General features: G+C 46.3%; 1 protein-coding gene and 1 pseudogene across 1 annotated transcript; both read right to left on the bottom strand.

Moving 5' to 3' along the window:
• Window positions 1–26,656: 26,656 nt before the first annotated feature.
• On the bottom strand, window positions 26,657–27,514 carry LOC143260824 (uncharacterized). Its single transcript, XM_076527448.1, has one exon. The coding sequence runs from the start codon at window positions 27,512–27,514 to the stop codon at window positions 26,657–26,659; it is 858 nt and encodes a 285-aa protein (XP_076383563.1).
• An 8,435-nt stretch (window positions 27,515–35,949) lies between these two features.
• Window positions 35,950–36,972, bottom strand: LOC143260823 (histone-lysine N-methyltransferase SETMAR pseudogene; annotated as a pseudogene).
• Between the last annotated feature and the right edge of the window lie 35,117 nt (window positions 36,973–72,089).

Raw genomic sequence — 72,089 nt, 5'->3', positions numbered from 1 at the left:
ACTGCAAAAAAGCGGTATATTTCGGATAGTGTCGTTCCTTCACTATCTTCCATATTATTGTTATTTTTTTTTAACCAATAGTCATTTGTTTCATTTACAATGTATTGCAAGAACTCTTCTGAAGCAAAAAGCAAGAAGTAATCAATTATTTTCGCTAATCTGCTAATGTTTGCTATAATTCCTGTATTTTCAGCTGTAAATGGATGTATCTTGGGGATGAATGTGTTTGTGGTCCACGAATCGCAATAGTCGTTATTGTGTCTCACATTATTTTCTACTTCTGAGTCTGAGGTATTACATATATATCTTCTATTTTTGTGCAGAGTGAAATTATCTATTTTCACTCTCGGAACCATATTCGGAGTCGGTTAATCCATTCAAAAATAGTATGCTTTTTGAACTCCGTCCTGGCATTCTAACAAGGATGAACATAAAAATTAAAAAGCAAATTTTACACAAACCTACAATTAAAAATTTCCGATAAACGTTTCTAACCTCAACATCGATCTTAACTGTAAAATAAGACAATAATATTTTTAATCTATATCTTGTCCGACTTAATATCGGTTCAAGAGATACTTTATATTATAATCCTTGGTTTCTAAAATAGTTTTTTGCCTTACAAATACTTTACCATCCAATAGAAAAAAATTGAAGATTCTTATTTCGTATGTAAAATATGCAGGCTTTAGTTCAGTACGAGCTATTAGATTCAAAAGATATTCTACCGGTATAGTAGATTCTGTTTTCTAATGGTCAGCGTAGATGGCTTCGCGGACACCGATTATAGTCGGCACCCGTACACACAGCACGTCGCGCGAACACCGACTATAACCGGCATCCGTACACACAGCACGTCGCGCGGCCGCCGACTATAGTCGGTGTCCGTAGCGAAAGGGTTAAGAGCCTTTTCTAATTCTTCAAACCAGCATCTTGCTGCTTGTTTTAATCCATACAAAGCTTTATTTAATTTACAAACTTGATTTTGTTTGTTTTCAATTCCCTCAGGTACTCTCATATAAATTTCCTCTTTTAATATACCGTTTAAAAATGCGGATTCTACATCCATATGATGGATTAATAAATTAAATTGATTAGCATAAGCAATTATGAATCTGAAACTTGAAATCCTTGCAACCGGAGCAAAGGTTCCATTATAATCTACTAAATACTTTTGGCTAAACCCTTTTGCAACCAGCCGAGCTTTATATCTCAATGGGTTTACAAATTCATCATCTTTTATCGCAAATACCCATTTACAATTTATTATATTTCTATTGCTAGGCCTTGGTACTAATGTCCAAGTTTTATTCACCATAAGAGAATTAATTTCTTCTCTAACAGCTTGTTCCCATTGTTCCCTATTATTTCTGTTATTTATTTCCTGATATGATGCAGGAGTTTCATAAACTACCGATTGTGCACACATCATATAATCAATCGGCATGCCCTCTTCATCATATGAAATGTGCGGTTTCCTTTTAATCCTATCACTCCTTCTTGGTTCTGATAACATTCTTTTACTGCTATTTGTACTATCTGTATTTGTACTATTCTGAGAAGAAGACCCATCTACTGTTATTTCAATATTATCATTATGGAATTTTTCATTGATTCTGTTTGGATTTATACTCTCTAGTTTATCTATTTTTTCATCAACAGACTTACTAGGATCACCCACTGATTTTGACTTTACGTCAGAAACATCAGTTTTATTTCCGATATTTTCCGAACTTAAACTATCTGGTTTGCCATTATAAGATTTCTTTAATTCCTTTATTGAGTTTGACATTACGTCAGAAATTTCAATTTTATTTTGAGATTTTTTACAACTAATCTCTTTAACATTTGCTACCGGCCTTGACTTTAGGAAATTAACTTCGTCAAATATTGTATCTCTGACAACGAAATACTTTTCCTTTTCACGTCCCACACTCTATACCCGTTTGTTTCATAGCCTGCTAATATTCCTTTCCATGACTTTTCGTTACATTTGGTTTTACTAGTTTTATCATGCACATATACTGTAGAATCAAATATTCTTAAATATTTTATTTGTGGAAGGAGTGATTGGACCGCACACGTCCGAATGTACTATAAACAAAGGTCTTTTTACATGATCTTTATCTTTTTCCTTTTCAAACGGCAATCGTGCTTGTTTTCCATTAACGCAAGCTTCGCATAAGTTATTATTAGGTATTATTTTATTTACCAATTCGACATCGCTAATCATTCCTTTATTTCTTAACTCTAAGAATTTACTTTTTTCAATATGTCCCAAGCGTTCATGCCATAGTTCAAAATTACCTTTGATAATACAGTACATTTGGACTGAGTTTACTTGTTCATGCTTTATTTTAAAATCTATTGTAACAAGATTGTTCGAGGACTTACCCCTGATGATCACCTTACCGGATTTAAAAATCTGCACACCTTGTTTATCAAATACAATCGTATTACCCATACTTTGCATCTTTGATACAGAGAGCAAGTTATATGGTACTTCCGGCGAATATAGGACGTCCTTCAATTCTCCTGCGACTCCTGTGTCACTGACTACGTCCAGTGTGTCCCTTTTTGTTGTCATGATGTATTCTCCAGATTTTGTCACTGATATCCTGATCGGTGTCTTCAGCTCCTCGTTTTGCTAAGTCCTCCCTATTGATAATATGGTCGGACGCTCCTGACCAACCCGTTCTCTTCTATCTTCACTGCATTCCACATATCCTGCCATGAATGCAAATCCATCTGTATTTGCAGCATTTGTATTTTTCTGCACACACTGCACTGTTTGTAATGTTCTCCTGTTTTCGCTATTTTTATAGTCCATGGTTCTCTTGTGGTAGTAACAATCCTTCTTTATATGTCCTTTTTTTCCACACTGGTAACATTTTGTCACATGTGTTGCTTTTGTCTTCATGTTCGTAGACGTTTTATTTCGTATTTAAAAATTTCCACGTTTTCTTGTTTTTATAGGAAAGTCTTGATTAGTGAATCTCCTTTTATTATTATTTTGTTTAATTGCCTGGAGTATCTTTATACTTGAATCGGCATTCTCATTTAACAATTTCACCTCATGATCCAATAGCCTGGTTTTTACGAATGCAATACTTAAGTTGTCTTCAGCTAAAGTTTCAATAGCTGTTATCATTCCATCATAAGATGATGGAAGTGTTAATAACAAATGAGAAATTACATCTATCTCTTCTAATTTTCCGCCAGCTGCTTTCAATTCAGTGATTAGGCCATCAAATGTCGTGAAGTGTCTCATCAATGGGGTATCACTTTGCAATTTTATACTCAGTAATTTCTTTTGCAGAGTCAGTTGAGCGGTACACACGAGGTGTCATGCACACCAGAAAATTAAAACGGCTGCCACGGTTAAACTTCATATTATTTCGGGTCCGAAAAATTAGTAAATATTCTTCAGACGTTCTAAAATAAAGGTGAACAGCGTTTTTCTTAAAAATATCACTGTTATGTAGTAAAAAAAATCCGGCAAGTTCTCGCCTTGTGACTTGGTCAATACTTCGAACGCGGCTCGAGTCCGTCCCGACCTTCTGTTAAAGCCTCGTGCTGCGGACTCTCTCGCGGACCCTCTCCCTCGCACCGTCACCTCTCATTGGCCAGTGTTTTTCGTTAATAACTCGTAAACAAAGCCCCAGATTTTATTTTCGCAAAGGAAAAAGTTACTTCAAATGACCTCAGCTACCCCTTATTTTTGGCTGTTAAAATAATCGTCGAACACCCTGTATAGCGGTATCTTTGATATACAGTTTACATCACCGTCGGTGCGTGTTGACGGAACCGGCGGAAACGTAATCTGATATTTTCGAATCTCAGTCCTAAGTAAACTATAAATTAATTTTTGTCCGAGGCTAAAGTTTCTTTTTCAACAATCGGAGACAATAAATTCTATTTCGGCGACGAGGGTGAGGAGATAAACTTCCCGGACGGCTCGTACGAACTGGAGGCGATCAACGCTTACTTGAGGCCTGAGATAAGCGCGCGGTATCCTTCTCCAGCCAAAGTTAACAACGATGTAGAATATCCGCTGATCCTACGAGCGATCAACAATACTATGAAAAGCGAAATTAAAAGCGCATATAAGATAGATTTTACGAAACCCGACACCGTGGGTCCAATCCTAGGATTCTCTAGGAATCGCATTCTATCACCGAACACGTGGCATGTATCGCACACTTCCGTGAATATCATTAACACGAATATTATTCGAATAGAATGCAACGTAACCACCCGTTCGTACGATAACGGGAAACTGATTCACACGATACACGAATTCGCGCCTAACATGTCGCCGGAGTATAAAATATCGGAAACACCGGCACGAGTCATTTACCTCCTGATCGTTACACGATCAATGGAAGATTTAACGATTCGCATCGTGGACCAGTCTGCACGTTTGATTGATTTTCGAAACGAAGAAATCACGGTACGGCTGCACGTTCGTCGAATCGTCTCATAACGTTAATTCATAATAATAATAATAGGATATCGAATACGTCGAACATAAAAAACGGCGCGCCGTTTCGACAATAAGGAGAAGAAGAAGACGAGGAAACTAACAGAAAGGTGGAATATCTGCGATCTTTGGGACTCATCGTTACCAAGTAATCGAACTCGCTTCACCGCCATGTCCGACGACATTTTGAACATCTCTGAGGCACCAATCTTCGACAATCGAATAACTACGATCGACCTGCACACCTACAATCCGTACGCCAACACAACGTTTGGAAACAGCGATGAGATAAGAATACCCATTTCTATACGTGGAGGGAAGACTCAGCCTACCGGGAGGATCGACCAACGTCACGGTGGCTCTAGAGAACAATGCTTTAGCGTTTATTTTCGACGAGATACATTACGAACTGATCGGAGTGGAAATCGATCGGTCCAGAAATCCCGGTACAACGACGACCTTGAAGAATTACATCAGTCTGAACATTACGAAGAGCGACGCGCTGTCCAACGCGGGCTCGGTATACAGAAACTCTCACCGCAACGCCTACGAATTTGCTAGATTTCAACTTTTGCGTGCCTATGAACACATTGCTAGGCGAAGATTACAAACGCGTTGTAATAAATGCTCGGCACGGATTGATTTTGATTCGCGCGCGCAACGACGCTAACGCGTTACGAAGCTGGTCCGACAATGCGAAACCTGTCCTGGATTTGTATAAAATTCAAAGGAGAATGCCGCACGTCGCTTTGGATGAAATACACAAGTTGTCGATGCTGCGTATTCTTGAGAGCGAAAGATCGATCAGCACGAGTTTCCATTGGTGGTAACTGTACAAATATCCGATGCTGCAAACAACCACGAAGCACAAAAACCGCGGTACGTGACATTCGCGTTACAAATCGAAAGGAAAAACGATTTAAAGAAAAACTCTACCCAATTCGATTCGTGCTTATTATCCAATATTCGACTTTACCTGAACTCGGAAATGTATCCCTATTTTCGATTGATGCGTATGCTTTTACACAGCAAATTTACAAATTAAAAAATATTTTAAACTTTGTATTACATTTTTTTTATTCATCGTTGACGCCACCACCCTCGTTGTCGTCGTCATCGTTGATGGACAAAACGGACATTACGCGCTAAACATATATTATAATCAAGCGTTTTTTAAAATAAATTTTTAATTTCATTAATTTTCAAATTCACAATTATTGCACACGCCTCTGTCTTCTTCTCCGTCGTATGGTAAAGGATGCCACACTCGTCCACGCTTCTTGGCGGTTCGAGGATAACGTAACGTCGTTCGAAGATCGTACGGACAATTCCTGGAGCAAAAGCGATGCTCCAACACGGGTTTGTTCCCGGCTTCCCACCAAAAGACGGCTTCCCACGAAATCATCCTCCCTCAGATAATAAAATCCAGCGATCGCGAGCTCCTCCGGCTTAATAAACGGGACCGGCTAATTTTCAAAGCTGCGAAGCCTCTCCTCTTCGCACCGATAATCCATACGTTCCTACGTTTTCTCTCTCTTTCTCTCTCTCTCTCTCTCTCTCTCTACAAAAAGGCGCGATAGAAATAAAAATTAATTGTAACTAAAAAAAAAGAAAAAAAATGTGTTACCTTTCGATTTCATTAGCCACATCCAAAATACATGAACTTCGCTCAAACAACAATGATAGTGAATCTTCTCTTTCGAAGTTCGCGTCCATCAATGAAGCCTGCATGTTACGTGGTATTCTTCATACATCGCTTCCGCGATCAATGAATTGAATTTGGCACAGCCGAGATATTCCAAATTGAAACTGCGAACTCCTACTTTATTTAAAATATCCTTTTCAATATGCCCCCCTTTGTACGCGACGACGGGATCCTTGTAGTCTCGAACGAAATTTTTTATAATAATGCCAATGTCCTCTTGTTGATAATTCTTTTTCCCCTGGAAATTTTTAAATGGCATCCCGTGCACGAAATTCGAGACATGCCATGCAGACTTCTGATCGCTTCTGGATAAATCCATGCAGCGAACGCGCAATTCGAATTCAAATAATTCATATTCAGCGGTATGAGCATTTACGATGGCTAATTCTTTACAATTAAATTTGTAAAATTGGCTACGAAGAAACCGTCCATATCGACAATAAAATCTATTGCGGGCATCTTAAACGTAAACTTACTTTTTGCAAAATATATGTCTATAGCAACACGCACCTTTCCACTGTTCGACAACGATTTAATTTGCTCCGCGTTATGCTTCATCTATTTATTAACATGTACGCACGCGCACTTCACTATCCACAACGTCGTAAAAATGCAAGCGCAGCTTCTCTAATCTACCCCTCTCTCTCTCGCTCACTCCCTCCAAAACATTTCCTAAAATGTAAAAATGCAAGCGCGATAAAAAACGCCACATGATTAAATTCGATAAGACAAGAAGACCGCTTAGAAATCGTCTCCAGACTCGTTACAAATGCGATGCATTCGTCGTGCGCGACGGTAACCGTTGCGACGCATCTATCCTCCATCTCTCTCCCACTCCCAAAAACCGCGCTTCGTTCATAGCGGACCAAGCGGAAGAGAGAGAGAAACCGTATCGATGCGTCTATACCCCTCTCTCACTCCACAAACCGCGCAACGTATATTATTCTTCTAACGTTGACGTAGGCTATAGATTCTGCAATCCTGGTCTTGCAACCTCCTCTTCTGTCCAACCTATTGTCCCAACACAAATCATCATATTTGGAAATCTTTTTGATTAATTTCTTAAGCTTGTCATGCAAAAACTTCATTGTTACAGCAATCAGGTTTGTTTCGTTCTTCTCTTTGAGCATTTGGTAGACTTTCAGATCCAAATCTACTTCAAAGAGATTAAAAAGAATTTCAAAGAAATTTCTCAGTACTCTTTCTCCCTCGCCGTTAGAATAATCTTTATCGTCTCCTTTAGTATGTAGTTCTGCTTCAGATAATATTTGTCTCTGGCAAGCTCCTCTAATCATCGAAAGAGAGAGAGAGAGAGAGCAACGGAGGCAGAATAATACAAATAGTTAAAACCTTTCTAAATCTTGATCTAGAAACAGTACTCACGGTAGTTGTTTTGATTTAAACAAAAGTAACCATATTCTTAATTTAATGATAAAATATATGAAAGTATTTACTAATTAAAGTGATATTATTCGACATAAAATAATGTCTTTAATTATAATCTTTAATCATTTTTGCTGCTGGTTAATATAGTAGATTTGATATGTTTGGATTAAATGGATTACCAGATCTATCACCTGATGCTGCTGCTCTAAAATGATTTGTTATTAGAGAAACTATTTTCATTTTTAGTTGGATAAAGAATGTAAAGGATAAACAGAAAAGAGAGAAGCTTAATCAACCTTTGGAAACATTAAGAAAGAAATTGCCTGAAGACTTTAGATAGGAGCTGCAGTGGGTAAAGCAGATTGTTTTTTTTCGTTTTTTTGAGGACCTGATTACAGGTAGTACAGGATTCAATATAAAGTCTTTACAGGAAAGTTGTAAGCAATATGCGCAACAAGTTAATCAGTCAAAGGAAGGCTCATGTTTGGGTAATGCTTTAAAATGAGAATATGAAAACTTTGTGAATATATTCCGCACATTGAATTTACTGCAGAAGACATTGAAAATATGGGTTCCGGTCCAGAAATAAGAAATCTAAAGTTGAAAAATGTTCTATGCGGAAGTCCTGAAATTGAAGGAAAAATGGTGGTAATATTATTTATATGATGAATTACAGGAATCATTTTGTACCACTTCTTAGTAATATTGAAAAAGATATAAAGAGAAGCATGAAAGTTTCTAGAGAGGAAGCTAGTGTTAATGTGATAGATTCAAACTCGAACAATATTTCCAAATCTTACATTTCTATGCAACTACGAGATATTAAAAATAACTCGCACAAACAAAGTGGTCATTCAAGGAGTACAAGTAAGGAAAATCGTGAAATTGGTGCAAGCTCTAGAAAACGTAAACATACTGTTACGGACAAAGATAGTAAGGTACCAAAAAGTGGGCACATTGATATAAGTGATACTAGCAATGAGGATTCGGAATTTCTTAATGATTTACAAGATGGATCTAGACGGGATGGATTGAGTAATGCTTATCAACGTATTCCTCATCAATTGATTGGACTTACGTATCAATTAGACTTGTTAATTCTTTGCTTACTAAGGAAGTCCATATATAAACATAAATATCCTTCATTATCGTTAGCGTTTGAAAAGTCTGATATTGATAAATTTAGTAACATTGTTCTTTGCTACGAGAAGAAGTCTATCCATCTACAAATTGAAAATGTAGACAAATATTATACAGATAATAATATTAGTTATGCTAGATTGTTTACTAAAGAAAATCGAAGTTTCTCCATGAATAATTACCTTAATAGTTTTGTTAAACTTCTAATCTCTAAGACAGATGATTTATCAAATGATATAGAATACCTTGTTATCTATACTAATTCAAGCTTGAATCTTGCAAAAGAAAACAGATTAAAAAGGGGATGATTTAAAAACTTTTATCCGTTTAAATTTGATAGCATGGAAGAACGTGATATCATATTAAGAGACTTTTTCTTTTCAAATGATAATATACAAGGGCGTGGTTTTTATCAATTTGCGCGAGATAAAATAATAAGAGATGAACTTTTAATGCGATTAGAATTTTCGTCCGCTATGCAGACAGTAATAAAAGATAGGAAATATTCCCGGAAAGAAATAAAAGAAGCATTTTTGGATAAATTAGTAGTTGCAGTTAATCAACCTAATAGAGAAGAATTGAACAGCATTATCAAAAGTGAAATGGGAAAAAATAGTAAAGTTCACGACGGTTATGTAGCATTACAAAAAATTGTGTTACGTGATTTAATAGCTTCAGAAAAAGATGGAAAACTTGGAAGTTATATATCTGAAATTACATATGGATCCAATTTATTAATGTCCTTCTTACACAATATGTTCTTGCGTAAAAACATGTTTCTCATCAATTTTGAGGAAAGAAACTATAGCATATCTGTTGACGTCACTATCAATTATAAAGATAGCATTACTTGTATAAAGCCTCACAATGCAAATAATAGTATTGGTTATTATCAGTTATTTCCTTCTAAACGGCAGGAGAAAAAGAATACATTTTCTGTGAATAAGTGCTTCGCTCTTTTCATTGAAAAATTAGAAAAGGATGAAAATATAAAATATTTTGTCATCTATACTAATGCAGACCTAAATCTTACAGAAGAAAAGAAATTCAAATATGAATGATCTAAAAATTTCTATCCTTTACAATTTAATAACATAAATATTAAAAAAAAGGATATAAGATTTTAAACGATTGTTTTTGTATAAATGAGAATGGTCTTTATCAATTTTCGCAAAAAGAAATGACAAGGCTTTTAAATTTGTTAAAGCTGCCACCTTTTTGGCAGAAAGAAAAAGAAGAAGGAAGACTTTCTGGCGAGGGTGAAAAAGAAATAAAAGAGAAATTTTTAGATAGACTAATATTTGCAGTTAATCAGTGTGACAAGTAAGCATTGAACAGTGTTATTAGAAATGGGATAGATGAGGGTAATGTTCCATATAATTGCGAAGAATTACATGAAATAGCGTTACGTTGGTTAGAATCTCATGAATTTGGCCCTATTACTAAGGGAATAATGGAAAATTTGTTGGGAGATATAAAATATAATAGGTCTAGTTATCAGGAAATTGTAGAAAATATTGATGAAGAAATCAAATTTGCCAGAAGTGTAGTTGGCAGAGAAGGAATATCTGCATTTTATCAATTTTTAAGTTTCTTAATTAAGGGAGAAGGGAAAATATGTCTGGAGGTACTAAAGAAGGAAAGAATAAATTTAGCTACTATGTCGAGTATTTTGCATGTGACAGGAGCTAACGCTGCAAAAGCCTTTAAAGACCTATACGACCTATGGTTTGATGAAGAAGGAAGTAAAACACAATATCTAAAAACTCTAGACAAAGAAGAGATAAATCAAAGTAATATTTCCAGTATTTTGAGTGGAGCAGGAGCTAACGCTGCAAAAGCCTTTAAAGACCTATATGACCTTTTGTTCGATGAAGAAGGAAGTAAAACACAATATCTAGAAACTTTAGAGAGAGAGGAGATAAATCTAAGTAATATTTCTAGTATTTTAAGTGGAGCAGGAGCTAACGCTGCAAAAGCCTTTAAAGACTTACATATCCTTTGGTTTGATGAAGAAGGAAGTAAAACACAATGTTTAAAAACTCTGGAGAAAGAAGGAATAAATCTAACTAATATTTCCAGTATTTTGAATGTAGCAGGAGCTAATGCTGCAAAAGCTTTTAAAGGCTTATATGATCTTTGGTTTAATGAAGAAGGAGGTAAAACACAATATTTCAAAACGTTAGAAAAGGAAGGGATACGTCTATCTAATATTTCCAGTATTTTACATGGAGCAAGAGCTAAAGCTCCTGAAACTTTTACAAATTTATATGATCTTTGGTTTGATAAGGAAGGAAACAAAAGACTATATATAAAAACTTTAGAAAACGAGAAGATAAATCTGTCTAATATGTCCAGTATTTTGAATGGTGCAGGAGCTAACGCTGCAGAAGCTTTTAAAGATTTATATGACTCTTGGTTTGATGCAAGAGGAAATCAAACACAGCGTTTGAAACATTTTATTGAAGGGGTCGGTGATGAGGGAAGTAACTTTACGTTGCATAACTTGTCTAGCATATTAAGTAGAGCAGGAGGCAAGGCTAAAGGTGCTTTTCAAGAGTTGCACAGCGTTTGTTTTAATAGCAAAGGACAAAGAACAGAGCTTTTAGAGGACTTCTACAACGCAGGTTTTAGACCAAGTAACTTATCCTCTATACTATGTGGAACAGGAGCTCATGCTTCTTTTACTTTGAAACAACTGCATAATATTTCTTTTAATCAGAAAAGAAGAAAAACACTGCTTTTAAAGGATTTTTACAATGTGGGTTTTAGGCCGTGCGATTTATGTGGTATATTGAGTGCAGCAGCGAATAGTTTAAAAGAATTTCATGATTTTTGTTTTATAAAGGAAACAAAAAAGTATTTGAATCGTTTCATAATTGAGAAGAAAGGTTTTACACCAAAAAATTTATCTAAAATATTGCATGGAGCAGCAACTAAGATTTGTTCTGCTTTAAAAGATTTCCATGATATTTGTTTTGATGAGAATGGAAACAAAACACAACTTTTAATTGATTTCCATAAAGCAGGCTTTATGCCATGCAATTTATCTAACATATTATCCATGACAGGAGATAATGCTACTTCCATTTTGAGAAATTTCCATAAACCTTGTTTTAATAAAAAAAATTGTTTAAATCATTTCTTAGCTGAGAAAGAGCTTTTTATGCCAAAGGATTTATCCAAGATTATATATGGATGTGCCACCACTGTGGCGCGGAGGAGGACTCGGCGCAGCATACACTGGAGGTATGCCCCGCCTTTTCAGTGCTGCGCCGAGTCCTAAGACGGGAAGTTGGTCGCGACCTCGCTCTCTCCAGCTTAGTTGGGGCCATGCTGGAGAGCCCGAGAAAATGGGCGGCAGCCATCGCCTTCTGCGAAGAGGTGATGCTGCAGAAGGAGGCTGCCGAGCGGGGTCGCTGTGAGCGGGGGGTGCGGCGTGTGCGCCCACGCCTAGAGCCCCCCCCCCCCCCCCGAGCAGATGAGAGTAGGCGGGCGGCGGGTGTACCAGATTACTGGTTTAATTGCCCGCCGCCCGCCACCCCCCCCCCAACTGAAGCTGTCCTCCCCATATTGGGAGTGACGAGGCGGTGTGGGGTGCGGTCCCCCGCACCGCCGAAGCAAGATGATTCATGGGGGGAGTATAAATCTCCCCCCCGGGACGCGGCCGGCCACCGCCATTCCATCCTGGTGGCCGGCCAGGCGAGGGGGAGCCGCGGTTGTGTTCTTTAAGAGTTCCCGTGGCCCCCCGCTACTCGCCAGCGCCCTAGGCCGCCGTGGGGGTTTTAGCGGGTCCAACCTCGCACTACCCTTTCCCCCACGTTAAACAAAAAAAAAAAAAAAAGATTATATATGGAGAAGGACTTGGTACTTGCCATACTTTTGAAAAGTTGCATGATCTTTGCTTTGATAAGGCAGGAAATAAAACAGATTATTTAAATAATCTTATAAAAAATAGCTCGCCGAATGCGATCCTTATATACTATATAAAAAAGTAAAAAAAATTAAAAAAGCTCCTTTGCTTTCTTAGTTGAGCAGAATATTGGTGTAGAAGATAAAATAACCAATCTAAGCCATTTATCTGATTAGCATATCTAGTAGAAACGGGCCAAAGACAAGATTGGGATAGTTCACAACAAAATGATCCTAAGAGAAAAACCCGGAAGTGTACTAGTAATCAGAGTAAGAGCAAAGGAGGTAGTAAAAATACCAACAAGCTCTCTCTCTGGGATCTTCTAGATAAAAGAGAAGTTAGTGTGACAGCTAGAGAATATCTTGATAGCCCGAGAAATAGCAAGAACATAGAAGAAGTGGTACAAGTAACCAATGTAATTCCTTTTATGGTTCGAAAACGTGAAATTGAAGAAGCACAGCAAACTTGCAGGCCGTAGCAATCTTTGCCAAAACAATTGGTTAAAGGAGCAATTAATTTTATCATCCACGAGCTCGCTCTTGATTTTTCTGCTTGTGAAAACACCTGAAATTCATCTAAATCATTTAATAGTGGAAACAGTTATTTCTTCCTTGAGCCTTTTTGACCTTATAAAAACATAAAGTTAATTATTGTCGATGAAGAGCATGATTCGTCTTTCAAAAATAAGAACAGGAAATTATATACATACAATGCTCGAGATATGGCGATAATTTTAGCCAAATTTGAAAATATTCCGATCATTTTATCATCGACTTCTCCACTGTTTGAGAAGGATCCTTCATGTTAATAACGGGAATTGCAATCACGTGATGTTAACTAAGCGATTTGATGATGCAAATGGAACAGGCTATTAACGATACCTACAAGGAAGGGCTTTCTCCCACAATAATATGTTAATTTTTTTATATAGAAGAGGATAATTTATTTTTGTTAATTTTTTAAAGATTATTTGAGTAGTCTCACCGAAATATTTGTTTATAATAATAGATTTTAATTGTTAATTCGTCCACCGATAAGTTAAGATAGAGTTTGAATAAAGTTTATATATTGGGAGAAATGACGCTTCTTTTCCACCTTCACCGACGCGAGCCCCAGTGTTACATTTTTCTAAACTGCAGAGGAAAGACGCAACTAGCAAGCAATTCGTAAAATTGTAGATATGAAATTCGGCAGGGAGCGAACAGCTCGCTTTGCCAGTCCAGTTCTCTATAAGCGCATTTCCTCTCTGTCCGACTACCTTGCGCTCCATACGTGTATTTTCGATTGGTCTGGTTCCCTAGCGTCTAATACGCGCATCTAGAATCGGTTCGGTTACACTGTCCGACAAAATCAAACTTTTTTTCTGGGTTCCTATAGCCCCTATGAAATTCTTGTAGAGCTTCACTCCCTGAATAAGTATCCGAAAACCGAATTGCTCCATCACCCTCACAGATTTTTAAATAAACGAACTTTTGTAAGAACCCAAAATTTTCGACAAAAATGAGGTATTGCATGAAAAGTACAAACGTTAGAAAGTTCTAATCGGTGTTAAAAGATAGAGGAGAGTTTCCCGAATATAGTGGCATGCAATTTATTAATTGTTTTTGGTCCTAAATAGCAACAAATGGATGTCAAATTTTAAAAAAGTGTCGACATGAGCAGTTTCTGTGTAATATTTTTGTATTTTTACGAAAAGTTTTTTGTTCAGCACGAAAACTCTACCCAGGATCGGATTGTGTAGACATTTCTGAAGAAGAAATGGCCCGATAGAAGTGACGGAACGATGTACATTTCGAGTAGGTCGAGAAAATGTTCGTCGGCAACATGTACACGACGTTTTGCCGCCATGTGCTTCGCTGCTCGCTTCTCTCTGTCCGACGTCTGTTTCGAAACATCTTTAAGACACTTGAAATAAGTTTTTGTAGGTGTCGGCACATTTCTGACGTGTTGTGTTTACAAGGCCTAGATGAGAATGTGTTGTCGGGCAGCATGGATAGCAAGATTCTGCAGAAAACGCACATATTACAACAAACATTTGATTAATTAATCAAGGTTTTTGTTGTTTATTACCCATATATATATATACTATTGCTAATGTTCATTTGTTCATTTGAAAATTTGATCATTTGTTCATTTGTACTTTTGTTCATTTGGTCATTTGCTCATTAGTTCATTGATTCAGTATTTGTTAACTTGTTCCTTTGTTTGTATCTTCCTTGTTCCTTTTTTCGTTTTATGATTTGTATATTTGTTCATTCTTGCAGTATTTGTTCATTTGTTCATGTGTTGGATTGTCCGTTTGTTCGTTTGTCCGTTTGTTCGTTTGTTCGTTTGCTCGTTAGTTCGATTGCTCTTTAGTTCCTTTGTTCATTTGTTCATTTGGTCACTTGTCTATTTGTTCTTTCGTTCGCTTGTTAACTTGCTCACTTATTCGTTTGATCTTTTGTTCATTCGTTCATTTGTTCATTTGTTCATCTGTTCATTTGTAAATTTCATCATTTGTTCATTGTTTCAGTATTTGTTCATTTGTTCATTTGTTCCTTTGTTTGTTTCTTTCTTTGTTCTCGACAAATGGCCAACAAAGATCGTCTTGCTGGCAAAACATAACGCAATCCGATTATAGTTTCCAAACACCCGTGGTTAACACTGTAACTTCTTGATACACTGTTCTGTGTCGATGTTAACATTTCGATTGTTTCTTCTACCATTAACGAGTCTACTCACGATATTATCGAAAGTTTTAAATTTTAATTCATTAATTCTTCTAGAGCATTCCAATATTCTAGATATTACAAGAATACTATCTATTTTCTCCACTGTTGCGGCCTTTACAACAGCTCGGACCTGTACAAAAATAAGAATGCCAATGAAATGAACAGCAATCAAGTATATAGCATGATAGGAAACAATTTTACCGAGGATGCCATTGTAAAAGTCGGATCTCGTACAAAGAATTTTTCATGATTCGATGAGGGAGGAAATTCCCCACAAATTGCATATCTCAATGCCTCGATGATGGTCGTCTACCCGGTACCATTTCGACCATAAATAAATGTCACGGGTCGAGGAAATGTAATCGTAACTTCTTCATCTTCTTCTTCGCCGAAATTTCAAATAACCCGCAGACAAAGTTTACTTACACTTAACATTCTGTCCGGTATATGCTACTGCAGTTCTAATGAAAATAATTCGACACTTTAAATAGATTATTTGCGAAAAATACAATATATATATATAGTAGCCAGATTTACCGCAGTTCAACGTGTGCGATGTTCCGTTACAATTTTGAATAAGTGACAAAATGAATATGAACAGAGAGAATATAACCTTGGAACAATTGAACTCTGGTGAACACAAAACAACTCTATACGGAACTTTCGGGACAGTATTTTAGTCTTCACCACGAGGAGGCGGGGTTGGTCTTTGGAGACTGGAGATAGGGACATTTGACTGTCTACTTAACCTTTTGAGCTGTGAATACTCCTGGCCGAAACGGTTCGTAGGGACGGAGCGCGGCTATCGCTGACCATTGCTGGGGGCGGAATACTTTTTTGCCACACTGAAGTGACTATTCAAGGCGCAAACAGTAATAAGTTATAGTGATTCTTTTGCAGAAGGTTAAATAGTTAAAGACTGTTATTTTTGAGCATTAAAATTATGTAATATAAACATTAACAATTTAAAACATTAAATTTTACAATCAACTAAAAAACTTAATTTGATATTTACAACACACACAGGAATTAAAATTTAATTGTGTATGAAGAATTTCAGAACGATTATCAATACATAGACCGACATCGCATTTTTTACATTCGTATCGCGTATCGCTCCTTCTGTTACTTTTTACGCAAACAACACACTTTCTTCTGGTCAACTGTTTTGCGCCCGCACGATTCTCACATTTCGACAGAAAATGCCTTTCAGTTAACCTAAACGGTAAATCCTCAGATTTTCTTTTTCCTCCTCCTGCCACGCTTCTACTTTCCGGATATTTTCGTAAAATGTCTTTCATTAGTGCTAAATGGTATTCACTAAATTTTTGTTTTGTACCAGTACAATTTTGATGCAAAATATATGCATTATATACGACTAAATCTAACAAGTGGAAAAACAATTTCTTATACCATTTTAGCGTTTTCCTTACTGAATTAAGTGTACTTGACGTGATATCCACTCTGTCTACAGCACCCATCTTGGAATTATAATCCGTAATACACGATAGTTTCACGATGGTCTCTCCTGTACGATAATCTTTCTTCCCAGTTTCACTCAATATAGCTTCATGTGCAGAAGACAACATCCAAACCTCTTTCTTGTCATGCCATTACATTGCCAATAAAATGTCAGTTGACCGGTAGCAAGTTTTCTCCTCTCTTCAATTTGTCGTCCACGCGGGGCATTTGTCTTCTATGTTTTCGAACTGTCCGAAATGCGTTGGTTTTCTTCTCGTGTAAAAAAGTATACAATAGTGGGCTTATGTACCAATTGTCTGTAATCACTGTATGGCCTTTTCCAAGATATGGCTGAAGCAGCGTCATTACAACATCTCCAGAGATTCCAATGGCTGTGTCACTTCTCTTGATGTTTGTTTTTTGGCCGGTATAAATTATAAAGTCCAGTACATAATTAGTTTTGCAGTCACAAAGGACAAACTACTTAATGCCAAACCAACTTCTTTTGGATGGTATGAACTGTTTAAAATAACATCTGCCTTTGTAAAGTAAAAGACTTTCGCCGATGCACAGATTTTCGTACGGTACGAATGACTGCGAAAACGAAGTTTTTATCTTATGGATGACTGGCCGTATTTTGACTAACGGATCGTCCGTGGCTGTACTATTATCATTGAAGTGCAACATTTGTAACAACATCATGTACCGATCCCGTGACATAATTTTGCGGAAAATACCGCTTTTCAGCAGCTCGTCCGTCGACCAGTACTCCTTCAACGAAAGTTTCTTCGAACGCTGCATTAGTGCTCGGTGATTTCACACACTAATTCTTCCGGCAACATCATCATAAAGGCTTAGAAGCCTTGGGTGTTGATTTTGGATTTAAATTTCCCTTTACTCCTGAATTTTGGTCGTCAAAGATATGTATTGCAGGAGTTAAGTTCCTTTTTGACCAGAATAATGTTCCATATTGGTGAGAAGTCTCGTCATTTTCGCTCCCTTCTGAATTTTCCTCTTCCGATGATGTGCTTAACTTCCTGGGCCGTTTTCTATTTGTTCTTTGTTCATCAATTAATTCTTCTGATTCAATGTCTGATGATAGTGATTCACTATATTCTTTTTCACTGTCGTCCCTTGTGAAATATTCCTCAAGATTTGACATTTTGTAGGGTGTCACGAATAAAAAAAAATCGACGGTTCTTACATTCACAAGACGATACTGCTGCGAAAAAGTGACAGTGCAGGTAATTATTTTGAAACCTAATTAGTTAGAGAGTGCGACATAAAATGGGATTTCCGTTTCGGAAATTCCCTGGGATTTTTATGACCCTAATATTGCCCAACCGCTACCTAAAGAAGGCAAATTACTAACGAGTGCCCCTGTATTAATATTACACGAAAATAACTGCATATTGATTGAAAAAATCGACGAACGCATATATGTGCCCTTAGTCCAGGCCGATAACTTAGAGAAAACACATAAATGCGGCCTTAGGCTACACGGATGACTTTCGCCAAACGCACATATGCGTCCATAGAGCTCTAAGGGTTAAGTGAGCTGTGTGGAGCGTTAGCCGGATCTGCCATTCCAAAGCTGCCATGTGCAGCTTATACTGACGGTGTTAAGGTAGCATAAACCAATACGAGGGGAGCCGTGCTTGGAATAACTTTTCCTTCACCTTTGGTGGGGATCATCAGAAAGGTGGACTGTCTTTTTCAGGAGGCAACTCACTTGGCCACCGCTCCACTGTGCAGGCACCACTTGGGGGTGGGTGGAGCGGTGTTTCCAGCGGGGGCCATGAGGAGGCTGGGTTGCCAGCGTGCGCTCAGTCCCATGCAGGCTCATGCTTTGTGTGCAATACATGAGTGTTTTTCGGCCGGTTCGGCTCATCTTGCTTTAGTGCAAGATGCCTGCGAAGCCGGGTATCAGCCGCGTAGTCCGAGTTTTACTCTCGTGCCTTCATGGCACATGTCGCAAACTTCTGGAGGTGCTTGACCAATTTTGGTTGGGTAAGCCTGTTTAGGTTGCAGGGCCACGGGAGGTGATGTTTGTCGGCTTGTCTGTGTAGATTCTGTCGGTGCGTCTCGTGCAGTGGGCAGTCAAATATGAGGTGTGCTACTGTGTCAGTCCGCCCGCACTCGCATGCATCGGTTTCTGCCAAGCTCAACTCCTTTAATTTGGAGTTGAACTTGTCATGCTCCGACAGCAGCTGCGAGACGTAGAAGTCCGGCTCCAGTCTCACCCCCAGTTTTGTCCTGATATCTGGGAAGAATTCATAGGTGATTCTGCCCTTCGGTGTGGAATCCCATCTTTCTTGCCAGATATTCAGGGTGTGATTCATTATGTTGCGTAGTATTTGTTCTGTTGTGTTCTCACTGTCGTCGTGTTGTGTTCGTGGGCCTGTTGAGAGGATCGTATCCCCAATCTTCACCTCTTCCCCTTTCCTGAGACAGAATACTGCCATTCTTTCCTGAAGAATGAGGACTATCGGCTTAGCAGGGGCCAGAACCATCAGAGCCTCGTTCGATATTGTCCTATATGCTCTTGTGACTCTTAGGAGGGCGTTCCTCTGAGCACTTTGTAGGGTTCTAAGGTGGTGGACATTCGTTTTGTCCGCCCACCCGGTCGCTGCGTACGTAACAACCGACACAAAGACACCCTTATAGAGTTTAACCAGTTAACTATGGAATTTAGTTTCAAAAGATCACCACAGGGTGCGGAATTAAAAACGAGCAACGCGACGTATATACACGTCAAACGCAGAGCAAATGGTACTGTTACACATTTTATGAAAAACGAGGAAGGATTACATTTTTATTTGTCAAATAAACCAGCAATTCGTTTCTAAATACGTTATTCTTACTAAGAGCTTGAAAATTGTCAACAAATAATAATATACATAAGCAAGAAAAATTGAAGATAGCAAGAATAAACAAAAGAAATAAGGAAATAGTTTATAGAATTTCAAGCTATGTATGTGTGATATGTTTCAAAACACGGTACTACGCAAAGTGCGACTTCACAGGTCGTACAACAAAACCTTGTTTCCTTGCGCTTTCCATTTTTTGAGCAAACGACACATCATCGGAGAGGATTTGGTTTTGATGGAGTAACTGGCAGAAAATTTGGGAAATGTTTACCGATGAGCCGTGTTGGTTTTGCGGATTTTGATGGCCGACCAATTTGAGAAACTTGTTTTTCTTGAATTGCATATTCTTCGACAATTTCTTCCACACATTGTAGTAAAAAGTTCAGTCGACTTAGCTTTCGGCCATTTTTTTTGTATAATACGTACGAGTTGAAACATATAATATCGATGAGGTGGAGAAATATTTTCTTATAGTATTTTTTCATTCTTTTCCTCGCAAGTGTATACGATGCTATGATTCTATCGCTTCTATCCACGCCGCCCATTTTTATAGAATAATCAAATACTACTTCTGGTTTTCTTACTATCGCACCACGTTTTTCTTTTTCTACCACATACCAGCGGCATGAAATGTACTAAGAAACAGTACGTATCTTTTATCCCGCCACTTCAATAGCATTATTTTGTTATTATACCGTGTGACACACTGACCCCTATTTAGTGGAGTTCTTTTTATGTCTGGCGGGACCCTAAGTCTGTTTTGTCGCATAGTACCGACAATATCTGTTTGACAGGCACTTGATATATTTGCTAGATCGATGCTCATATACCAGTTATCCACATATACCTTTTATCCCTGGTGTAATAGGTTGTGGCACAGTTCAAGAACGATGCGAGTACCGGTTTTATATTCAGGATAATTTTGGCCATAATCTGCGTTTTTTCCGGTGTATATGGAAAAATTCCAAATATATCCGGATTGACTTTCACATAGAACAAAAAACTTTATGCCAAAACGGCTGCTTTTAGAAGGAATATATTGTCTCCATGACAAACGTCCTTTCCATAATAATAGGCACTCATTAACACAAATATCTTGCGTTGGAATATATAAACTCTTGCATTTGTGTTGGATATTTTTCACAACACTTCCAATTTTAGAAATTTTGTTCGCACTGATCAAATTTCTATTATCTGCAAAATGCAAAAATTTGCAAAAGAATAAAAACCTTTCTGCAGTCAACACTTTCGTAAAAAAAGGTGTTGATACACTTTCTCTTCTCAAAAAATACTGCAATATCAACATTGCGATAAAACATCTCATTTCATTATAATTTGTCGAATACCAATTCTTCATTCTTGATCGTGACTTCAAAGTGTGATTTTCAACATAATGTTGTGCATACAAATTCGTTTCTTCCACAAAGATGGATATGAATTCATAATCTAATAATTTATCCAACTAAAATAAACACTTGTTTCTTGATGATCGAGGCACATCAAACTGTTGTCCGGAGTTTCCAGAAAAACCAAATGGCGCCCTATTATTTTCTTCTGTTTTCCATTCAGAATGTTTGGTTTGGTTCTCTTCTTCTGATTGACTGTCACCGGAAGGTTCGTCATCCAATTTGGATGCATTGGAAGAAGAATCCTCTTCTGACTCATTTTCGCTAGAGCAATCCTCTTCGGTGTCATTACTCTTGTTTTCGTCAGAAGACGAAATAAGACAAGGCACACTTCTTCACTTTCTGATGTGTAAAATTTCGCCACTATCGCTATTTGAATCACCCATCTGGAGGATAAAATTTAGCCGTTTATTGTATTATCATTATTATTATTGTCGCAGACATGACTTCATACCTGCATAAAGTTATGGAAGTCATAGTCTCGACTGCATAAAAATACAATAATTTTACCGCCCATGTTTTTGAACAATAAAGAAGTTGATAATTATTTATAAATATTTAGTATTTTTCATACTTACCTTGTCTTATACTTTATTTGGTAATAACTATGAAAACAAACCCTTACCTTACTTGAGACGCTTCGGAAGCAAGAAAGGGAGAGCTTTTGTTCGAATAATTCGGATTGTTTCGTTTGTACTGTTTTTCGAATGCCCTGTCTTGTGTAAAAAATGTATAAGACTTTACGTCGCAGAGCAACGAGTCATTATTGACCCTGCTAACTGCTGATGCGGTTTCTCCGCAAATCAACGCTAGCCGTCCAAATCGCGGGTTACGTGTGTAATTTGTTTTGATACGCGAGCCCCCCTCCATACGAAATACATAGCGGTCGTATTGGTAATATAAAGGGAACATATCACGAAATAATATTTGTATTACATTTTATTGAGATTTCGAGTTTTTATAGTGAATGGTAATTTTTTATTTTACACGACGAGTATACACGTCAACCGCACCGCAGTAGAGATTTGATCCGACGTGTATACACGTCGAGCGCACTTAACTGGTTAAAAATTGCTTCCGCCGTGGATCTGGCTGGACGGAAGCCGAATTGCTGGTCAGAGGTAAGTATATGATTTTCAAATATGTCTGTCAGTTTCACAGCTATTAGCCTCTCCAGAACCTTGCTAAATACTAGGAGGAGGCAGACAGGTCTACAGGGTGTTCCATAATTATTTTAACATCCGAAAATGAGGGGTAGCTGAGGTCATTTGAAGTAACTTTTTCCTTTGCGAAAATGAAATCTGCGGCTTTGTTTACGAGTTATTAACGGAAAACACTGACCAATGAGAGGTGACGGCGCGAAGTTCGAGAGCCCGCAGTACGAGACTTTGACAGATGGTTGGGACAGACTCCAGCCTCGTTCGAAGTATTGCACAAATCACGAAGCGAGAACTTTCCGGATTGTTTTTACTACGTAACAGTGATATTTTTAAGAAAAGCGCTGTTCACCTTTACTTTAGAATGTCTGAAGAATATTTACTAATTTTTCGAACCCGAAATAGTAAGTAATTTAACCGTGACGGCCGTTTTAATTTTCTAGTGTGCATGACACCTTGTGTGTAACATATGAAATTTTTAAGCAAGGTGCACCGTGAAGATTAACAAAGTATGTAAATGATATTTTAATTTAAATAATTCCGTGTCCGAACACAGTTCAACGAATGATTCGCAAAGCTAATTTAATAAATAATAATCGTGTTAAAGGACGTAAGGGATATGTTTGTTAGAGAAGTATGAAGAATATTATCAATAAGAAACTCACCCAGTTAGTTGTAAATCCACTTCATTCAGGGGAATGTGTGCAGGACAGTGCATTGACCTCGAACAATGTCAAGGTCATGTCAAGGTTATGTCAAGGTTATATCAAGGTCAGGAAGGATGGGAGGCCAGGGGATTCTCCCTCCGCGTACCGGCCCATTTGTCTCCTGGATGAGGCGGGCAAGATCTTCGAGAAGATCATTGTTGCCCGCCTCTCGAGGCACCTGTTCCGCGACGGCCCCGATCTGGCGGACTGCCAGTTTGGCTTCCGAGAGGGGCGATGTATGGCTCTGAAAAGAGCCGATTTTTTATGCGACTGTCCACCCCGCGTCCACAGTCGAGAAGCCCTCTTGGAAGCCGAACTGAGCACTATCTAAACCGGGAGCAAACTCGCTCGCCAGGTGGGCCACAAGCCTCCGAGCGATGATCCGCTCGAAAAGCTTCCCCGCCTCATCCAGGAGGCACAACAGTCGCCACGCGGATGGCGACCCCATTTCGTTTCCTCTTTGGAGATCAATACGAGGAGGCCACTCCGCCACGCCGACGGAAAGACCCCCTCCCTCAGACAACTGTGAAACAGTTGTCTAATGTCGGGGCCAAGCGCCGGCAGGGACAAGGCCAGCATCCGACCGTGGACCCCATCCAGGCCGGGCACCTTTCCGCCCACTCCCTCCGCAGCGTGACGGAGCTCGTCACCCGTTACACCCAGCTCCTCTCTCCATATAGGGGCCTCGCCCTCCCGCCGTCCGGCGGCAGGATCTATATCTCCCCCTTCGGGGCCTCCCTCAGATGGAAAGAGGCCCCCTATCACCTTTTCAAGGAGCTGCGGATACAACGTCGCGGTCGCCGGTGACGCCCGCGCCATAAGCCTGTTCATGACCAGTTTGTGCGGCTGCCCCCAGGGATCCGCATCCAACGACGCAACGAGCTCCCGCCACGCCTAGTCCTTGGCCCTGGCGACCTCCTTTCGGAGCCCCGACAACGCATCGCGGTACTCGCGATAGCACGCGAGTACGGTATCCTGCACGCCGGCGCGCCCGCGTATACCGGCGCCGGTCCGCACGACATGCTGCACGCAACCCGGCGATCCCCGCAGACCACCAATATGCTGGCGTCCTACGGGCAGCGTCGCCGCTACGGGGCATTGCGGTGTCAGAAATCGCCCACAATACCTCACGGAGCAGTTCAGCCACCCGCGCAGGAGCAACTTGCCCATCCCCTGAAAACCCGGTTGTCCCCCCCCCCCACGATGCCGCCAATGCCACGGCCTTGAGCAGGTCGACGTCGACCTGCCTGATCCCCCACCACGGCCGTCGCCGGCCGGCCCGTCGAGTCACGGGACCCCGCGCGCCGCTGGGGGTGGCTCCCACGTCCATAATAATTGGAACGTGGTCCGAAGTAAGCTCCATCTCCTCAGCCACCCTCCATCCCGAGACTCGACGCACGGCAGCAGGCGTCGCCCAGGTCAGGTTCACAATGGAAACCCCCTGCCACCGCACGCACGTACGTCTCCTCTCGGCCGCCACCAGTTCAAAGGGTGGGAAACCCGACAGGACGCACAGTACGTCCAGTGCGGTGATTCGGTACGCCCTGACCACCCGCGTCAGGATTGCTTTTTGTGCAGCGTTGAGCGGCTTCCTGTTGTTTCCCATTCTGACCGCCGGAGCCCAAATCGGTGCCGCGTACATAATCACCGACTCCACCACTCGGTAGTATAGGGATCGGGCCCAGAAGCCGCCGCCATCCAGATTAGGGAGTAATCTGCTCAGCATGCCGGCGTATCTTGTGGCCTTCTCGTAGGCGCCGCGGATGTGGGCCCTGAAGCATTGGTTGCCCTCCATCGCGACCCCCAGGTAGCGTGTTGTCTCGCATGCTTTGAGGGGGCTGCCGCAGATCTTAACATCGATGCCTCCTTTCGCTTTCCTGCTCGTGAGGTGGAGGATCTCACATTTGTCCTCAGCGAGCTCCAGGTGGTTCCGGTAGAACCATGCCTTTATGCTTTTGAGCGCGATGGTAGCCCTATTTCTGGCCGCTCGCATGTCGCCAGCGGTTACGATCAATGCAGAATCGTCTGCATAGCCCAGGAGGGTGCAGTCCTGTGGTAGTCTCGTTTCTAGGAGCTCGTCGTACTGGATGTTCCAGAGCAGTGGCCCCAGTACGGATCCCTGGGGTACTCCTGCATACACGGGTGCTTGCTTCGTGGAGCCTTCCCTCAGCGTCATGATGCAGCGTCTGTGCAGGTCCCTGCGGGGTATGTCCGTCAGGTGGGGAGGGATGTTCCTCCGCTGGAGGGCCCTCAGGATGTTCTCCCACTTGACCGCGTTGAATGTGTTCCTGACGTCCAGTGTTACAAGGAAGCAGTGTTTGCTCTCTTTTTGGTCGCATTCCATACCTCCACCACACGGCTGACTGCATCCACCGTGCTTCTTCCTTTTGCGAAGCCGTACTGCTTGTCCGAAAATGAGACCACGGGTGCAATCCTCCCCTTAATGCAGAGCTCGAATGCCTTTGCAAGGTTGGAGAGGATGCACAGTGGGCGCCAAGCGGGCCGGTTGTCCGGGCCCACTTTTTTCGGGATCAGTACCAGCCTCACCTCCTTCCAGTCGCGAGGGAAATACCCCACGGCCAGGCATCTGGTGAACAGGTGCGCTATGTGGCCCACCGCGCGCCCCGCAAGCGCACGTATGACCGGCAGAGGCATGTTGTCCGGTCCCACTGCTCGTTTCCTGAGCCTCTCCAGCACCGCCCGCACCTCGTCTTCTGTGAACGGGGGGTACGGGTCGTCGTCCGAGGATCCGCGTGGGATGGGCCGTCGGGATGTGGCCTCGGCGGCCCTCCAGTTGAGTGCCGGAGAAGTGACGGTGAACAGCTCCCCCACCACCGCCTGTTGTTCTCTTTGGCTCAAGGTGAATGGGGGGGTCGTCCTTTGATATTTCTCACCACCCATGTGTATGGCTTTCCCCAGGTGTTGGAGTCAATATCCTTGATGAACCTGTAGCGGCCAGTCGGCGCGCATAAGAAAAGATTTGTTTCTCGTGCAAACGACTAGCATATTTATGACTCTCCTTCGAAAAGGCTATCTTTGAGTAAGCTGTTTCCTGTCCGGATGGAAATAAGCCAGTAGAGTTTCTTTTTTACCTGATTCTCGATAGTCAACGAGACCGTCATAAATAAGCGGGAATTCCGAAGGGCACGCAAAACGGACCCGAACGCCGGAAGTCCGAGCGCAACAGCCCTGAGGAAAACCCAGGCCGTTACATCATAAAAAAACGCACCCACTCCGATCACCACGCGGTCCCAAAACAGGACGCGCTCAGGGCGTAAGGGGCAACGCGGTGAGATGAAGATGGACAACGCTGATTGGGAAAACCCATTCGCGGGTCAACCAATCAGGGGGTGTCCAGAGCCCTTGCCGGGGGCAAACAGGATAATATAAAAAGAGCAGCAGTGAGACGCTCGCCCTCATACCTCTCATACCTCTCATACCTCTCATACCTCTCATACCTCTCTTGCTACGACGTCACGCTACCCTAAAGTGATTCTACGCAACTTATCAAATAAAGTTAGTAATTACACCGCACGCACCAGTTATTTACAAGAACACAACTCATAACTAAAAACCTCTTCCAGGCTGCGTTCTTCGAGGCCTGAATGGTCCATTTCAGGTCTCTTTTGAGCGTTAGGTAGATGGCTCTGGAGAGCTCGATCCCGGGAGCTGAACCCTTCTTCCTGGCTCTCTGGAGTCATCTTCTGCTCCTAATTACGGCCCGCCTTGCTGCCTCGACCTCGGGCGTCCACCACCACGCCTGTGTGATGCCTGGTATTGGGGCCGAATAGATTTCTCGACGAGCTCCCTCAGTAACTTAATGTAACTGTCGATGTCCGCCGCTGTTTCTATGCGAAAAGGGGAGGCCAGCGTCGCAGTCGCGTTGTAGAGCGTGAAAAATCTGTCCACGTCGACCACTCCCGACCAAGGCATTTCTCCGCGACTTGTGGTGTTGTTGGTGAGCACGTACCTTATGTATAGGTGGTCTGCGGCGGTTTCCGTGTTCAGGATGGTGCTTGAGGCAAGTCTCCGGAGCACGGACCTACCACAGAGCATGATATCAATCAGCGAGTGCCGCCCGTTTCTATTGTAGGTGTGCCCTTCCTTGCTGACGACCGGGCAGATCCGGACGCGATTGGCCATTTCGAGGGCGGCTGTGCCCCGTGAGCTCGTCTCAGCAGAGCCCCATGCTGGTGATTTCGCGTTGAAGTTCCCGGCTACGATCGTATGGTTGTGGTCCAGTATGCCCATCAGGTCGTCCAGATGTTGTAGGTGGGTCACGAAGGCGTCCAGGCGTATGTTCGGCGAAGAGTAGCAGTTCACTACAGTGATATCACTGATCCGAACCGCCACGTATCCGTCCGCACTGGCCAGGAGTTGTATGGGGGCCAACCTCATGGCGGCCCTTTCGGTTATCCAGATGGCTGCGTCTATTTCCCAGTCGACCGCGTTCTGTTGCAGCAGGTTGTGGGCTAGCCTGCAGTGGTTTAAGTTGATCTGTAGTATGTTTAAATGTGTGTCCTCTTTTCTCTTCCTGCCCTTTTGGTTTGTGCGGTTGTGGGTGTTTGCCATTGCTACGGGTATTAGCTGTTGAGAGTGTGTCGTGTTAGCTGTTGTTGTTTGTGCATGCGTTAGTGATATCCGGTCTGTTCCTTGTTGCAGTTGCTGCTACTCTCGTGCTTCTTGGATCGACCTCCCATGCTGGTGGTTGGGTGCTTCTCGGGGGAGTCTTCCCTGAAGATTTCCGAGGCACTTCTGTCAATCAGCGTCACCCTTGCCACGGGCGTTTTCTCTGTCCCTTGAGTCGGGTCGGCTGGAGTTAGCGCCTGGTCCTGCTCGATTTCCATGGGGGTCGGGAGTGGGCCGCTGGCGTCGGCATTCGCTGTCTTCGCTCGGGTGACATCTATGTTTCCCGTGTTATCTGGATCCGAGGCTTTGTCCCTGCTGGTTGTCTCTGCAGGCTTTTGCGTCCTGAAGGCTCTCCTGGTGCCTTCGGCGAGCTGCTTCTCCTTGGGTCCCTTCTCCTTCCTGCTTCGGTTTTTGCTTTTCTCCCGCGCCTCAGCGAGTGCCTTACTGAATGCCGAGCGGTTACGGTCACCCGCTCTATGGCCCTGAGTGTCGCAGATTAGGCACTTTTCCTCGTCGTCAGGGTCCCAGCACATGTGGCAGCATTTTGACCGGTTCGCGTTTCTGCACGTAGTGCTGCGGTGGCCGTACTCCCGGCATCTAAAGCACTGGACGACGTCAGTGCGCTCCACCACCCGGCAGAGGCCCCAGCCCACTCTAAAGCGCTTTGCATTTAGAAGTTTGGTGGCGCTCTCCGCCGTGGTGATGATGGTGGCGTTCTGACTGCCTGCATAACCCGGCCGTAGGGCCTTAACTTGGAGCTCCTGCGTATCCACCTTGGGACCCAGGATCTTGGAGAGTGCTTCTCGGATGTCCTCGCGGGTGGCGTCCCCGTCCAGTCCCTTCAGGTGGAGGGTCTTGGAGTTCCGTGTTGACACCTTCGCCCTGACACCTGCAATCTTCTGGTTTATTATAGTGGAGAAGCCAGTTGCCTTACCTCTATTGCCCTCTCTGATTGAACTTGACGGCGGCGATGTTTACCTCCTCTCGGCTTATGTCCACGCTTTTTTTGACGGAGCGCAGAATATCCGCGTATGACTGCCCGTTGCCGGATATGGTCACCGTCTCCATTGCAGATCTGCCAAGGCCGTTGGAGCCACTTGCCCTCTTATCAGGCCCCCACTCCTGCTTGGGTAGAGGCAGAACGTTGTATTGTTCTGAGGGGATGCCAGTTCCACAATATTTTTGACCCCGTCCAAGCTAACTCCGTCGAGGCAGACGAGCGCAATGTATGCCCCACCTTTTCAGTGCTGCGCCAAGTCCTAAGAAGGGAAGTTGGTCGCGACCTCGCTCTCTCCAGCTTAGTTGGGGCAATGCTGGAGAGCCCGAGAAAATGGGCGGCAGCCATCGCCTTCTGCGAACAGGTAATGTTGCAGAAGGAGGCTGCCGAGCGGGGTCGCCGTGAGCGGGGGGTGCGGCGTATGCGCCCACGCCTAGAGCCCCCCCCCGAGCAGCTGAGAATAGGCGGGCGGCGGGTGTACCAGATTATGCTGGTTTAATTGCCCGCCGCCCGCCAACCGAAGGTGTCCTCCCTATACCGGGAGTGGGGCGACGAACATCGTCGCCCCCGACGGCCGCCGTGCCCAGGACGGGGGCCCTGGCCACCCTCATTGAAAAGCGGCCGTCGTGACGAGGCGGTGCGGGGAGCGGTCCCCCGCACCGCCGAACCAAGATTATTCATGGGGGAGGATAAATCTCCCCCCGGGACGCGGCCGGTCACCGCCATTCCATCCTGGTGGCCGGCCAGGCGAGGGGGAGCCGCGGTTGTGTTCGTTAAGAGTTTCCGTGGCTCCCCCAGTAATCGCCAGCGCCCTAGGCCGCCGGGGGGGGGGGTTTAGCGGGTCAAACCTCGCACTACCCCCGTGCCGCCCCCCCGGGCGGGGCGTGGGTGTCTGGCCAGCAGATTTCCCCCACGTTAAAAAAAAAAAAAAGACAACTGGTGGTGCCGAGCCCTTTCTATGCTCTACCGGCTCAGCAGGTCGGTTCCCGAGCTGAATACCGCAGCTCACCCGTCGAGGCCCCTAACAATTTAAGGGGGGGACAGAACGAGGAGGGGGGGAAGAGGTAAGGAAAGGAAGGGAAGGAGCCTCTGGCCAGCTTTAGCCATTTACCACTGCCCCCTCGATGGGCCTACCCACTGCCGGCCCGAGGTATCCCGAGCCAGATGGCCGGGACCTCGTGGGCACGCCGACACCCGAGATACCAGTATTTAGAAGGCCGACTGGTAGGACCTGTCGTAGCTACGCTACTACCATGTTCGGAAACACCGCATCTCCAGCACTGGTTGGCTAGCGCTTCGGGGTCTTGTAGTCGCTACTCTACAACGCCTAGTACTTAAGGAATCAGCAGAATAGGACCCGGCAAGCCGTATCCTACCCGCCTTTCTGCCTGTGTTCAGCGCCCTGCGCTAGTAGATAGGGACATTTATTGTGAATCTGGCCACCGCGAAGGTGGCGCAGATATGTTTCCTCGTCAATGTTGGCATACACAATGATGATTACCTACCCCCCGACGGAACACCTACGAGGGGTCCGAACGTGGGTAAATCGCCGCCTTCTCTTATCGTTCATTAGGCTGGGTACGGAAGACCCAGTCTTAACTCTCGTGTCCGTGTAAGGAGTGTGCGAGTTTATTTTAGATTGGGTAGGCAGTGTGTCCTACTCCAACTATTTTTTGTAGGGATTGTGGATGGTGTGTTTCGCTGAGATCGCGTGGCGGGTGCTTGGCACCGCACGCCACCGTCGCTCAGAGAGCATTCGCCGACTGTGTTCACTCCCAGTGCCACACGACAGCAAGTTGCAGCGTGCTAGGTAGGCGAGTGAACCCCTCTGTTCAGGACCAGTCATCGTACATGTCCCTAATATACTTTCTGATGATTGCCGGAATGCCCATAAGCACCAGCCTATCCTCCTTAGCTGAATGGGGGACGGTATCAAAGGCTTTGGCTGTATTGACGATAGTCACCACGTCACCACTTTTCTCTTTCGTCACTCTCATGACCCTGGCCAATATGGAAATGTTAAGCTTACAACCATCCTTTTTTGTGAATCTCTTTTGTCCTAGTGCTGTTCGTAATTTTGGTTCGTAATATTTTTTCTAGTGGGCGAGAAAATATCCTACCCAGTAGCGATCCTATAGCAATAAACCGCCGGTTTTGCACATCTTTAGAATCTTTACCCGGTTTTGGTATGAGAGTGGTCCTACCCCCCCCCCCCAATTGTGTTGTGTAGGATCCGAACTGCACTAATAGGTTGTAAAGCTTGACCAGGGCATGAAGGAGTGAGCAACATACTCGTCCCAGAGGTAAGATGGTCTGCCTAACCCGCAGCAGCATACGTTACGATTGGAAGGGACAGTCTGCGGTACATATATATAGTACGCATGGCCCGATGCCTCAATCCCCAGTTCGACTTGACAATCTTTGCTAGCGTATTCAGCGTTCGCACAGACTTAGCACTCAAGTACTCAACATGGGAATGAGTTTCCAGTCCGTAATCGAAGTACACATTATGATACCTAACGGAATCTTTCTTGGCGATACTCCGATCACCTACTTTTACAAAAGGCAGCGTTTCTCTATTGAACTAGCCTTTCAAGAACACCACCTTGGTTTAGGCTGCAGACATCGACAATTTTTGCTGGTCGCACCAGCGAGAAATGATGTCCGCCACCAATTGGAGAATGCTTTCTAGATCTGCACTGTTATTCGCGTAGACCAGGACGAGCAGATAGTCTGCATAGGCTGCGAGCCCGCAAGAAGGTCCAGTGTTCGATAGGAGATGCAGAAAAGAAAATAGTTAGGCGGTCAATGCCGGGCTGTGACCTGCAGTACGCTTGTACCGCTTTGGTGCAGGATATTAGTTTCCTGAGTTGGTCCGTGATACCCAGTGTTGCACACGGCACAAAATAACTGCCGGAAGTCGTGAGGAGACGACAATGATTTATTTGTTGGACTCCACAGTCCTCGTTTACAATTCTTGGAGCACGGCTCCGTTCGACGTATAAATTGCAGCACGGCTACGAATTTGTTACGAAGTGAAGCACGGCTTCACTGAGACTATGAAATGGAAGCACGGCTTCACTGAGACTATGAAATGGAAGCACGGCTTCGTATGGGCGCAGGGGCGCTGAATAATACTGGTCTATAAACGATAACGTTGTCTACCAAAAATCCCCCGTTATCAAATTTGCGGCAGTATATATAGATACCTGGCCGATGTTCAAGGAGAAGCATCGTCAGACGTCGAAGGCCGGGTCATTGCCTCCTAAGGCAAAACGCCGCGTGTTTACAACGGCCGAGGCGAGCGTTTGACGGTCGGGCCAACGCACGTCGAGCGTGTTATTGTCTTGCCGCGTCGCCGTTTATTCGACAAAAACGGCGAGACGGCGTACATCGAATGTCGAACGTGCGTTGACCCGCGGTCCGCGATTCGGCCGGAACACCCAGCATCGGATCATTCGGTGTACAGGCTGTGTTCGTGCTTTCTTCGTCTCTGAAATTCGACAAGCTGTCCAGCCTTTTCCTCTTCTGTGCATGCGTCGGCTCACGTTCGGTGTGCAGAGAGGCCCCAACTTCCTCATGTTTCCGTGTTATCCGCGCAATATCCTTGGAAGTCTCCTTGCAGGGAGGAAGGGGGTTTTGTATTCTGTCCTCCCCCCCTCTCCATAGCCCACCTTCTTCCTAGGGGTGTACCAAACATCTCCGACGTCGTCAGGTTTGCCCGCAGCATGATCGGTGATCTCCCCAGGGTCCCCTCGTCCAGGTCTCCCAGATGACTTGCGTCCCTCGCCGTCCCTCGCCGGAGCAGTCGCCACCGAGTCAATCCTGGTAAGACTCACCCGGGCGTCTTTGTTGTCTATCTGTTGCCCTTGAGTCTTCCCTGTAACAATATTCATCGGGAGAGCCAGGGGTTCCACCCTACCCGATAAGCAGTCGTCGGATGACCGTTACGCGGGGCCTGCTCGCCCACACCCGTCCACAACGGGCTCTGGGAGTTCCGAAGCCCCCTGAGCAGTAAATGAATTAGTCATTTTAGACATCTCCATATATATGTATATTGGCCGCGCTTAGTTTTCACCGCTCCGACTGGACCTTACCGGCAAGGGAGGCCCTGCCAGGAACCGAAGTTCCCGCCGGCATCGCTCCAGTCTTCATCACGGATACTTAAGCCCCTATACCACGACAAGGTGGCGACCGCATAGGGGACATAACCTTGACATGACCTTGACATAACCTTGACATGACCTTGACATAACCTTTTTTTTATTTAACGTGGAGGAAATCTGCTCGCCAGACACCCCCGCCCCACCCGGGGGAGCGGGACGAGGGTAGTGTGGGGTTTGACCCACTAAAACATCCACGGCGACCTGAGGACGCTGAACCGATCGATGGCGATTCAACGGGGGAGCCACGGGGACTCTTGAAGAACACTACCGCGGCTCCCCCTCGCATGGCCGGCCATCAAGATGATATGGAGTGGCCGGCCGCGTCCCGGGGGGATATAAATCCTCCCCCCTAAAGTCCATTTAATTCGGCGGCGCGAGAGGTCGCACCCCGCACCGCCCCGACACAGCGACCGCGCGAAAGGTGGCCAGAACCCTCGCCCTGATCACAGCGGACGCCGGGGGGATGACGAGTATAGCGGATGATCACATATAACCCTCGCCTCCTTGAGGCGACTCGTTACCCCCCACTCCCAACAGAGGAGGTCCTCCTCTATTGGCGGGCGGCGGGCAATGAAACCAGCATGTTCTGGTACACCCGCCGCCCGCCTACTTTCAGCTGCCCGGGGGTTCTCGGCGTGGGCGCACACACCGTCCGATCGATTCGTTCCCGATCCCGCTCGGCAGCCTCCTTCCGCGACATTACCTCTTCGCAGAAAGAGATTGCTACCGCCCACTTCCTTAGGCTCTCCAGCATGGCTCCAACTAGGCTGGACTAGGCCAGACCTAAAACTAGGTTTTAGGACTCGACGCAGAGCTGAAAAGGCGGGACATTCCTCCAGCGTGTGCTGCGCCGAGTCTTCCGCCGCGCCACAATGGTGGCACACCGTCGTCGCTTCCCGCCCGATGCGACACAGGTAGACACCGAAGCAGCCATGCCCGGTGAACACCTGCGTCGCTCGGTAGGAGAGCCTGCCATGCCGTCTCTCCCGCCACGAGGTGAAGTGCGGCAGGAGAGCCCCGGGGACGCGCTCGCCGGCGTGGGAGCAAAGCTCGGCACGCCATCTGGCGAGCGCTAGTCGCCGGGCCTGGAGCTCGAAGCCCTCGACCGTCTCTCGCTCCGGCGGGGCCCCTCGAGCACGGCTGGCGATGCTGGTGCGCCTACAAACATAGGCGCGCACCGCCGCCTGAAACTCGAAAGGAAGTTCTCCCGCCAGAGCAAGCACCGCCACTGTAGGCGTGGTGCGGTAACCTCTTATGAGGCGGATGGCCATCCGCCTCTGCAGCCGGCGCAACAACCGCGTGTTGCGCCGGCTGGCCATCACGTACGACGCCCAAATTGGGGCACCGTATAAGGCCATAGACCACACCACGCCCAGATATAGGCGGCGCACCAGATCTCCCGGTCACCCTAGGTTGGGCAGCAGATGGCCCAAAGAGGCCGCCGCTTTTTCGACTCGGCGGACGAGACAGTCGAGATGCGCAGTGAAGCTCCAGCGGCTGTCGAGGATCAGTCCGAGATATTTCAACTTGGACTTCACCTCGACGCAGGCTTCTCCAACCCGGATCCACGATCTGGCCGGTGGCCGAGACCGAGGCCGTCCGTGGAACCAGACAGCCTCGGCCTTCTCCGGGGATATTTTCAGCCCCAGATCGCGGATCCTCGCGACGATGTCTGCCACCGCGACCTCTGCTCGTCGGATGGTCCTCTCGAAGGTACTCCCGACGGCGACCACCAACGTGTCGTCCGCGTAGCAGACGAGGGTGGCACCGTCGGGCAGGGAGGCCTTTTCCAGGACCGCGTTGTAACCCAGGTCACACAGGATCTGCCCTAAAACGAACCCCTGCGGGACCCCGCGGTCCACTTCCCTCCGTATCATCCCGTACCGGCCCGGGTATTCAACCCACCTGTCCCGCAGGTAGGCCCCGATCATCCGCCTCAGATAGGGAGGCACCTGGTGATCGACGAGGGCCGCCCTAATGGCGGACCAGGGCAGGGTGTTGAACGCATTGACGATGTCAATGGACACCTCCAAGCACACACCGCCCCTTGCCACGGCATTGTGCGAGAGGGACTTGAGACGGTCGATAGCGTCGAACGTCGATCGCCCCTCTCGGAAGCCAAACTGGCAGTCCGCCAGATCGGGGCCGTCGCGGGACAGGTGCCTGGAGAGGCGGGCAACAATGATCTTCTCGAAGATCTTGCCCGCCTCATCCAGGAGACAAATGGGCCGGTACGCGGAGGGAGAATCCCCTGGCCTCCCATCCTTCCTGACCTTGATATAACCTTGACATAACCTTGACATGACCTTGACATTGTTCGAGGTCAATGCACTGTCCTGCACACATTCCCCTGAATGAAGTGGATTTACAACTAACTGGGTGAGTTTCTTATTGATAATATTCTTCATACTTCTCTAACAAACATATCCCTTACGTCCTTTAACACGATTATTATTTATTAAATTAGCTTTGCGAATCATTCGTTGAACTGTGTTCGGACACGGAATTATTTAAATTAAAATATCATTTACATACTTTGTTAATCTTCACGGTGCACCTTGCTTAAAAATGTCATATGTTACACACAAGGTGTCATGCACACTAGAAAATTAAAACGGCCGTCACGGTTAAATTACTTACTATTTCGGGTTCGAAAAATTAGTAAATATTCTTCAGATGTTCTAAAGTAAAGGTGAATAGCGTTTTTCTTAAAAATATCACTGTTACGTAGTAAAAAAAAATCCGGAATGTTCTCGCTTCATGATTTGTTCAGTACTTCGAACGCGGCTCGAGTCCGTCCGGACCTTCTGTCAGAGTCTCGTGCTGCGGGCTCTCGAACTTCGCGCCGTTACCTCCCATTGGTCAGTGTTTTCCGTTAATAACTCGTAAACAAAGCCGCAGATTGCATTTTCGCAAAGGAAAAAGTTATTTCAAATGACCTCAGCTACCCCTCATTTTCGGCTGTTAAAATAATTGTGGAACACCCTGTATCAGATTTGCAATTAGCTGGGTCTTTTTCTTCGTTCTTTAGGAGAACTTTACTTTCACCCCGTTTCCATCTTTCCGGGAATGTAGCCGATGAGAGACACTTGTTGTACAATTGCGTAATCTCCGCGTGTAGTACGGGCCAGGCCCTTTGTATCAGGTCGTCAAGTATGATATTTGTAGAAAAATAGGAAAAGTTTGCTGATAATTTATAAACACAAGAAACGATTTTACTCATCTAAGTATGCGCCCAAATTATCAACACATTGTTGCCATTTAAGCGGCAGGTTGTTCAGCCCGGTGGTATAAAAACCTGATGGACGAGAGTCTATGAATTCCTGGAAGGCAAATTTTACTGCATTATCGGAATTGAAATTTTTTCCTATTAAGAAGTTGTCCAAATTACGAAAGAAGTGGTAGTCTGTGGGAGCTAGATCTGGTGAATATGGAGGATGATGAAGAAGTTCCAACTCCAATTCCTATAATTTTGCCACGGTCATTTGCGCAGTGTGTGGTCTGGCGTTATCTTGCAGTAAGATAGGAGTCGATCTGTTGATCAATCTGGGCTGTTTTTTTTAAAGTTCTAGCATCATTTTATCTAGTTGCTTAAAGTATATTTCTGCTGTGATCGATGAGCCTGGTTTCATGAACTCGTAATGAATTACACCTGCACTAGTCCACCAAACACTGGCCATCAACTTCTTCTGATGAATACTACGCTTTGGAGTATGTTTTGGAGATTCGTTCTTGTCTAACCACTGCGCTGAACGCTTACGACTGTCATATTGAATCCATTTCTTATTACCAGTGATTATTCGATTCAAAAATGGATCAGATTTGTGGCGAGAAAGCAACATCAAACAAGCTTCCAAACGCTTTTGTTTCTGGTTTTCGTTGAGTTCATGAGAAACCCACTTATCTAACTTTTTCACTTTCCCGATTTGAGCTAAATGAGTTAATATTGTTTGTTTGCTTACACCGAACTTTAATGATAATTCATAAGCACTTTGAGATGGATCAGACTCAACGGTGACCTTTAGTACGTCATTATTGACCTTTGATTCTGGGCGACCGCGTGGATCATTTGTGAGGTCAAAGTTACCACTCCGAAATTTGGCAAACCATTTTGATACTGTTTGCTGAGTAGTTACATTAGAACCAAATACACCATTTATGTTTCGCGCGGTCTGCGATGCCGTAGTTCCACGTAAGAACTCATAGTTCATTACAATACGAATTTCCGACCGATCCATTATCAAAAACAGTTTTTTGAAAAAGTTAATAATATTTTTTAGAGCTTAGGATAATTTCCTTTTACCGGCAATATGTGTAGCTTCTTAACAAAAAAAAACAACATAGAAGAATATTAAGGCACTGTCAAATACCAAGCTGTCAAAGTTGGCAAAACTGTAAACTACAAGTTTCATTCTTAACAACCTAACACTACTTCGGGTTCCATTGCGTCAATACCTGGGGCCTTCCTCCTTTTCAGTTACCGAATGGCAGCGTCAATCTTCGCAGTGGTGAAGCAAGTGGTGTTAGCGGTGTGCGGCGGCTCTCGTACATTCGACCGAGGTCACCTGTGCCATTGCGTCTCAGTACTCGTCTCATCATCCGGTATAAGGCTACGCAGGAGCAGTGCAGCAGTGTCTTGCCATGTGGTTGTGTGTGTATTATTGTCTGTGAGGCTGATGCAGGCCTTAGCGGCGTGTACTTTCCTGGTTTGTAGTCTGTACACTATTCCCCAGGGGTCTTTGTTCTCCTCAGCTGTCACAAACGAGTGCCAGCTCAGGAGTTTTGCTTTTCTAATGTGTGCGTGGTATTTGTTTCTTGTTTATTTGTATTGTCTTATTAGTTGTTCTAGCTGTGTGTGGTTTCTCGTGTGTTGACACTGCCTCCTGAACCTTCGGACTTTCTTTTTCAGCGTGTCCTGCTCCGTAGTCCACCAGGGAACCGACTTAGCGAAGCAGGTTTTCCTGGGGATTGCCGCGCTACAGGCGCGAGCTATCATGCCCTCGATTACCGTGGCCTGCCGGTTGGCGTCGCAGTCGCACAATGCAGTTGATTCATGAATATGCCGGGAATCAGCAGTGAGTACTTCCCCGAATTTCTCCCAGTTGGCTCGTTTCAGGTTGAATCTGTTTGAGGAGCATCTGGGAGCCCCTGCTGAGGAGTAGTCTATTTTCATAGTAATTAGATTATGGTCGCTCGCGGTTTGGCTATCGTGTATCTGCCATCGATGCACCCTGTTCACCAGCGCACCGGCGACCAGGGATACATCGATGTTAGATTTGCCTCTCATGTTATCAAAGGTCCATAGGATCGAAGGCCTGTTGCCGACGAAGAGGTTGTGGTGTGAGATTAAATCCTCCACCAATTCCCCTCTGTTGTCCTTATCTGCATTGTGCCACAGCGTCGACTTGGCATTCACACCCGCAAGGACAATGGCGCTCTTGCCCCGGAGGCTGGACAGTATTTTATCCAGATGGTCAATATACCTGGTGATGGGGTCCGAGCACTGGAAATAGGCGCTCACGACATAGAAGTTTTGATCCCCTGCCGTAAGCTCTACACAGGTGAAGTGCGTGTTACACAAGGTGATCAATCTTCAGTGCCGTGAACGCCGGGTTACAGACGGCTAGGGCGCTTTTCATTTTATTTCTAGATGCGTTGCTGGAAAAAGGTTTGTTATCTATGATTAACTGCGCATTCATGTCCATGCTATTCGGGTGTTTCGTGTTTTGGTATATGTGTGGCTCCTGGATTGCTAGGACACTAGCTTCTTCCTCGAAACTATCCATGGCCGTTTTGCAATTGTTTGCATTAATCTGTGCTAGTGTAATGTTGGGGATAGGATCCCTGCTGTGTTGCGGAGTATTGCCTCCAGTGGTTACTGTGTTAGTAAACGTTGTGGGCTTACTTACCATAATCGGTCTTTATTTTCTGCACCTCCATTGCGTGACAGTAGGCTGGGCAATCCTTTGATCTTGAGGAGTGGTTATGTGGCCGCTTCATTCTTTTACAGTTGACGCATGAGGGGCTTTTGTCCTTGTTTGAACATTTCGCATGTGCGTGTCCGTCCTCAGCGCAGTGGCCACACGTCTCCATGATGGCTTTACTGTTTTTGGCGATATGCCCGAACGATTGGCACTTGTAGCACCTGCTTATGGTATTATAGTCTCGCAGGGAGCACGAGTGCCAACCTATGAAAACTCTACCTGCTGCATTTAGTTGGTCTCTTACATCCGGCGATACCTTTAACATCCAGTTCGTGGCGTATTTCGTCCTGTCACCTGTTTTGAACAAGACCTTGATTTTCTGGGCGAATTCTTCACTGCTGAGGTGCTCGGCGGTGGCGGTCTGTGGCCACCCAGGGCGGGAGATAACCCCCGAACTAGCCCTCGCGTAGGAGGGTTGATCGGCCGAGTCGATGGGTGTATCGGCGATGAAGGCATTAGAGACCGTCAGTGCGTCGTACATGTAGTACCTCGCATAATGGCGAGGCCCTGATTTAGCATACGGGATGTGGCGTGTTCTTTGTACAGCACTGTATGTGCTGTATGACTTCCGACTGGGGAACTGTTGTCACTCGTGGCATCAGTTCCCCAGTTTACGTTAAACGGTTTTTCAGACCGTTTTTCGTGGGCGGAACACGCCACTAGACAACACTCCGCTGGGCTCAGGAATACATGGGATGCAATCAATCCCCTGGGCAACCCAGGCCGCAAGGGGCAAACGTGCCCTAGCCACACTTGAGCCTCCACGAAAAAGGTACCGCTGGATAGCTCGTGTTCTTAAATACGCAGCGAACTGAACGAAGTGTGGTGGAGAGGAAGAGGCAGCCTCTCCGACTGCTGTCTCCCACGTGTTTGCCGTGCGTGGCGACCCTTGTCGTCGGAAAAGAGGATCCTGGGATCTGAGGGGGCCCTCTCCTGCGGGTGAGACGTCCCCAACACGTACCTTTGGCCTCTGCTTCGGCTAGATGGGCGGCTGGACGAGAAAAGCAGCCCTGGTCCAGTCAATCGGCTTGGAACGACCACACGCTTCGGGCAAGTGGGTTCTGCTGGGCGAGGACGCGGGCTGGGTAAGGTAACCGACCCAGCCAGCAGACTATATTCGGTGCGTAGCCCTAACTCAGCCTTTGGCGGGTTCCAAATTGTGCGGGTCGGTGGTGGCCGGGGAGCGCACTGGATGAAAGACCAAGACACATTATGGGTCTGAAAAATGAAAAACAAACAAAAACTAAGCGTCCAAAGACGACGGGTCCAGCTCCTACTCGGAGTGAAGCCGTCGCCGCAGACGCGGGAACTGCAAATGCAGCTGTCAGTCCCCCCGCGTCTGTGAGAAAGACAAGATCCGGGAAGGTGATTAATATCGCCAATCCTCGTGTGATCTTGCAAAGATGTGTGACTCCCACGTGAGCGGTCTCGGTGAAAACCGAGCCCACGGTAGAAGGTACGCCGGACACCGGTAACGTGGTAGTAATCGAACGAGTCGGAGACACGTCACTCGTGAAGGTGCAGTCGGCACCCGAGCGTGTCGAGGACCCTACTGGTGACGGTTGGCAAACCGTCACCAAAAAGTCGAAGCGAGCCAAGCCGGGCGCACCCACCGGCAAGGCCGCAGTAAACCGGGCCAGGAGACCGAAGGGGACGTTCTCCGGGCAAAAGGTACGGCCTCTCGATCTCGTAAGAGACGAAGCCTTTAGGCGAGTGTCCGAAATACGGACCTTTTGCTTTCGACCTGAGTCGAAAGTCAACAAGGAGTCCGGGTCAAAGATACTCGCCGAGGTTGAGGCACTCAACGAGTTGGTTCAGGACCTTATTCAACGGAATAGCTTCGTCGAAGGGCAACTCGCCGCGGTCAGGGCGGACCTAAAAGCGCGTCCTGCCGTAATGAGTGCGATGCGACCTGGGCCGTCCAAGGGAACTCTCCCGAAGACGGCCTGCAATGACGCGCAGCCGACTTACGCCCATGTGAACAAAGTCGACTGCAAAGGAGCTACTCCGGAAGCGGGGAGACGGCCACAATCGCAGCATGTGGTAAAAATCTTCCCGCCGAAGGAAAAAGGACAGAGCAGCGAAGTTACGAAGGTTACTGTTCTGTCCCTCATTAAACCAGCGAAGGAGGCGAAACGAGTAAAGTCGGTCCGACGCATCCACTCCGGTGGCATCGTCGTCGAGACCGACCGAAAGGAGGACCTGCAAGCCTTCGTTGGCAATAAGAAGCTCCGGAGCGCGGGTCTGTCCGTCTCCTTACCTACCAAGCGGGACCCCGAGGTTTTAGTTTACGACGTCCCGCGTCGGATGGGTAAGGAGGAAATTGCCTCCAGTATTTGGAGGCAAAATCTCTGCGATGCGAACCAGAAGGATGTGCCTTCGGGAATTCGGGTCAGCCGCATGGCTGGCAAGACCCCGGAGACAGCCAACTGGGTCGTTGCCGTCAGTCCGCAGAATCTTCAGCGGCTGAAGCAGAGGGGTAGCCGAGTTTACCTTGGATGGAACTCCTGTCGTGTACGGGATTTCGTCCAGGTGCTTCGGTGCTACCGTTGTCAACGCTTCGGGCATACCTCGAAGCGTTGTAAATTCAAGGAGGATGTGTGCGGTCACTGCTCCCAAAAGGGGCATACCTTCACGCTCTGTAGCAAGAAGAGTGAACCTCCGGTCTGCTCTAATTGCAAGGACAGAGGGTGGGCTAGTGCACACAAGTCGCGGGACCCAGCTTGCGCTTCCTATCAGGCGGCGCTAGCTTCGGAGTCGTCCCGTGTCCGACTTGAGTAACGGGCAGATGTGGACTTGTCCACTCCGCCATTCGAACGGCATGCTGGGCGGATCCCTCGGGGTTCGTCCCCTCGGGCCAGGCTGAAGCCCCTCTTGCGGAGATAAATTGACTTTAACACTACTCCGTCAAGAGTGCCTGGATTGGGTTGGACTCGAGGTGGCAGCGGGAGTAGCACGTTGTCTTCCCCTGTCACGATAACGAACGAGGGTAGAGCCAGACCATCGGCACCCGTCGAAAGAGCGGCTAGTATAGTCCACATAGGACCCAGGCATAGCCCATCTTTAGACTCACAACGACGACACTAACTGCTGAGGTGCTCGAGGTTTTGCTTATGAAGCGCAGCTAGAAGTGTTGCCTCCGAGATTTCGTTCGGTACCGCGTACACGATAGTTCGGGGCTTCTTCTTCGGCGGCAGGTCGGCTATGAGCCCGGCTTCCGTGATCTTTTTCTTTCGGAGGATTTTTCCAGGTCCTCCTTAGTCCCCCCCCCCCCGTGACCGCTACCTTGTCGTGGTGGGTGGGCTTCGTGCCCTAATGATCCTCAAGGCTGTGCCGGCGGGGATTTTATTCCCTGGCAGTTTCTACCTGGCCGGAGTGGTTTGAGGTGAGGGGCCAACTAAAGTCGGACACATACCGTAAACCTGTGGTCATGTTTTACAGGAACGGGGGTCTTGCCTTAACCGGCCGGACCGCGATGATGACAACCCCACTAAAAAAATCCCTAGCCCCAAGCAGTGTTGCGCGGTGAAGAGGGCGTAGCTGGAGTAAGCGCCAGCTATGGTTGGTGGGTGCACCAATCGTTAGCGGACAACCCCGGGGTACCTGGCGACCCCCCGGGCGTATTAGCCTTCCCCGGGTATGGCGGCTCTACCCGGAGTGACCTCCTTTCCGACCACACTCGTGGGATCAGCTATGGATACATTTACAAACAAAACTGGGGAGGGGGGTAACGAGCGTGAGGGGGAGGCGTGCGAGGCTATCGTGCGCCTCGAGAGATATGTGGAGCCGGTGTCGCGGGGGCATTCTGCCACACGCGGCGCAAAGAGGCCTGCTGCGGGCCTTGGCGATTGCGATGGGGGGGTGGAGTCGGACTTTTCTGTCTCCTCCCACCACTCGACGCAGAGCGTCCCAGGTACCTCTACGAGGAAACGAGGCCGGCGACCAACGACCGGGGAATACGTTGGCCTCCATGAGGGCAAACGCAAGCAGGCAGAGGCCGACAAAAGCCTCATCGCGGGCATCTTTGACCCGGTTGCTCCGGGGCCGAAGCCCGCGAGATCGGGCGACCCGCTTCCGGACGATGTGGAGGTCGTTGCGGATTTCCGCAACCGCCCGATGCGGGACGTAGCGGCGGCGGTGATAGAGAGCCTGGGCGACGTCGCCAGGATTTCTGCCGCGACGATGGGGCTAAAGGCCAGCGCGGTCCGATCCCTGCAGGCGGCGGCACTGAACAGCCGGGTGGGCGTTGCGGAGCTGGCGATCAGGTCGGCTCCCAACGCTACCCGGCTGTTGGAGGCGGAAAACGCCCAATTGAAGGACCAGATGGCGGAGTTGCGGGCTGAGGTTGCCCGACTCCGTCAAGCGGTGGAGGCGGGGCCGGCTGATGCCGGGATGCCTCCGCCGCTGCCTCCCGGGGTGGGGGGGACACGGGGCGGCTGCCGGTTGCCGATGTCCGAGGGCCCAAATGCCTTGGACGAGGAAGGTCTTTCCTTCCGCCCGCGGCTGCGCCAGCAGACTTGCTGGCGCAGATCGGCTCCCTGAATGATGCCAGTTTGGCATCAAACTGAGGGAGCTGGTTCCGCGAGTGCGGGGCCCGCAGTCGGTGGCACCCGTGCCATCTGCCCCCCCCCCTCTGCCAACGAACAGGAAGGGGGGAAAAAGGGTGGCGGTAAGGGGGGGCTGTGGCCGCTAAGGCGGCCCAGAGTCAGCCCGCTCAGCCCCGGGCCGCCCCTGCGGTTGCGCTGCCTTCCACCATACCTCCAACTGAGGTGTGGTCCCAGGTAGTTGGCCGGAAGGCCAAAAAGGCGGCTGCCGCAGGTAAATCTGCGGCAGCTGCCAAGGCCGCTCCGACCGGGAGGGCGGCCAAACGGGTGGCATCGGCTGCCCCCAGGAGGGCTCCTCTGCCGCCGCGTCCGCCCCGCATGGCTGCCGTTACAATAACGGTACCGGCCGGCGGGGCGATGAGTTATGCCGAGGCGATGACCACTGCCAGGTCCAAAATAGACCTGGCAGAAATTGGCATCGCCTCATTGAAGCCCAGGAGGGCGGTGACGGGGGGGATTATTTTGGAGGTCCCCGGAGCAGATGGGGCTGCCAAGGCCACTGTCCTTGCCGCAAAGATGGCGGACGCGCTGGCGGGAACCGGCGTGAAGGTCGCGCGCCCAATAAAGAAGGCCAACCTTAGAGTGCGCGACCTGGTAGACTCGACCACGCCGACGGAGATTGCCACAGCTGTCGCCCGTGTGGGAGGGTGCGACCGGGGGGGATGTGAGGACCGGCGAAATCCGGCCTTCCCCCTCTGATTTGGGCACCCTCTGGGTCCAGTGCCTTGCTGCGGCCGCACGCAAAGTCGCGGTCGCGGGCAAAATCACGGTGGGCTGGACTCAGGCGACGGTGGAGGCCCTCAGCGCCCGGCCCTTGCAGTGCTATCGCTGCCTTGGCCTGGGCCACACTAGGCAGCGGTGCACAGCGGCCGAGGATCGTTCCGACTGCTGCTTTGGGTGCGGCAGTCGGGACCACAAAGTGACCGGCTGTATGGCAAAGCCAAATTGCCCGCTTTGTGCGAGCGTAGGCAAGCCAGCCGGTCACCGCCTCGGTAGCCGGACGTGCCCTGCCAGCGCGAGACGCGGCAGAGGGAGCAGGGGGAGAAAGACCACGGTGGCTAAGGCGGCGGCCACCGTGGCCAACAAACCGAAGGAGGCACCAAAAGGTGCCATCGTCGCGCCCGCGGGGGCGGATGGGGCCAAAGAGACCCCAGTCGTCACCGCTCCCGCGGCGGCGATGGATGTTGAGGCCTGCCCATAATGGGGCCCAAGGGCTCTATAATACAGGCCAACCTGAACCGCTCGGTCAGGGCACAGGACCTTCATGTGCAATTCATGGTCGAGCGGGGTGCCGGGTTGGCCGTAGCGGCGGAGCCGTACAGGATTCCCGACCATCCACATTGGATGGGGGACCTGAGTGGCTCCGCCGTTATAATATGGGCAGGCCGGCCGGGGTCCCCGGCGTGCTCCGTTATCGAGCGCAGCCGGGGATACCTGGCCGTTGACTGGGGCGGCACCGCGGTTGTGGCGATCTACGCACCTCCGAGATGGTTCCTCGAGGAATTTGAGCAGTATCTGGACGTGGTAGGGAGATGCGTCTCCCGCTGCCAGCCACGTCCTGTGCTGGTCCTGGGGGACTTCAACTCCAAGTCTTCAGCTTGGGGTTCCCCCAGGACAGACCCGAGGGGCCGGGAGGTGCTTGATTGGGCGGCGGGACTCGAGCTCCGTCTTCTAAACACGGGCTCGGTCCATACGTGCGTGCGGTATAACGGGGGGTCCATCGTTGACCTGTCATGGGCAACGCCCCCGGCCGCGCGCCGTATTACGGGGTGGAGGGTGGCGGAGGAGGTCGAGACGCTGTCCGACCACAGGTACATTGTTCTCGGCCTCTCCGCCGCCCCATCGACGCCCCGACGTCGCCCCGCTGATGAGGGATCGCCTCAGCCGCGGTGGGCGCTGAAGCGCCTCGACCAGGACGCGCTGATGGCGGCAGCCCACGTCGTGGCCTGGCCGGCAACACCGGCCGGGCCAGTCGACGGGACAAGGGAGGCCCATTGGTTCCGGGGCGCAATGACGTCGATTTGCGACATCGCCATGCCCCGGGCCAGGGTCTTCCCGAGGAAGGCGGTGTACTAGTGGTCGCGCGCGATAGCGGATTTGCGCAAAGAGTGCGTCCGCGCGCGACGCCAGTACGCCCGCGCCCGTCGACTACGACGTTCCGACGTAGAGCTGGCTATCCAGCTGTATGGGCGATACAGGGAGAAGGTGGTCGCCCTGCAGCTGGCCATCAGGCAGGCGAAGAGCCAGGCCTGGTGCGACCTTCTCGGTACCTTAAACCGAGACCCATGGGGGCGCCCATACAAAATGGCGATGGGACGATTACGTCCCTGGGCGCCCCCTGTGACGGAGAGCCTGGATCCGGGGTTGCTCGGACGGGTCGTGAGCGCCTTATTTCCCGTTAACGGGGAGGCGTCCCGGCCCGATCCTGAGCCAGGGGAAGAGGAATGGTCCCCGGATCTGGAGGTCGCGCCGGAGGAAATGGCCGAGGTGGTCAAATGGCTCCGGGGCAAGAATACTGCCCCGGGGCCGGACGGTATCCCCGGCCGGGTCTGGTTGCTTGCCATGAGCGTCCTGGGAGAGAGGCTGAGAAGCCTCTACTCCGGGCTCCTGAGGTCCGGGGTGTTCCCGGACCTCTGGAGGAGAAGTCGGATGGTCCTCTTAAGGAAGGATGGGAGGCCTGCGGATTCTCCCTCCGCGTACCGGCCCATTTGTCTCCTGGACGAGGTGGGCAAGATCTTTGAGAAGATCATTGCCGCCCGCCTCGCCAGGCACCTATCCCGCGATGGCCCCGATCTGGCGGACTGCCAGTTCGGCTTCCGGGAGGGGCGGTCTACGATCGTCGCAAACGATCGTCTTAAGGGCCCGGGTCAGATCAGCCAGCACTCCGAGTTGATCGTCGCGCTACAGTTGTGCGAACGGACATTAGCCAAACCAAAATAAAAACATTTTCGACCGTCAGGTGGCACACGCATATGTTTCTGTTATCACGGGTGTCGGTAAAAATGTGACGTAAGAGAGAAAGAAAGCTGAAAGAGAAGGATAGCGACTAAACATAGTACATAATAAAGAAATGGTCATTTCTACAACCGAAGCCCAACAGCTTAGACTTTTCTGAATCGAAATATCCAACTCCCATACTGCTCACTGGAATATTGGCACGTCCATCTTGGTTGATACGAACAGTTGTCACGAAGATATTCTGGCGCGCGCTAGGTTACAAGACCAGGGGAAGGTGGCGTGCGGGGCAGTCGTGAGCGGCGCGGCAGTTGCAGCAAGAACGCTCGTCGAATATTGTAAATATCTGAACAATTATAAAAAAAATGGTCCTTTCTACAACCGAAGCCCCTCAGCTTAGACTTTTCTGAATCGTCGGACAGTGCTAGTGGGATTGGATGTGATATGTAGATAATGCGAAGTAAACAAATAATTTAAATGTAGTTCGTTTATTTAAAAAACTGATGGTGATGGAGCAATTCGTAAATAAAATGAACAACAGAAATGATAAAAACGATTCTTTTATTAATAAAAGTTCAAAACATATTTAGAACTCCCCCCTCCTACCCCTCCTCTCCCTCCTCTTCCTCCTCTTCCTCCTCTTCCTCCTCTTCCTCTTCTTCTTTCCTTGCCCCTCTTCTGGGGGCCATAAATGGTTCATTTGAATAATTTTTTCAGCTCTCTCTGCAACGTATAAGTATATATTATTATTATTATTTGTTATTATATATATTCCTATATTATATTATATAATATAGGATATTGTTTTACAAAATATCACACCAAAACTAATTACAGAGTGTAATATTTATAAAAGTTTGTTGTTCTCAACGTATAAATAAGTAAACTAGTGAAATATTATTATTTTTATACATTTATTTGTTAATAAATATTTGTAAACTACTTCTAAAATATTTGCATAGTTTGTCCGAAATCGTCTCGAGTTGCTGGTTTGCGCAAGCGAAAAAGGCCTCGAGTGCAAAGGGTTAATATTACTTTCTTCTTCTACAACACACGCACACACATTTTAAAATCATTACATTTATTCTTAAATAAATACTATAACTTATAATCAGGTAATTCCTTTTTTCAAATATAATATCGACCGTGGGCCCTTGTTCGTCTTTCGGCCGTCCGAGGAAATAACACCCGATACCATTTTCTTCGAAGCGCAGGGTACCACCAAATGAAATAAACAAGATATGCCGAGACGTAAACTGTGTCCGCCACGCTATCACTCTGCGGTATCGAGTGTCATTTTCTCGGACGGCCGAACAACGAACGACAAGGGCCCACGGTCGAGGCCTCGATTTTTTGGCAGTGAAACGTCGACTGCCGAACGAACACGTCGAATAAACGATTATCCGCGAACGTGTCCTACAAACGATTATCTGCAAACGCGTCTCAGTCATCTTTCGTAATATCCACAAATGTTTCGGATTATCAGTGATTAATTAAGTGATCAGTGTTTGGTGACAGTGCAGTGAAAGATCAGCTGTACGTTGTACAAGGTCAGTGCCCTTCGACATCGTGAATTTCAGCCAGCAAATGCATCCTCAACTAAATGGGTGAGTTTCTTACTGATAATATTTTTCATATCTCTCTAATAAACAAATGCTTTACGTCCCTTAACGCGATTATTTATTATTAAATCAGCTTTGCAAATCATTCGTTGAATTCTGTTCGTACACGGAATTATTCAAATTAAAAAGATAATTAAAAGATAATTAAAAACACTAACTTTATTTTAATTAACCCTGATACAAAAAGTACAAAAATCACTTTTACTTATATTAATATTACTTTATTCTTCTACAACACACGCACACACATTTTAAAATCATTACATTTATTCTTAAATAAATACTATAACTTATAATCAGGTAATCAGGTTTCAAATATATTAAATTAAGAGAGAAATCAATAATATTTATAATTCGTACAAATAATAAAATTTTCCTTATTCAGAATCCTTTCAATGTAAATGAAACACTTATTGTTAAACTAAAATTTTAATGAAAACAGACTTATTCCATTTATAACGAAAGTGACGGGCAACAGCCCCCAATAATTACTTAATACCAAATCAGTCTTTAAAAATTTAAAAATTCTTAAAATTAACGAATAACAGTAGTTTAACCGTTGGTGCTGGCACTAAATTTACCATTATTTAATTTAAATTTTTTATTCAAACTTTCATTTAATAAAAATTAACGATATATTTGGCGCTCCCTCCTCTCCCTCCTCTTCCTCCTCTCCCTCCTCTTCCTCCCCTTCCTCCCCTTCCTCCTCTTCCTTCTCTTCCTCCTCTTCCTCTTCTTTTTTCCCCTTTTTTGCCCCTCTTCTGGGGGCCATAAACAGTTTTTTTTAAAAGTTTTTTCAGCTCTCTCTGCAACGTATAAGTATATATTATTATTATTATTTGTTATTATATATATATTACTATATTAAATTATATATAAAAGTATTTTTCATTTACTTACATCAGCAGCCACTAGGTTCGCCAGGTTAGGCCTAGCTGTCCCCCGAGCCAGCTGGCCTAATATATTTCGCCACTGCGACTGTAATATAACAGCAGAATTAGAAGTATATATATTATGAATATGCATTTCATCGTACATATATATTGCATATACCCACAGTTTTCCTGGCGTTGAATGCCAGAGCGATTTCTTACCTTCCGGACAAAAGGGAGATGGTTTCCGCCTCCCGAGCTAATTTGCCGAGAATGGTCTTCCACTGCGACTGTAACACGGAAGTAGAATTAGAAGTACATACATTATGAATGTACATTTCATCGTACATATATATTGCATATACCTACAGTTTTCCCGGCGTTGAATGCCAGAGCGATTTCTTTCCTTCTGGCCAGAACATTGTCGGTCGTTCCCTCAACCGCATTGGCGCTGTCAATGGTAGCATCGCAAGCACACCTCACTGCCGATCCGCGTGAACATCATCTGCAACATGCAAGGAAAAATTCGCACACGAAGTGTGCAACCCGACATTGCGTGGGTACGCTCGAGCGAATCTAATGACTCGCGAGCTAAGATCTTTTTAAATTTTCCTTCGCTGAAAGAATCAGCGAAGGCGCATACTAAGTGTGCGACCCGACATTGCGTGGGTACGCTCGAGCGAATCTAACGACTCGCGAGCTGAGATCTTTTTAAAATTTGCTTCGCTGAAATAATCAGCGAAGGCGTACACTAAGTGTGCGACCCTACATTGCGTGGGTTCGCTTGAGGTTTTTTAATTAGTTTCATGCTAATCACAATTGGTTTTTTGTACTCCGTTTCTGTGGCCTCTCGGATACTCATGTTCCTAATGTAGCGGCTGTCCAATATTTCGGGCAACATACAATGGACGTAGAATCGCGACAATTTCGATTTCATTTCATTCTGCCAAAATGTGTCGTCTTTGCTTACTTTTATGGTTTTCATACCCTTTGGTGTCCACAAACAAAACAGACAATATTGTCGACCTGTTATGTGCAGTTGTCCCTGCACTTGGTAAAAATAGTGATGGGTTCTGCGTAATGCAGTACCTGCATCATCTTCAAATATTCTTCGTACGGGTTGAATATTTTTTATCGCTTCTTCTGGCGAGAACTTTTCTGCCGTCTTCGGGCATTTAATTTCCACGATACGGATTTCCACATCTTCCTCCTTCGCAAGTTGTTCGCGGGCAATATTATCACACTGCCGACCATATTCAATGGCAGGCAGATTCAATATGTTTGGATACAGCAGTGACTTTACCAAATTTCCACAGTTGGTTGTTTTCCTTCGCCGACACACTATGCCAAAGTTCGACGCTGTAAGTAATTTGGATCGGTATGTATGCCACTCGTGGCTTTTATTATGTTCTACCGAATCCCTCTCTATTTTCTTTCGATTCGTCTGCCAATCCTGCAGCATCTCCATGTGCCTTTCTTTTTCAAAGTTAAATAGATGTTGCTCCATATCCGGTTTCTCTGCGCTAACTCCATAATCCGGGTCCGTTGTTGAACAAAACGGGTTTCTCACCTTCTTCGGAGACTTACTCGCCTTTTCCTTTCCTTTTTCATTACTGCCTTTCCTTCCTTCTTCTAATTCTTCTATCAATTTCGGCGGCTTTGCACCCTTGCCCTCTATTACCTTTGATATTAGTTTTTGCGTGTTGTGCTGTACAACAGCAGCTGCACATCTCGCAGAATATGACCCTCTCTGGCCCCAATTTATCCTTTTCCCACCGGTATATTTTGCAATGATGGCATTGAGGTTCTCAACTGAATTGTTTGTAGTATTATATAATAAACTTTCAGCATGAGCCATCAATGGACGGAAGATCTCATGCATCCGGTTATATATGCCGATTTTCTTGAGATGCGGTACCAAGTTGTCTTCTCCCGTGTTTGCTGGGCGGTCGCAGAAATATCCTAGTCTTCGACACTCCTTGTGCTCTCCGAAAACGTGGCTAGGAATATTTAGTATATCCGTTTGCAAATTTTTTATTTTTTGGTGGGTCGGAAGATTTTCCTTCATCTGTAAACTGCAGCCTTCACAACACCTGTGCGCAGTCTACGAATGTTATTTTCCACGGCTTTTCGATAAATGCCAGGTGGAGTCTTCTTTACAACATCTTTCATTTTGTTGCAAAAATTGCGCAATAAATGGTTCGTGCACTCAATCTTTTTAACACGAACCATCTCTGCCTTGTATGGATCACAATCCAAAATCCTTTTATACACGCTGCTGTCGCCATCGGCAATCAAGATATTATATATCAGACCTCTTTTTACTATGCTGGTCTGGAAACCCTCAGCAATTGCAGCACTCTCCATTCTCGTGGACGTCTGATTTCGTCCCCAGTTCTTGAAGCATCTATGTTCTCTGGGGCTTTCCTTCCTCTTCGAAGCGTTGTGGCAAATCAAACACACTTTATTTTTCACACTTGCAAATAACACTTTTTTTGTGTGGTATCCCGCTATTGCACCAATACCGGACAAGGAGTCATACCTTCCAGTATGGTACGATCTCTTCATCCAGCTGCCGTCAGCCACGACGGGGATGAAAGGGATACCGGAAACTGAAACGTCGCCTCTTCGGACGGCTAATTGTTTCTCCTCTTCTGCCGCTGCTAGCATTTCTGCTTCAGCAAGACTTGGCAATTCTTCAACAATGTCGTCATGACGTCTTCGATATTCCATCCTTGATATGTATGGAATGTTCATTGTTGCAAACATTTCTTTCATCTGTGAGTAACCACCTCCAGAAGTAATTGTAGCGAGGGTCGCAGTATAATGCAAGTCCATTGTTTTGTTGTCTGCCGTTTGACTGTGCACTTCCGCTTCATATTGGCACATCTTGCATTTCAGAGTTATCGTTGCTCTGAATCCCGAGCGCTTCATCCCGATCACTTGCAAATGTTGCGTGGTGCATTCGAACGTTGCCGAGTGGTACCCTATCAGTAGTATCTGCTCTACCACGAACCGGAAGTCCGTAATGGTTAATCCTTCCTCGATGCTTGACTGTGCACGTGATTGCTCTTGCGTTTCTGCCTCAATGATGAAATGGGGCATTTCTTGACTGACTTCCGCTGCTTCGATCTTCTCGGTGCGCATCTTCCTTGCCGCTGCAGCTTGTTGACTTCTATAAATGCAAAATATACAAACGTGTTTAATAAAAAATAAAGGTTTTTCAAATGAGTACTATACCGTTCGATCTAAATAAATTGATATTATTAATTAAATAATGTGAGCCAGTCACTGTGCCGTTGCAACCATTTCGAATCATAACCTGCAGTAAGCCGTTCAATCTTTCCATTTTAATTAAACACTTGCAAATGATAACGATGACAATACAAATAGCAACGATTTGTTGCATAGCAATTGAATTATATTGAACTGTTAATTATGAATTAATTTGCTTTGTTGGAGTGAGAATATATATATTATTTTAATTGCTGCTAAAAAATTGGCTGCAAAATATTTTTCATACATACCATTTATGAATTCATCTAAAAATTTAAATAGTTTTCATGCGAGTGAAAAGTAGAGATTAATTTTTAATATTGCATGAAAGTTTGGATAAGAAATTTAAATTAAATAATGGTAAATTCAGTGGGCCAGCACCAACGGTTGAACTGCTGTTGTTCGTTAATTTTAAGAATTTGTAGGGGCTGCAGTTATCTCGATGGTAAATTTTAATAATTATCTAGGTTGAATAAATTTATGCGCCCCGTACAAATTGCTCGTCACTTTCATTATGAATGGAATAAGTCGTAACGTTGTAAAAGTATGGGACAATGTTTTCATTAAAATTTTAGTTTAACAATAAGTGTTTCATTTACATTGAAAGGATTCTGAATGAGGAAAATTTTATTATTTGCACAAATTATAAATATTATTGATTTCTTAATTTAATATATTTGAAAAAAGGAATTACATGATTATAAGTTATAGTATTTATTTACGAATAAATTTAATGATTTTAAAATGTTTGTGCGTGTGTTGTAGAAGAAGAAAGTAATATTAGTATAAGTAAAAGTGATTTTTTCGTACTTTTTGTATCAGGGTTAATTACAATAAAGTTAGTGTTTTTAATTATCTCGAAAGTAAAAGAGTTAATTTAATATTTCTGTTATGTATCATAATAATTATTGTTGAAATTTTAGCCTCAGACAAAAATTCATCTATAGTTTACTTAGGACTGAGATTCGAAAATATCGGTTTACATTTCGCCGGTTCCGTCAGCGGGCAACGACGGTGATGTAAACTATATATAGTAGATACCGCGATACATCATCACCGGTACCATTAGATATACATCGTACCCTGACTCTTTGGGGGCTGCAGTAATCTGGTCTGCCCCGAGGCCAGCGATTCTCTAAAGGAAAAACAAACTGATCTGTGGAAAACCACGCGACAGTCCTCGGCCACTTACCCGGCAATATATATATATTTTGTCTGCGACCCAGGAAACCAAACACTATTGGGGCCTCGAGTGCCTGGTCGTGTGTATTTCGTCAGTCGAAGGCGCGACACAATCGCCACTCGCACTCAACATAATTTACGACAAACGCACAACTGTTTCTTTCTCTTAGTACGACATTGACAGTATGCATCGTTAGCCCGTCGATCGGATTTATGGCCATAGAAAACGAATTACGGTTTTTCCCCAATTCATGCGACTGTCCGCCGTGGGTCCTATCGGCAGACCAGACCACCCGCGGGCCACGTGATAATATTGGAAATGCGGTCTAATTATCATAATACAAAATATTTAATTTTATTGATTGAAACTACTGAAAATTTAAATATTCTAATATTAAAAGTCCAATTTTAAATTAGTTTTAAAATAAATTTATCCAGTTAAGTTAAATTAAAAAAAAAAAAATTCCAATAAAAAATGTAACAACTAACAATGCCAAAGTTAGGATTTTCTTGCAACATAAACTCATCAATTCAGTATTAATAATTATTATGATACATAACAGAAATATTAAATTAACTCTTTTACTTTCGAGATAATTAAAAACACTAACTTTATTTTAATTAACCCTGATACAAAAAGTACGAAAAAATCACTTTTACTTATACTAATATTACTTTCTTCTTCTACAACACACGCACACACATTTTAAAATCATTAAATTTATTCGTAAATAAATACTATAACTTATAATCATGTAATTCCTTTTTTCAAATATATTAAATTAAGAAATCAATAATATTTATAATTTGTGCAAATAATAAAATTTTCCTCATTCAGAATCCTTTCAATGTAAATGAAACACTTATTGTTAAACTAAAATTTTAATGAAAACATTGTCCCATACTTTTACAACGTTACGACTTATTCCATTTATAATGAAAGTGACGGGCAATTTGTACGGTTCGCATAAATTTATTCAACCCAGATAATTATTAAAATTTACCATCGAGATAACTGCAGCCCCTAAAAATTCTTAAAATAACGAACGACAGCAGTTCAACCGTTGGTGCTGGCGCACTGAATTTACCATTATTTAATTTAAATTTCTTATTCAAACTTTCATGTAATATTAAAAATTAATCTCTACTTTTCACTCGCATGAAAACTATTTAAATTTTTAGATGAATTCATAAATGGTATGTATGAAAAATATTTTGTAGCCAATTTTTTAGCCGCAATTAAAATAATATATATATATTCTCATTCCAACAAAGCAAATTAATTCATATAATTAACAGTTCAGTATAATTCAATCAAATAAACCTAAATAAAATAAATTATATTATTACAATCATAGTACTAATTAACTATAACCCAATTATTTATTTCTAAGAAAATTACCCCGTAACTGTATATTAGAAATCAAATTCAATTATTCAATTAGATAATTTCATATCTCACGAACCGAGAAATCAAAATAAAAATTATATTCAACTCTATTATAAATTAATCCCACATATCAGTCTAAGTTCTAATATATAATATTATATTTTTTAAATAATAGATACGTACAATAAATTTTGATTGAGCTTAGATTTGTGCTACATCATTACTGAACTCCAATGGCGCATTAATATTATTTGACTTCGTGATAGTCAGAGATAACCACAGCTTGCAACCAGGTTGAAATTTTGCGCAGCTAGGTTTTTGTTGACCGGTGGGCCGTATTGCTATGCAACAAATCGTTGCTACTTGTATTGTCATCGTTATCATTTGCAAGTGTTTAATTAAAATGGAAAGATTGAACGGCTTACTGCAGGTTATGATTCGAAATGGTTGCAACGGCACAGTGACTGGCTCACATTATTTAATTAATAATATCAATTTATTTAGATCGAACGGTATAGTACTCATTGAAAAACCTGTAAGGACAATTTTGACCATCTTGAGTCGGCTACGCTCTTTGCAGAAGATTGAAGAGAAAACGTTTGTTGCAAACAAATGCAGAATACGTATTGAAATAATATCTGCAGTGGGCCCTCACCGTGGGAGGGAATGAATTGTCGGACGCGGAAATTGTAACCTTCCCATCTGCGTGCCGTACGCGGCCGGGTCTCAAGGACCGGTCGTAAAAGCAACGAGTTCCAGATCCTCGGCCTTCTAATTTCTTTCTTTAGGGACACGCGAAGGCAATCAGCTTTCTTTACGACAATAATCCTAAAATTTCCTTTCGACCCCATCTGTTCGTCAAACAATACGAACATACGTCCATACAACCGGGAAAGCATTTGTACGTGACGAAGATCCCAAGAAAAAGGAAGGGATATCTCGATGTCAGTGCTTTCGATGATACAGAAATTTACGTGAAATATAAATAACGTATAAATGACACTAATCAGCTACTTCGACCCGTCGATTTTGTTTTACAACTTCATTCTAATGATTGAATATGGACTACAGCATGTCAATATCATAAAAATCCGAGAAATGAAAGTACAAAAGCGAGAAAGCGAAAAAATGTATTTCCAGCAGAAATGAGAACTTCTTACCATTTAAATTATATCGAAACATATTACCGAAATCATAGTAACGAAACAAAATGCTCACTTACCTCTCCTTCATAATTTTTCTTTTGCTGTATCTTGGTCTGGTCAAGGTCAGGTGTTTCGATGCACCCCCCTTCATACATCTGAACAATTGGGAAGAAACCACATCCTCCCAATTCATTGAATTCACAACCAGTGGCATCGTTTCGCTCCACTTTTGAAATTGTTAAATTTATATGTTTCTATTGTTTACAATGAAATGTAGTAGAATAATGCCGAATAGAGTAGAATATAAAAGTAGAATCAAAAAGAATAGAATTAAATAGAATAAAATAGAATGAAATAGAATGAAATAGAATGAAATAGAATGAAATAGAATGAAATAGAAAAAATCTAAAATTTTAAGAAATAGAAATCGCGCGCTTTGCACTCCTAGACCGTATCACTTGGAGAACAAATTACGACTGAACGCGACATAAAAACGCAGGTTATGCTTGCGATGCTACCATTGGACATTGCCATTGGCACACAACCAATGATATTATTTGAACAATTGGCAGACAACCAATGATATTATTTGAACCATTGGCAGACAACCAATGATATTATTTGAACAATTTGCAGACAACCAATGATATTATTTGAACCCTTGGCAGACAACCAATGATATTATTTGAACAATTGGCAGACAACCAATGATATTATTTGAACCCTTGGCAGACAACCAATGATATTATTTGAACAATTGGCAGACAACCAATGATATTATTTGAACCCTTGGCAGACAACCAATGATATTATTTGAACAATTGGCAGACAACCCATTCAAGACTTGAAGACGTAGGATTGCATGTAAGTACATACAATTTCTGTTACATGACCATGGTAACGAATCCTCTCGCATTCCTAAGTAATTGTAGCGTAACAAATGAATCATTCCAAGAATGTAAAAAATCTTATATAATAAACAGATATATAAACTATGTATATATAATATTATTTAAGAATACTAAATGTAAATTAGAAATGTGCTTAAACGTTTGTAGAAATTTGTTCTAGTAATTGTAGCAATTTATTTTAACACACATTTCTAATTTGCATTTAGTATTCTTAAATAATACTATATATACATAGTTTATATATCTGTTTACTATGTAAGATTTTTTACATTCTTGGAATGATTCATTTGCTTCGCTACAATTACTTAGGAATGCGAGAGGCTTCGTTACCATGGTTACGTAACAGAAATATTTGCGGCTGGTTGCTTGTTGCCGATTAAACGAGATATCTCGTGAGCCGTCCGCAATGTGTTAATAATATTATTTTTTTTTTAGAACCATGGATAACATTACAAATAAAATGGAAAATATTATACTGAACAACACGGTCACAGCAGCAGAGGCAGCCTCCGCAGCTACAACTAACGCCGCAGCGGAGGCAACCTCCGCAACAACTACGTGTAACGCAGCAGCGGAGGCAACCTCCGCAACAACTACGTGTAACGCAGCAGCGGAGACGAGCTCCGCTACAACAGCAACCGCGGCAGCGGAGAACGCCGCAGAATCGCTCGACTCAATTCTGGCGCGGCAGCGAGAAATCGCTGCCGCGTACGAGTCTGGGAGAGCTGTAAGTATATGCAATATATGTGTAAAAAACAGAATGTATAATTATAATATATATACTTCTATTTCTGCTGTTATGTTACAGTCGCAGTGGCGAAATATATTAGGCCCGCTGGCTCGGGGGACAGCTAGGCCTAACCTGGCGAACCTAGTGGCTGCTAATGTAAGTAAATGAAAAATACTTTTATATATAATTTAATATAGTAATATATGTATAATAACAAATAATAATAATAATATATACTTATACGTTGCAGAGAGAGCTGAAAAACTTAAAAAAAAACTGTTTATGGCCCCCAGAAGAGGGGCAAAAAAGGGGAAAAAAGAAGAGGAAGAGGAGGAAGAGGAGGAAGAGGAAGTAGGGGAGGAAGAGGAGGAAGAGGAGGGAGAGGAGGGAGCGCCAAATATATCGTTAATTTTTATTAAATGTAATGATTTTAAAATGTGTGTGCGTGTGTTGTAGAAGAATAAAGTAATATTAATATAAGTAAAAGTGATTTTTGTACTTTTTGTATCAGGGTTAATTAAAATAAAGTTAGTGTTTTTAATTATCTTTTAATTATCTTTTTAATTTGAATAATTCCGTGTACGAACAGAATTCAACGAATGATTTGCAAAGCTGATTTAATAATAAATAATCGCGTTAAGGGACGTAAAGCATTTGTTTATTAGAGATATATGAAAAATATTATCAGTAAGAAACTCACCCATTTAGTTGAGGATGTATTTGCTGGCTGAAATTCACGATGTCGAAGGGCACTGACCTTGTACAACGTACAGCTGATCTTTCACTGCACTGTCAGCAAACCAGCAACTCGAGACGATTGCGGATAAATTATGCAAATATTTTAGAAGTAGTTTAAAAATATTGATTAACAAATAAATGTATAAAAATAATAATATTTCACTAGTATACTTATTTATATGTTGAAAACAACAAACTTTGATAAATATTACACTCTGTAATTAGTTTTGGTGTGATATCTTGTAAAACAATATCCAAGATGCATCCTAGGTTTATCAGGACACGTATCACAGTAATATGACATTTCCCGCCTACCTCCAGGCTTGATACGGTCAGAACAAACCTTGCAGTCCCTTTTAGGCCCTTTTAGCATTACGTGAAGCTTCCCGTTTAGTCGGATTTCATCGGAATGCGACGTAGACGCTTGCTCTCGTTGCTGGCGATATGATCCTCTCAATTGGTCGACAATCGTTTTCAGAAATCGCAAATGGCTCAGTGGCTTTTCCCCATTTTTTATCGTCTCTAGTTTATATAAAATGTATGAATTGATCAGGCAAATTTCCATGCTCCCAAAAAATAGTTTACGCCACCATTTAAGCGATTTTCGCAGGAAACAATAGGTTGATGCATATTGGTCCGCCCGATCAACACACCACCTCGTGTAATTCTTTTGACCGTCGTCATTCCAGTGTCACCCCTCGTAGTCAAACAAGTGACAACCCTCTTATCTTTCCACCCTAAAACTAAGGTGTTGCCCCGTCGATACGCGACCGTGGATTTTGTCAAAAACTTCGGCTTTTTTATTTCTTTGGGCAATTCTTTTCTGTTTGCTAAGATTGTTCCAGTAATGTTACACTTCAGTTTGGCTAGTTCTTGAGCTAAGAAATAACTGGTGTAATAGCGGTCCGTGAACATATGGTGTCCCTGAGCACCTGGAATTTCATCCAACAACATTTGATACAAATGTAACGGAATTCTTGTTGACACTGGTAAATCGGGTCTGACCAAGAGCTCTGTTGTTAGCGATCCATAATATGGCAAAATACAGCAAATGTAGCCAGTCTTTGAGTCAGCTAGAGTATAAACTCTGATACCCCATTTTGTCGGTTTCTTCGGATTGTACGTGATGAACGAAATTCGACCATTGAATTTTATAGTTGACTCGTCCACACATATTTGTTCGCCCGGTGTAAAATAATCCAAATACTTCCCGTTGATATAATCCAAGAAGCAACTTACGCGTTGTAGGCGCGTTCGCGGATTGGTGTTGCGCGTTGCAATAGTTTGAAGATGGAGCATCCAGAATATTTGACTGAATCGGTCCCTTGTAAATGTCTCCGAATAGAACGGAATATAGCTGACGTTATTCCGCGACCAATATTCCTGTAAATTGGCTAACGGCATTGTCCCCATATTTATTATGACAGCAATAAATGCCCAGAATTCCTCGTTGGTGACATAACGCCAGCTTCGCCATACGGAATTCGCAGACAGTGTCTTCCCTTCCAATTTTGTTTTTGCGTAGACATTTGTTTCAGAAATAATTTTTTTCACGAGATCATGTGTGAAAAACAGTTAAAAAAAATCCTGTGGTTCTTTTATTTTCGAAAGTATTCGTGATGCTGTGGGATTTTCGCCAGGTATAAATTGTATGTTTGACGGCACTTCGTCGTAGTCTTCGCAAAGTACCCATGCTGAACTGCTTGCACCTTCCGCAGCTTCATTTTCAATTTCTCTTTCAGCATCACTTTCAACTTCACTGTCGCTCTCTATAATTCTAATTTTTCGCCCTCTCACACCTCTTACTGTATCACTATCTTCACTGGATTCGTTCGTTTCACGGCGTAATCCGTCGGAAATCAGCGTAATTTCTTCATCCAAAGCGGCAAAATCGAATTCGTCCGAACTTGAGCTGATTTGTTCTTCCTCCATATTTTTAGGGCTCAAACACTTTTTAGCTACTATTTTTACTGGCAAGACTGTTTCAAGCGAATGCAACGCTGAGACTAACTAAACTGAGCCAAGATTTGGCTACAATGCCAGCCAAGCCTAGTCCACGAAAGTATTTCCGAGAAAAATATCTTATCGCTCATCGTAAATAAGCAGATCGAGTTACAAACGACCATAGAGGCGTAGCAGCATCGCTCGAGTTGACACTTGCCGCAAGAGCGTCCCGCAATTTGAGACTTCAAATCAGCCGGGTGCCGCAGCAGCGCAGCCCGAGGTGACACTTCAAATCGGCCGGGCGCCGTATCGGCGCCGCTCGAGCGCAAAGGATTAATTTTAATTCATTCTTATGAATAAAACATAATTTTTATCATTCCTGTTATTTATTTTACTTCCGAATTGCTCCATCACCCTCACTTTTTTAAATAAACGAACTATATACATAAAAATCTTGACCTATACAATAATAAATGTCAAGAACCATAAATAGAAATAATACCAATCAATATTAAAATTCCTACATCACCAACCCGATTACTTAAAATTGTTAGAGTCCCAGAATGTTACGGCCAAGTGGCCAGGATTTATGGCAGGGGCCATGTGCTTGGGTACCCGGACGGTATGGGTCTGTCCCGGGCCGTTCCCGAGCACGTGCGGCACCGTCATAACGTCTCCTGGTCCTTGATTACGGTCCAGTCAATTAATGGCATTGTTCGGGCACGTAGGCCCATCAACGCGGGATGTCTAGCAGGAGTTATTTTGCCAGTCTCCCTCCTAACTCTCGGCCCACCGTTTTGGGGCAGTCTTACTGGATTTGGGATTGCAGTGATTGGACCGTAATTCCTTGCCGCCCACCCTAGGTTAAGAGAAGTAGGGAGGACCGAGGTGATATTAGGCATGACTCCGGTCCTCTAGAAAACAGACAAAACAGACTAGCGGAACAGACAAGCGGGACAGACAAGACAAGACAGACTAGCGGAACAGACAAGACGAACAGACTAACGGGACAGACAAGAGGGACAGACAAGAGTAGAGACAAGACAACCCAGTCAGGAGAAGAACCTCGTCAGCACCGACGGTTCACTACACACGAGGCCACAAGGGACTCGCTACACACGAGGCCACAAGGGACCCACCACACACGAGACCATAAGGGACTCACAAGACACAGAAAAACCATATTACTCGGACGGCACACCACGTGCAAACTTCTACAAAGCTCGACGCTCACAAGGAGCACCACGAGCACTAACACAGAATTTAATCCATTTTTATTTTGATAATAAATTAATAAACAAGATGAAATAAACACCAATCCACCCTAACTTCGTGACAACTGTTCGTATCAACCAAGATGGACGTGCCAATATTCCAGTGAACAGTTCGGGAGTTGGACATCTCGATTCAGAAAAGTCTAAGCTGATGGGCTTCGGTTGTAGAAATGACCATTTCTTTATTATTGTTGAGATATTTACAATATTCGACGAGCATTCTTGCTGGAACTGCCGCGCCGCTCACGACTGCCCCGCACGCCACCTTCCCCTGGTCAAGAAACCTAGCGCGCGGCAGAATATCTTCGTGACAACTGTTCGTATCAACCAAGATGGACGTGCCAATATTCCAGTGAGCAGTTTGGGAGTTGGATATTTCGATTCAGAAAAGTCTAAGCTTTTGGGCTTCGGTTGTAGAAATGACCATTTCTTTATTATTGTTGAGATATTTACAATATTCGACGAGCGTTCTTGCTGGAACTGCCGCGCCGCTCACGACTGCCCCGCACGCCACCTTCCCCTGGTCTAGTAATGGTCAAAATATTTGGAATGGAAGTATAAAACTATGTAATTTGTGTCGATCGGTATTATCGACTCTAAGTAACTATACCGGCAAGCTCGCTGTGGTGCAGCTTGTTGGTTGGAAGAGAACTGTGACGCTAGTAGTGAGAAATGTCGGAAGCTCGAGTTGGTGTTTCGGATACAATTCCTATCAACTACTCCTGTGTCTTAATTAACTAAGAAATCAACTGAAAGTACACTCCATTGCCTTTGCACGTGCCTTATCTACTGGGCTTCGGTTGTGAATTTTCGATTCGAGCTCTATATCTCTCGATATTTACGAAAAACTGTTAGCGGCGGCCATCTTATGACGTCATGCTCGTGAGATTGACACCACTCTGGCCCAATATTGCAAATATCTCCGCAATAACTGCAAAACGGATATTTCTACATCCGAAGCCCAGTCGTTTAGTCTTTCCGGAATCTAAATTTTCCACTTGTGAACTGCATACTTCGATATTAAAGCGTCAGTTTTGGTCGATAGAAACCTCTAAAACTAATATACGTATATGGTTTTCTTCTATGTGTGGGTCGTCATAGTGTGCGGCAACCCGGGCCCTTAAGTCCCTCTCGGACAATGCCGTGGCACGGGGCGGGGTGTGCTTGGCGGTGTCCATTGACATCGTCAATGCCTTCAACACCCTGCCCTGGTCCGCCATTAGGGAGGCCCTGGTCGAGCATCAGGTGCCTCCCTATCTGAGGCGGGTGATCGGGGCCTACCTGCGGGACGGGTGGGTAGAATACCTGGGCCGGTACGGGATGATTCGGAGGGAGGTGGACTGCGGGGTCCCACAGGGGTCCGTGCTAGGACCACTGCTGTGGGACATGGGGTATAACGCGGTCCTGGAGAAGGCCTCCCTGCCCGACGGTGCCACCCTTGTCTGCTATGCAGACGACACGTTGGTGGTCACCGTCGGGGACACCTTCGAGAGGACCATCCGACGAGCGGAGGTTGCGGTGGCGGCCGTCGTCGCGAGGATCCACGATCTGGGGCTGAAGATGGCCCCGGAGAAGGCCGAGGCCGTCTGGTTTGGACGGCCTCTGTCGCGGCCACCGGCCGGATCGTGGATCCGGGTTGGAGAAGCCTGCGTCGAGCTGAAGTCTGAGATCAAGTATCTCGGACTGATCCTCGACAGCCACTGGAGGTTCGGAGCGCATTTCGGCCGCCCCGTCCCCCGAGTTGAGAGGGCGGCGGCTGAGCTAGGCCGCCTGTTGCCCAATCTCGGGGGGGGGGCGATATGGTGCGCCGCCTATACCTGGGCGTGGTGCGGTCCATGACCTTGTACGGCGCCCCGATTTGGGCGCCGTCTGTGAGGGCAAAGGGTTTCAGAGGCAGATGGCCCTTCGCCTCATAAGAGGCTACCGCACCACGTCTACCGTGGCGGCGCTTGCTGTGGCGGGAGAAATTCCCTTCGAGCTGCAGGCGGCGATGCGTGCCTATATTTATAGGCGCATATGCATCGCTGGCCGGGCTCGGAGGGACCCGCCGGAGCAGGAGGCGGTCCAGTGCTTCGAGCTCCAGGCCCGGGGACTTGCGCTCGCCAGATGGCATGCGGAGCTTTGTTCCCATGCCGGCGAGCGCGTCCCTGGAGCTCTCCTGCGGCACTTCACCTCGTGGCGGGAGAGGCGGTTTGGCAGGCTCTCCTACCGTGCGACGCAGGTGTTCACCGGGCATGGTTGCTTCGGTGTCTACCTGTGTCGCATCGGTCGGGAAGCGACGACGGTGTGCCACCACTGTGGCGCGGAGGAGGACTCGGCGCAGCATACACTGGGGGTGTGCCCCGCCTTTTCAGTGCTGCGCCGAGTCCTAAGAAGGGAAGTTGGTCGCGACCTCGCTCTCTCCAGCTTAGTTGGGGCCATGCTGGAGAGCCCGAGAAAATGGGCGGCAGCCATCGCCTTCTGCGAACAGGTAATGTTGCAGAAGGAGGCTGCCGAGCGGGGTCGCCGTGAGCGGGGCGTGCGGCGTGTGCTCCCACGCCTAGAGCCCCCCCCCCCGAGCAGCTGAGAATAGGCGGGCGGCGAGTGTACCAGATTATGCTGGTTTAATTGCCCGCCGCCCGCCAACCGAAGATGTCCTCCCTATTCCGGGAGTGGGGCGACGAACATCGTCGCCTCCGACGGCCGCCGTACCCAGGGCGGGGGCCCTGGGCACCCTCATTGAAAAGCGGCCGTCGTGACGATGCGGTGCGGGGAGCGGTCCCCCGCACCGCCGAACCAAGATTATTCATGGGGGAGGATAAATCTCCCCCCGGGACGCGGCCGGCCACCGCCATTCCATCCTGGTGGCCGGCCAGGCGAGGGGGAGCCGCGGTTGTGTTCGTTAAGAGTTCCCGTGGCTCCCCCAGTAATCGCCAGCGCCCTAGGCCGCCGTGGGGGTTTTAGCGGGTCAAACCTCGCACTACCCCCGTCCCGCCCCCCCCGCGCGGGGCGGGAGTTTCTGGCCAGCAGATTTCCCCCACGATAAAAAAAAAAGAAAAGCAAGTGACGGCTGGAAAATCGTCACCAAAAAATCAAAGAGAGCGAGGGGGCGATCTCCAGGCGCAAGGGATTGCCTCTCGATCTCATTCGAGGCGAACCCTTTGGGAAGGTATCCGAGATGCGGACCTTCTCCATTCGATCCGTGTCGATCTCCGTCCAGATCGAACATCCTATCCGAGGTTGAGGCAATCAACGAGCTGGTCCTGGAGCTGGTCCAAAGGAACAGCTTCGACAAAGGTCAGCTCGCCGCGGTCAGGGCGGACCAAAAAGCGCGTCCAAGGGAACTCAAAATCTCTGCGATATGACTCAAAAAGATGTGTCATCGGGGATCAGAGTCAGCCACATGGCTGGCAAGACCCCGGAGACAGCTAACTGGGTTGTGGCCGTCAATCTGCAGATCCGTCTGCGACTGAAACAGAGAGATGGCCGGATGTACCTCGGATGGAGTTCCTGCCGCGTGCAAGACTACGTCTCGATACTACGGTGCTATCGGTACCAGCGCTTCGGGCAAGCAAGCGCTGCAAGTTCAAAGAGGATGTATGCGGTCACTGCACCGAAAAGGGGCATATCTTCGCGCTTGTAGCAAGAAGATCAAACCTCTGGTTTGCTCTAAGGACAGAGGGCGAGACTACAAGCACAAGTCCCGGGACCTGGCTTGCGCCTCCTATCAGGAAGCGCTAGCTCTGGAGATATCCCGAACAAAATACGAATAATTAGTACAAACCACCGACTACGTTCACGAGTCATTCGAATCATGCAGCATAATATGCAGCGGGCTCGAAACATGGCCGACGAGGTTCGGACTGAAATCCATAAGAGAGGGACGGATGTGTTGCTCGCACAAGAGCCATATAGCTGGCGGGATACAGTGCCCGGGCTAGGCTTGAGAACGAGGCTGATCACGGCAGGTAATCCGGCGATGGCTGCAATAGCGATCAGAAGCCCGCATCTAACCGTGGTTAAGGTGTCTAACTTTTGCGACACGCATATATCCTGTGCTAGCATTTCAGGCTCGTTTGGGAGTTTCTTTCTGATCAGCCAGTATTTCCAATGCTCTGAAGAAGTTGAATCCGGTCTGGCACGATTGGAGAGAGCTCTTAATGCACTGAGGCACAGCCGAGTCATTATCTCCGCCGACGTCAACACAAAATCAACCCTGTGGGGTAGCGCGAAGACGGACGCGAGAGGCCGTAAGCTCGAAGAGTTTATCGTGAGCCATGGCTTGGTTGTCTTGAACGAGACTGGAAACGCTCAGCCGTTTTCCAGCCCTAGTGGACAGTCTTACATCGACGTCACACTAGCTACACTTGATGTATGCGACAAGGTGCGAGGTTGGAAAGTCCGCAAGGATCTGAAGACTAGTGATCACCAAGTGATAGTTTTCTTTGAAGATAGGCATTGACGAAACCGAGATACCGGCTCGAAAGCGCAAACAAGTCCGATAAGGCACTGCTGTAATGCAAGAGGAATCTATCCCCAGTTCCACTGAATAGAGGGGAAGTCGAACATCTTGCACAGAAGATCAAAAGACGACCAACCAAGCGTGTAATTCCTCAATGCCAACCAAGCGATGGCACTCAAAATCCGTCCCATGTTGGACTGCAGACTTGACAAGACAGAAGAGGCGAGTCCGCAAACTTAGACGAGCCTCCCAGAATCTGGCATGTTCGGATAAGCAGAAGGTGGCCACGAGGACCGAGTATCTTAAACAGAGGAAGACCTACAAAGCCGCTATTAGAGCTACTAGAACCTTGCGTCGTTATGTATAAGATCACAAGGCAGAAGATGACCGTTGGCGCAGTCGTCTCTAACATTCGTACTGCCCTGGGTTTCACGACAGACTGGGACTCCACCGCTAATTCCAGACGACTCGACCGAGAACGACTCTCTGAATCATGTGCGCGTCAGGAGGGAAGCTGCTTCCGCGCCGGTAAGAGAGAACGCAAGTCCTTTCACTCACTCGATGCTTAGCGCGGCGGTCAACCCGACTGAAGAGCGGAAAGTATCTGGACCTTCACCGAATTGAGCCGGAGGTTTCAAAACGCTCGAGTCGAATGATCCGCCATGAACTCCTCCGACTCTACAACGGATGCCTGGAACACGGAATCTTTCCTGCTAGATGGAAATTTAGGTCCATTATTACGATAATGAAAGGGACTGACAGACCTAGGACGGAGTCCTACAGGCCAATCTGCTTACTCTCGGTAGTAGGTAAAGTCTTGGAGAAGCTGATCGTGATGCGATTAACTAACTTGTTCTGGCACCCAGACTACGCCTCTGATCAGCAATACTGATTCAGGCCGCAGCGATCCATGACTGATGCCGTGGTAAAGCTGAGGGAGCTTGTGTCCAGTCGTGAAGAAAAGTATGTCATGGGTCTGCTCTTCGACATCGCTGAAGCCTTTGGCAATGCCTGATGGCCGAGCATACTCAACGCAATGAAGAAGAAAGTCAACAAATGTTGTCCACAGGGATCGATTCTCGGTGCGAGCTATGGGAACTGAATCTTCGATAAGGTTTTGCATCTCCTATCGAACACCGGACCTTCTTGCGGGCTCGTAGCCTATGCAGACTATCTGCTCGTCCTGGTCTACGCGAATAACAGTGCAGATCTAGAAAGCATTCTCCAATTGGTGGCGGACATCATTTCTCGCTGGTGCGACCAGCAAAAATTGTCGATGTCTGCAGCCTAAACCAAGGTGGTGTTCTTGAAAGGCTAGTTCAATAGAGAAACGCCGCCTTTTGTAAAAGTAGGTGATCGGAGTATCGCCATGAAAGATTCCGTTAGGTATCATAATGTGTACTTCGATTACGGACTGGAAACTCATTCCCATGTTGAGTACTTGAGTGCTAAGTCTGTGCGAACGCTGAATACGCTAGCAAAGATTGCCAAATCGAACTGGGGATTGAGGCATCGGGCCATACGTACTATATATATGTACCGCATACTGTCCCTTCCAATCGTAACGTATGCTGCTGCGGGCTAGGCAGACCATCTTACCTCTGGGACGAGTATGTTGCTCACTCCTTCATGCCCTGGTCAAGTTTTACAACCTATTAGTGCAGTTCGGATCCTACACAACACAATTGGGGGGGAGGGGGATAGGACCACTCTCATACCAAAACCGGGTAAAGATTCTAAAGATGTGCAAAACCGGCGGCTTATTGCTATAGGATCGCTACTGGGTAGGATATTTTCTCGCCCACTAGAAAAAATATTACGAACCAAAATTACGAACAGCACTAGGACAAAAGAGATTCACAAAAAAGGATGGTTGTAAGCTTAACATTTCCATATTGGCCAGGGTCATGAGAGTGACGAAAGAGAAAAGTGGTGACGTGGTGACTATCGTCAATACAGCCAAAGCCTTTGATACCGTCCCCCATTCAGCTAAGGAGGATAGGCTGGTGCTTAAGGGCATTCCGGCAATCATCAGAAAGTATATTAGGGACATGTACGATGACTGGTCCTGAACAGAGGGGTCAAGCAGACCTTTAGCATCATAGCCGACTCACATAATGAAGACCACAGACGAGACAACGGAGGGCGTTATGATGGGTGACGAAAATGTTTCTATCTCGGCCTTCGCTGACAATCCGGTGCAGGTGGCCGAAGAAATGGAGGTAGCAAGAAAAAAAAACAGATAAACTCCATAGCTACCAATGCACCATCTTTCAAAGCGTCCGTAAAAAAACCCCGGGCTCAGATTTTTTTTTTTTTCAGATAAACTCCTTGGCAGGGGCTGCAGCGCGCAAATCAGTTGGAGGTATCAAGTGCGGCCACTAACGTTAAGAGAATGGGACTTAAGTCCCATCAGAAAGGTAAATTAATTCCCACGGAAGACGGCGACTCCTTCTGATTAGCACAGGTTTAGCACGGCAGGGGAGCTGGGAATACTCGGAACCACTCAGCGCCGTGCTCTCATTGCGGTGACTGGTGCATACCGCCGGTCATCGTGGGATTGCATGTGCGTGGTGGCCGGTACCCCCCTATCGGACTTGAGCTACAACAGGCCAAAGCCCTTTACCAAGTTAGGAGAAATATGGACGCCAGGATCGGTAACATCGTGGTCCCAGCGGGAACCAACGATGCGAAAATTAGGATCGTGGCTGAGGTGAAAAGGGTGTGGCAATCCATGTGGGACCCCTCCCACAAAGGCCGCACAACTTTCACCTTCTTCAGCAGTATCGAGAGAAGGATGGCGGCCGGGTGGATGATAACGAGCCACTACACCACACAAGTCCTCACTGGACATGGGAATTTCCGTTCGCGCCTCTTCGAGTACGGGGTTGCCGACTGAGGCGTGTGGGTGTGGTCACGGGTCGGACACGATAGACCACTTCCTTCTCCACTGCAAGGGCTTCGACCCGCAGAGAGAGGCTCTGCGGGACATCACCCATAGCGGAAGCTGGAAATGGCCTGAGGCGGTACAACACTTCGTGTCGTCGGAAAAGGTCTTCCAGGTATTCGCATCCTTCTGCCGGGAAACCCTTTGGTTAAAGGGCTTCCGGTAGGAAAAATCCCGATTCCAACACCCATCCCGATTTCCTGGGTCTTCGTTTAGTGGACGCGAGGCGTCGCGTCACGAGTTCGCCTCCCCGTGGTTCCCCGTGGGCGCCAGCAGATGGACGGAAACTGAAATTCGCTGGCGACTAAAGAACTCGTTCATTGTAAACGTCTCAACGGCACGTGCGGATTTTTCCTCGGCCCTTTCCCTTGAACGTGAGGCCGCTGGAAGTAGATGGAAACTTAGTTGTGTATGCCCGAACGGGCGAGGAAACATATCCGCGTCACCTTCGTGGTGGCCGGATTCACACTAAACTGTCCCTATCTACATGAAGATGCAATTGTCGAGCTGCGCCGCATGGTTGATGCTCTGGAGCATCGGCATGTGATAGCGCTGCTATTCGACATTTCCGGAGCCTCCGACAACGTCTGGTGGCCCTTAGTTCTGAAGAGTCTTAGGGACCGAGACTGCCCGCGCAACGTCTTCGAAGTGGTCTCCAACTACTTCGAGGACCGCAAAGTCAGTCTCACCGTCGGAACGGAAAGAGTCTCCAAGCGCGCGACAAGGGGGTACCCACAAGGCTCCGTCCTCGGCCCGGCGTGCTGGAACCTGATGTTCGACGATCTCTTGAGGTCTCTCGAGGCCTCAGTCGAGAATAGATTCGTCGCATACGCGGACGACCTTATCGTCCTCGTGGGCGGAAACTGTCGTAGAGACCTAGAGATCGAAGGTCAACGAGTTGTTGATCTGATCCTAGGTTGGTGCAGATCAGCAAAGCTAGAGATCTCCGAAAAGAAATCCGAGGCGATTGTCCTGCGCAGCGGATAAATCGAGAGAGATAGGATACGCCGACGGGGAGGATCGCGCCCAGACCGGAAACGCACGGCAGTCCGCGCTTCCAAGTTAGATTTAGTTAAAAGGCCACCAACCATTCGGATCGGAAATAAGCCCTTGAAATTTAAACCCTTCGTCAAGTACCTCGGCGTCCACTTTGATAGGGGCATGGGTGTTCGAACCCACTGCAACTATATAAGTGACAAGGTCGGCTCGCTCTTCGCGAAACTGGGTAGAATGGCAAGGCGTGAATGGGGGCTCCGCTTCGGGGCGCTCTCCGCCGTGTACCGTGGGGTTTTCATCCCGGTGGCAACGTATGCTGCCGCCGGGTGGGCCGACCGGTGCACGGAGGGGGAGCTCAGGGTGCTGAGAGCTGCACAGCGCCGCGCTCTCATCGCGGCGGTATGCGCCGGTCATCGTGGGACAGCGTGTGCGTGGTGGCCGGTGCTACACCCATTGACGTTAAGCTCAGGCAAACCAAAGCCTGTACGAGCCCGTCGTTCCGGCGGAGGCCGACGATGCTAAACGTAGGTTAGCGGTCGAGGCGTACAAAGTGTGGCAATCCATGTGGAATTCTTCCCACAAGGGCCGCACCACCTACGCCTTCTTCAAAAACATAGAGGAGAGAGTGGCGGCCAAGTGGACGAAACCGAAACACTACACCACACAAGTCCTCACCGGCCACGGAAACTTCCGGTCGCGCCTACGCGCGTACGGAGTTTCCGACGGTGAGGAATGCGCGTGTGGTCACGGATCGGACACGGTCGATCACTTCCTCCTCGACTGTCCTAATTTCGAACCGCAGAGAGAAGCCCTCCGCGAGGTAGTCCCAGCCGGAGACTGGAAATGGCCGGAAGCGGCACAACACTTCGTGTCGTCTCCAGAGGCATTCCAGGTCTTCTCCGACTTCTGTAGGGAAGCTCTTTGGCTAAAGGGCTTCATGTAGGTAACCCCAGACACCTGTACTCCCCAGGACCCGGAAGGGGACGACTCACGTCCCCACCAACAACCCCAAACCCCTACCCATCCCTCCCAACTCCCATCCTTCCTCCTAGGTCTTCGCTTAGTGAACGCGAGGCGTCGCGTCACGAGTTCGCCTCCCCGTGGTTCTCCGTGGGCGCTAGCGAAAGGAGGGTAAAACCAGAATTTCGCTAGCGGCTAAAGAACTCGTCCATTGCAAACGGCTCAATGGCACGTGCGGATTTTTCCTTGGCCCCTCTCCTTGACAGTGGTTGGACTGGGGGTAGATGGCAGTTTAGCTGTGTATGCCCGTAAGGGCGAGGAAACATATCCGCGTCACCTTCGCGGTGACCGGATTCACACTAGATGTCCCTATCTACTATGTTAGGGGCCTCGACGGGTGAGCTGCGGTATTCAGCTCGGGAACCGACCTGCTGAGCCGGTAGAGCATAGAAAGGGCTCGGCACCACCAGTTGTCTGCTGACGAGAGTCCGCGTCCTCGTAGTAACTGGTAGCTCCTGCATGGCTTGGCATGTGGGAGCGCGCTTATTCAGCGTATCTCAATTCCGCGCCCATGGGGGCCGTGTGGATAAGCCTTTGGGCAGGTGCTGCACGTTAAATCACTCGAGACTTCTGTCCCTATCTACTGGTCTCCAAAGTCCAACCCCGCCTCCACGCGGCGGAGACCGGGCAACGCAAGTCTGTATTTGCGGCAAAAAAGGGCTATGGCACCCGCCCTGCCTAGTCCCATCCTTCCCTATCATAGATTCCTCCCCATCACGGTTTTGTGGAGCTGAACGGCCGCGGTGCTTGCGTGAGGTGCTTGACCCCCGCTACCGTAGCTGGCGAAGCTCTGCCACGCCAACCGCAACTTGCTTATCCACCCTAGACGGACACCAACCATGGGCAGCCGCCTGGAACACTACCAACGAGCAAAGAATAGCTGTCACTCGCCAACCTAGCACGCTGCATAATCAGCGCTGTCGTGTGGAAAAGGGGGTGATTACATGTGGCAGAGTGCCGTCGCTGCGGAGGGCAGTGGCGGGCACCCGCCGCCGCGGTCGAGCGGCGAAGCAAAACCCTCCTAATAACCTTTACACACAGTCGGAGTAGGTAGCACGGCCTACCCAACTCAAAATAAACTTGAACACTCCTTACACGGACACGGAGTTAAGACTGGGTCTTCCGTACCCAGCCTAATGAATGATGAGCGAAGGCGGCGATTTACCCACGTTCGGACCCCTCGCAGGTGTTCCGTCGGGGGGTACGTAATCATCATTGTGTATGCTAACATTGGCGAGGAAACATATCTGCGCCACCTTCGCGGTGGCCAGATTCACAATAAATGTCCCTATCTACTGGGACTCTGCCGCCAGGTGTCGCATGG

Source organism: Megalopta genalis, unplaced genomic scaffold, assembly GCF_051020955.1.
Source record: "Megalopta genalis isolate 19385.01 unplaced genomic scaffold, iyMegGena1_principal scaffold0021, whole genome shotgun sequence".
In the NCBI taxonomy this organism is placed as follows: Eukaryota; Metazoa; Arthropoda; class Insecta; order Hymenoptera; family Halictidae; genus Megalopta; species Megalopta genalis.
This window is presented reverse-complemented; position numbering and strand designations above follow the sequence as displayed.

Coding starts and splice junctions, on each gene's coding strand:
- LOC143260824 (XM_076527448.1), bottom strand. CDS start 27,514: ATGGCAAACACCCACAACCGCACAAACCAAAAGGGCAGGAAGAGAAAA.